General features: G+C 45.9%; 2 protein-coding genes across 2 annotated transcripts in view; both read right to left on the reverse strand.

Annotated features, from left to right (window-relative positions):
* Positions 1 to 1170: 1170 nt before the first annotated feature.
* Positions 1171 to 51464, reverse strand: LOC129841304 (C-type lectin domain family 4 member M-like). Its single transcript, XM_055909512.1, has 6 exons — positions 51088 to 51464; positions 49808 to 49903; positions 36497 to 37081; positions 34343 to 34509; positions 33991 to 34094; positions 1171 to 3782 (listed from the first exon to the last, which is right to left on the reverse strand). The coding sequence occupies exons 1-6, from the start codon at positions 51188 to 51190 to the stop codon at positions 3623 to 3625; spliced, it is 1215 nt and encodes a 404-aa protein (XP_055765487.1). The 5' UTR covers positions 51191 to 51464; the 3' UTR covers positions 1171 to 3622.
* An 8196-nt stretch (positions 51465 to 59660) lies between these two features.
* The window catches only part of LOC129841042 (CD209 antigen-like protein D), a 16566-nt gene continuing 6680 nt past the window's right edge, over positions 59661 to 69546 (reverse strand). The window contains exons 3-6 of the mRNA XM_055909154.1: positions 61186 to 61223; positions 60479 to 60610; positions 60246 to 60375; positions 59661 to 59667 (exon numbers count right to left, since the gene is read on the reverse strand). Coding sequence (XP_055765129.1) covers positions 59661 to 59667; positions 60246 to 60375; positions 60479 to 60610; positions 61186 to 61223 — 307 coding nt within the window. The remainder of the gene's footprint in view (positions 59668 to 60245; positions 60376 to 60478; positions 60611 to 61185; positions 61224 to 69546) is intronic.

Below are 69546 nucleotides of genomic sequence, written 5' to 3' on the forward strand. Positions count from 1 at the left end.
AATGTACACGTGTTTTTCTAGTGTGTGTGTGTGTGTGCATGTTCGGGTTCATGCCTGCATCCGTGTCTGTGTGAGAGTGAAAGATAGATCATTCTTTGTACCTGAGAGATGGGTCTTAGTCTTCACACTCGTTGCTCTGTTCCGGTTTTCTTCAGTAACTTTCTTTAATTCAATCTCCTGTTTGTTGATGTAGTCGGCCATCTTAAATAACCGTACTGAATATAAATGATTACCCAAATCAATCAATTAGGTCTGTCTGAACTCTTATTGTAATATATATGATTCTAACTTACTTTTACTTACAGTATTAACTTACTTAAATTACCTTTCTAACTGACTCCTAATGGTAATATCTACTGTATGATTACCTTTCTAACTGACTCCTAATGGTAATATCTACTGTATGATTACCTTTCTAACTGACTCCTAATGGTAATATCTACTGTATGATTACCTTTCTAACTGACTCCTAATGGTAATATCTACTGTATGATTACCTTTCTAACTGACTCCTAATGGTAATATCTACTGTATGATTACCTTTCTAACTGACTCCTAATGGTAATATCTACTGTATGATTACCTTTCTAACTGACTCCTAATGGTAATATCTACTGTAGGATTACCTTTCTAACTGACTACTAATGGTAATATCTACTGTATGATTACCTTTCTAACTGACTCCTAATGGTGATATCTACTGTATGATTACCTTTCTAACTGACTCCTAATGGTAATATCTACTGTATGATTACCTTTCTAACTGTCTCCTAATGGTAATATCTACTGTATGATTACCTTTCTAACTGACTCCTAATGGTAATATCTACTGTAGGATTACCTTTCTAACTGACTCCTAATGGTAATATCTACTGTATGATATCTACTGTATTATGACTCTATCTATGCCACCGGTGGCCTTTTTAAATACTGTCTGTGTGTGACATCAGTGTGAGGAGTTATTTCGAAGTGTATGTAGAAAATCTGTCTGCATCTTAATCAGAGGTTTAAAAGGTGAACGTCACAGAACACAATGTGTGTGTGTGTGTGTGTGTGTGTGTGTGTGTGTGTGTGTGTGTGTTTATGTGTGTGCTCCTTCAGTACTGCTCTGCCCTCTGTGTGTGTCCAGGTCACACTGTTTTAACGATCCAATCACATTCAATCAGGAAGCTGGTAGACCTTGTTAAAGGACATTTTTCCTTTATTTATTAATCTGTGCCTTAGTTCTTATTAAAGCAATTTATGCAATAATTGATCATGGAAGAATCACTAGCTTATGGCAAATCACATAACATGTTTATATTAAAAACATTGAATGTAAGCAGTTTACAGATTACAGTATGTCTACACACTCTTAAACTAGAGAGAAAATTGACGCAACTAGAACTGGGCTTTTGTGGGCATTGCCCTGAAGGATTTTGGCTCAGCCCCGAGTCTTTCGCCCTGCTGGGAGGCTGTACAGCAAACTAGGTTACACTGCATTACACACTGCAATAAATACTCCAATCATGAGCCCTGGCCTGCCTTTTTTAGTGCTGCCTAAAACCAGCATTTCTGTGTACCATGGAGTCAAAGTTGTTTTCAAAGTCATTTTTGATTCGTCCAAATAATTCATATTTTGTCGGGCATCTGTTCATTCTGAGGGAGAGTGTACAAAGATGAGAAAGAGAACCAGAGGTAAACTTTCTTAGCTTGCTACTACTATAGCTAGCTACTTTTGTTAGCCCGTGATGAGGCTATTCAGAGTTATTGACCTCACAATAAGCCAGTTACAAGTAATTTAGCTACAATTCAACATGTTGACTCAAAAGCTGCACTGACAGATTACGTTAAGCTAGCTAACTAATGTTAGGGACAACCCGGATTAGCTTTTTGGACACTGGACAATAAATCCAACTCCTGGAGCTCTGTTTACCACCCGAATATTATCACTAACTAACCAATTACTGTCTAGTCAATTACTGTCCAAATACACAAAACATTGCTATTAAAGCTAGCTAGCTAACCTGAGGGTCATCGATGACCAACATGACGCTAGCTACTTTTGGTAACGTCAGCTCAATTATATGTTGAAAAAACAAAGCTGGAAAGCTGCGGTAACATTGTTTTTCCAATTTATAGAAGATGGACATACAGAATGTCTTCTTGAGAAAGAGGGTGAGAGATGCTGCTCAGCAAACACAGAGACAGGGGTTCTAATTGCAGGACTAAGTGCATGGATTTTGTATGTATGTGTGTTTAAAATACAATGGCAAATGAACTGATACTATTCTGCATCTACATAGAGAGACAGAGGTCCACAAGACAGACAGAGGAGAGTTCAGGAGAACAGAGAGACAGAGGTCCACAAGACAGACAGAGGAGAGTTCAGGAGAACAGAGAGACAGAGGTCCACAAGACAGACAGAGGAGAGTACAGGAGAACAGAGAGACAGAGGTCCACAAGACAGACAGAGGAGAGTACAGGAGAACAGAGAGACAGAGGTCCACAAGACAGACAGAGGAGAGTACAGGAGAACAGAGAGACAGAGGTCCACAAGACAGACAGAGGAGAGTACAGGAGAACAGAGAGACAGAGGTCCACAAGACAGACAGAGGAGAGTTCAGGAGAACAGAGAGACAGCAAAGATATTGTGGTTCGTGATACAGTGGCAAGAAAAAGTATGTGAACCCTTTGGAATTACCTGGACTTCTGCATAAATTCGTCATGAAATTTGACCTGATCTTCATTTAAGTCACAGTTGACAGTTGAATGTTCATCGGGCTTAAGATTGAGTGAACTGCTATTATCATTAAGGAACAGAAGTTATCAAATTTTACCTTAAACATTATTTGCCAGTTCTCTTGTTCCTCATATCGTGTGTTCAGAATACTTCATATTGCTTCTCTCTCTCTCGCTCTCTCTCTCTCTCGCTCTCTCTCTGTGTGTTCACAACAATCCATATTGCTACGGTACTGGTTCAGACCAGCTGGCTGGTGTGTTTACGGACATATTCAATCTCTCCCTATCCCAGCCTGCTGTCCCTACATGCTTCAAGATGGCCACCATTGTTCCTGTACCCAAGAAAACAAAGGTAGCTGAACTAAATGACTATCGCCCCGTAGCACTCACTTCTGTCATCATGAAGTGCTTTGAGAGACTAGTCAAGGATCATATCACCTCTACCTTACCTGACACCCTAGACCCACTTCAATTTGCTTTCTGCACTAATAGATACACAGACAATGCAATCACCAATTCATTGAATTCATATTAAAAAGTGTTGATTATTTGGTGTCAGGAGAGCACAGCGCACTGAAGAAAGCAGTAAGATATGAAACAGTGTTATGTTTCTGCAAAATTTTCACTGCTAGCGTGCGAGGCCCAGAGTGCAAGCCGCTTCATTTCGGCCACGCAGGTATCTGTATCTGTGTTACAGTATGGTGTCGTGTAGAAGAGGCTGGTGGGAGGAGCTATAGGAGGACAGGCTCATTGTAATGGCTGGAATGGAATTCATGGAACGGAGTCAAACATGTGTTTTATATATGCTTAATGCGTTTGATACCGGTCCATAAATTGCATTCCAGCAATTACAATGAGCCAGCATGCCCTCCCACCAGCCTCCTCTGTTGTCATGGTGATGTTAAACCCTTTTCTCACAAATCCAGTAACGATTGTCTTCACATGACTGGTCATTCCATGCCTTTACAGGACGCCATGTTTCTGTGTTCAGCTCAACACAGTCCTCCTCCCCATTTGCTGGGTTGTCACCACCATTATCAGGCTGCTGTGTGTGCCAGTAACTACAGAGTAAACAAGACAGAGAAAAGAAAATCAATCATAAACATTTGATTTGTCACATGCTCTGAATACAACAGGTGTAGACTTTAACGTAAAATGCTTACTTACGGGACCTTTCCAACAATGCAGAGTTAAAATGTGAGATAAAAATACTAAATTAGCTAAATAGAAAAATGAAATATTAACACAATAAAATATCAACAACAAGGAATACCGGTACCGAGTCAATGTGCAGGGGTACAAGGTAGTTGAGGTCATTAAGGTAATATGTACATGTAGGTAGGGGTACAAGGGACTAGGCAATCAGGATAGACAATTAACAGAGGAGCAGCACTGCATGTGAAAAGTGTGTATGTGTATGTGTATGTGTATGTGTGTGTGTGTGTGTGTGTGTGTGTGTGTGTGTGTGTGTGTGTGGCATCACTATGTGTGTGTGCGTGTGTATTTTGAGTGTTTGTGTGTGTGTGTGTGTGTGTGTGTGTGTGTGTGTGTGTGTGTGTGTGTGTGTCTGTGTGTGTGTGTGTGTGGCATCACTATGTGTGTGTGTGTTTTGAGTGTTTGTGTGTAGTGTGTGTGTTGGAGTACCAGTGTAGTATGCCTGAGTGTGTGTGCGTGTGGGTACAGTCTAGTGAGTGTGTGGGTAGAGTCTAGTGAATGTGTGGGTAAAGTCTGGTGAGTGTGTGGGTAGAGTCTAGTGAGTGTGTGGGTAGAGTCTAGTGAGTGTGTGGGTAGAGTCTAGTGAGTGTGTGGGTAGAGTCTAGTGAGTGTGTGGGTAGAGTCTAGTGAGTGTGTGGGTAGAGTTTAGTGAGTGTGTGGGTAGATTCTAGTGAGTGTGTGGGTAGAGTCTAGTGAGTGTGTGGGTAGAGTTTAGTGAGTGTGTGGGTAGAGTTTAGTGAGAGTGTGGGTAGAGTCTAGTGAGAGTGTGGGTAGAGTCTAGTGAGTGTGTGGGTAGAGTCTAGTGAGTGTGTGGGTAGAGTCTAGTGAGTGTGTGGGTAGATTCTAGTGAGTGTGTGGGTAGAGTCTAGTGAGTGTGTGGGTAGAGTCTAGTGAGTGTGTGGGTAGAGTCTAGTGAGTGTGTGGGTAGAGTCTAGTGAGTGTGTGGGTAGAGTCTAGTGAGTGTGTGGGTAGAGTCTAGTGAGTGTGTGGGTAGATTATAGTGAGTGTGTGGGTAGAGTGTAGTGAGTGTGTGGGTAGAGTCTAGTGAGTGTGTGGGTAGAGTCTAGTGAGTGTGTGGGTAGATTATAGTGAGTATGTGGGTAGAGTCTAGTGAATGTGTGGGTAGAGTCTGGTGAGTGTGTGGGTAGAGTCTACTGAGTGTGTGGGTAGATTCTAGTGAGTGTGTGGGTAGATTCTAGTGAGTGTGTGGGTAGAGTCTAGTGAGTGTGTGGGTAGAGTCTAGTGAGTGTGTGGGTAGAGTCTAGTGAGTGTGTGGGTAGAGTCTAGTGAGTGTGTGGGTAGATTCTAGTGAGTGTGTGGGTAGAGTCTAGTGAGTGTGTGGGTAGAGTCTAGTGAGTGTGTGGGTAGAGTCTAGTGAGTGTGTGGGTAGAGTCTAGTGAGTGTGTGGGTAGATTCTAGTGAGTGTGTGGGTAGAGTCTAGTGAGTGTGTGGGTAGAGTCTAGTGAGTGTGTGGGTAGAGTCTAGTGAGTGTGTGGGTAGATTCTAGTGAGTGTGTGGGTAGAGTCTAGTGAGTGTGTGGGTAGAGTCTAGTGAGTGTGTGGGTAGATTCTAGTGAGTGTGTGGGTAGAGTCTAGTGAGTGTGTGGGTAGAGTCTAGTGAGTGTGTGGGTAGAGTCTAGTGAGTGTGTGGGTAGAATCTAGTGAGTGTGTGGGTAGATTCTAGTGAGTGTGTGGGTAGAGTCTAGTGAGTGTGTGGGTAGAGTCTAGTGAGTGTGTGGGTAGAGTTTAGTGAGTGTGTGGGTAGGGTCTAGTGAGTGTGTGGGTAGGGTCTAGTGAGTGTGTGGGTAGAGTCTAGTGAGTGTGTGGGTAGAGTCTAGTGAGTGTGTGGGTAGATTCTAGTGAGTGTGTGGGTAGAGTCTAGTGAGTGTGTGGGTAGAGTTTAGTGAGTGTGTGGGTAGAGTCTAGTGAGTGTGTGGGTAGAGTTTAGTGAGTGTGTGGGTAGAGTATAGTGAGTGTGTGGGTAGAGTGTAGTGAGTGTGTGGGTAGAGTCTAGTGAGTGTGTGGGTAGATTCTAGTGAGTATGTGGGTAGAGTCTAGTGAGTGTGTGGTTAGAGTCTAGTGAGTGTGTGGGTAGAGTCTAGTGAGTGTGTGGGTAGAGTCTAGTGAGTGTGTGGGTAGATTCTAGTGAGTATGTGGGTAGAGTCTAGTGAATGTGTGGGTAGAGTCTGGTGAGTGTGTGGGTAGAGTCTACTGAGTGTGTGGGTAGATTCTAGTGAGTGTGTGGGTAGAGTTTAGTGAGTGTGTGGGTAGATTCTAGTGAGTGTGTGGGTAGAGTCTAGTGAGTGTGTGGGTAGAGTTTAGTGAGTGTGTGGGTAGAGTCTAGTGAGTGTGTGGGTAGAGTCTAGTGAGTGTGTGGGTAGAGTCTAGTGAGTGTGTGGGTAGAGTCTAGTGAGTGTGTGGGTAGAGTCTAGTGAGTGTGTGGGTAGAGTCTAGTGAGTGTGTGGGTAGAGTCTAGTGAGTGTGTGGGTAGAGTCTAGTGAGTGTGTGGGTAGATTCTAGTGAGTGTGTGGGTAGATTCTAGTGAGTGTGTGGGTAGATTCTAGTGAGTGTGTGGGTAGAGTCTAGTGAGTGTGTGGGTAGAGTCTAGTGAGTGTGTGGGTAGAGTCTAGTGAGTGTGTGGGTAGATTCTAGTGAGTGTGTGGGTAGAGTCTAGTGAGTGTGTGGGTAGATTCTAGTGAGTGTGTGGGTAGAGTCTAGTGAGTGTGTGGGTAGAGTTTAGTGAGTGTGTGGGTAGAGTCTAGTGAGTGTGTGGGTAGAGTTTAGTGAGTGTGTGGGTAGATTATAGTGAGTGTGTGGGTAGAGTGTAGTGAGTGTGTGGGTAGAGTCTAGTGAGTGTGTGGGTAGAGTCTAGTGAGTGTGTGGGTAGAGTCTAGTGAGTGTGTGGGTAGATTCTAGTGAGTATGTGGGTAGAGTCTAGTGAATGTGTGGGTAGAGTCTGGTGAGTGTGTGGGTAGAGTCTACTGAGTGTGTGGGTAGATTCTAGTGAGTGTGTGGGTAGAGTTTAGTGAGTGTGTGGGTAGATTCTAGTGAGTGTGTGGGTAGAGTCTAGTGAGTGTGTGGGTAGAGTTTAGTGAGTGTGTGGGTAGAGTCTAGTGAGTGTGTGGGTAGAGTTTAGTGAGTGTGTGGGTAGAGTCTAGTGAGTGTGTGGGTAGATTCTAGTGAGTGTGTGGGTAGATTCTAGTGAGTGTGTGGGTAGAGTCTAGTGAGTGTGTGGGTAGAGTCTAGTGAGTGTGTGGGTAGAGTCTAGTGAGTGTGTGGGTAGAGTTTAGTGAGTGTGTGGGTAGGGTCTAGTGAGTGTGTGGGTAGATTATAGTGAGTGTGTGGGTAGAGTCTAGTGAGTGTGTGGGTAGAGTCTAGTGAGTGTGTGGGTAGAGTCTAGTGAGTGTGTGGGTAGAGTTTAGTGAGTGTGTGGGTAGAGTCTAGTGAGTGTGTGGGTAGATTCTAGTGAGTGTGTGGGTAGAGTCTAGTGAGTGTGTGGGTAGAGTCTAGTGAGTGTGTGGGTAGATTCTAGTGAGTGTGTGGGTAGATTCTAGTGAGTGTGTGGGTAGAGTCTAGTGAGTGTGTGGGTAGAGTCTAGTGAGTGTGTGGGTAGAGTCTAGTGAGTGTGTGGGTAGAGTCTAGTGAGTGTGTGGGTAGAGTCTAGTGAGTGTGTGGGTAGAGTTTAGTGAGTGTGTGGGTAGAGTTTAGTGAGTGTGTGGGTAGAGTCTAGTGAGTGTGTGGGTAGATTCTAGTGAGTGTGTGGGTAGAGTCTAGTGAGTGTGTGGGTAGAGTTTAGTGAGTGTGTGGGTAGAGTCTAGTGAGTGTGTGGGTAGATTCTAGTGAGTGTGTGGGTAGAGTCTAGTGAGTGTGTGGGTAGAGTCTAGTGAGTGTGTGGGTAGAGTCTAGTGAGTGTGTGGGTAGAGTCTAGTGAGTGTGTGGGTAGAGTCTAGTGAGAGTGTGGGTAGAGTCTAGTGAGAGTGTGGGTAGAGTCTAGCGAGAGTGTGGGTAGAGTCTAGCGAGTGTGTGGGTAGAGTCTAGCGAGTGTGTGGGTAGAGTCTAGCGAGTGTGTGGGTAAATTCTAGCGAGTGTGTGGGTAAATTCTAGCGAGTGTGTGGGTAGAGTTTAGTGAGTGTGTGGGTAAATTCTAGTGAGTGTGTGGGTAAATTCTAGTGAGTGTGTGGGTAAATTCTAGTGAGTGTGTGGGTAAATTCTAGTGAGTGTGTGGGTAAATTCTAGTGAGTGTGTGGGTAAATTCTAGTGAGTGTGTGGGTAAATTCTAGTGAGTGTGTGGGTAGAGTCTAGTGAGTGTGTGGGTAGAATCTAGTGAGTGTGTGGGTAGAGTCTAGTGAGTGTGTGGGTAGAGTCTAGTGAGTGTGTGGGTAGAGTCTAGTGAGTGTGTGGGTAGAGTCTAGTGAGTGTGTGGGTAGATTCTAGTGAGTGTGTGGGTAGAGTCTAGTGAGTGTGTGGGTAGAGTCTAGTGTGTGTGTGGGTAGAGTCTAGTGAGTGTGTGGGTAGAGTCTAGTGAGTGTGTGGGTAGATTCTAGTGAGTGTGTGGGTAGAGTCTAGTGAGTGTGTGGGTAGAGTCTAGTGAGTGTGTGGGTAGAGTCTAGTGAGTGTGTGGGTAGAGTCTAGTGAGTGTGTGGGTAGAGTCTAGTGAGAGTGTGGGTAGAGTTTAGTGAGTGTGTGGGTAGAGTCTAGTGAGTGTGTGGGTAGAGTCTAGTGAGTTTGTGTGTAGAGTCTAGTGAGTGTGTGGGTAGAGTCTAGTGAGTGTGTGGGTAGATTCTAGTGAGTGTGTGGGTAGAGTCTAGTGAGTGTGTGGGTAGATTCTAGTGAGTGTGTGGGTAGAGTCTAGTGAGTGTGTGGGTAGAGTCTAGTGAGTGTGTGGGTAGATTCTAGTGAGTGTGTGGGTAGAGTCTAGTGAGTGTGTGGGTAGAGTCTAGTGAGTGTGTGGGTAGAGTCTAGTGAGTGTGTGGGTAGAGTCTAGTGAGTGTGTGGGTAGATTCTAGTGAGTGTGTGGGTAGATTCTATTGAGTGTGTGGGTAGAGTCTAGTGAGTGTGTGGGTAGATTCTAGTGAGTGTGTGGGTAGATTCTATTGAGTGTGTGGGTAGAGTTTAGTGAGTGTGTGGGTAGATTCTAGTGAGTGTGTGGGTAGAGTCTAGTGAGTGTGTGGGTAGAGTTTAGTGAGTGTGTGGGTAGAGTCTAGTGAGTGTGTGGGTAGATTCTAGTGAGTGTGTGGGTAGAGTCTAGTGAGTGTGTGGGTAGAGTCTAGTGAGTGTGTGGGTAGAGTCTAGTGAGTGTGTGGGTAGATTCTAGTGAGTGTGTGGGTAGATTCTAGTGAGTGTGTGGGTAGAGTCTAGTGAGTGTGTGGGTAGAGTCTAGTGAGTGTGTGGGTAGAGTCTAGTGAGTGTGTGGGTAGAGTCTAGTGAGTGTGTGGGTAGAGTCTAGTGAGTGTGTGGGTAGAGTCTAGTGAGTGTGTGGGTAGAGTTTAGTGAGTGTGTGGGTAGAGTCTAGTGAGTGTGTGGGTAGATTCTAGTGAGTGTGTGGGTAGAGTCTAGTGAGTGTGTGGGTAGAGTTTAGTGAGTGTGTGGGTAGAGTCTAGTGAGTGTGTGGGTAGATTCTAGTGAGTGTGTGGGTAGAGTCTAGTGAGTGTGTGGGTAGAGTCTAGTGAGTGTGTGGGTAGAGTCTAGTGAGTGTGTGGGTAGAGTCTAGCGAGTGTGTGGGTAGAGTCTAGCGAGAGTGTGGGTAGAGTCTAGCGAGAGTGTGGGTAGAGTCTAGTGAGAGTGTGGGTAGAGTCTAGCGAGTGTGTGGGTAGAGTCTAGCGAGTGTGTGGGTAGAGTCTAGCGAGTGTGTGGGTAAATTCTAGCGAGTGTGTGGGTAAATTCTAGCGAGTGTGTGGGTAGAGTTTAGTGAGTGTGTGGGTAAATTCTAGTGAGTGTGTGGGTAAATTCTAGTGAGTGTGTGGGTAAATTCTAGTGAGTGTGTGGGTAAATTCTAGTGAGTGTGTGGATAAATTCTAGTGAGTGTGTGGGTAAATTCTAGTGAGTGTGTGGGTAGAGTCTAGTGAGTGTGTGGGTAGAATCTAGTGAGTGTGTGGGTAGAGTCTAGTGAGTGTGTGGGTAGAGTCTAGTGAGTGTGTGGGTAGAGTCTAGTGAGTGTGTGGGTAGATTCTAGTGAGTGTGTGGGTAGAGTCTAGTGAGTGTGTGGGTAGAGTCTAGTGAGTGTGTGGGTAGAGTCTAGTGAGTGTGTGGGTAGAGTCTAGTGAGTGTGTGGGTAGATTATAGTGAGTGTGTGGGTAGAGTCTAGTGAGTGTGTGGGTAGAGTCTAGTGAGTGTGTGGGTAGAGTCTAGTGAGTGTGTGGGTAGAGTCTAGTGAGTGTGTGGGTAGAGTCTAGTGAGAGTGTGGGTAGAGTTTAGTGAGTGTGTGGGTAGAGTCTAGTGAGTGTGTGGGTAGAGTCTAGTGAGTGTGTGGGTAGAGTCTAGTGAGTGTGTGGGTAGAGTCTAGTGAGTGTGTGGGTAGATTCTAGTGAGTGTGTGGGTAGAGTCTAGTGAGTGTGTGGGTAGAGTCTAGTGAGTGTGTGGGTAGATTCTAGTGAGTGTGTGGGTAGAGTCTAGTGAGTGTGTGGGTAGAGTCTAGTGAGTGTGTGGGTAGAGTCTAGTGAGTGTGTGGGTAGATTCTAGTGAGTGTGTGGGTAGATTCTATTGAGTGTGTGGGTAGATTCTAGTGAGTGTGTGGGTAGATTCTAGTGAGTGTGTGGGTAGATTCTATTGAGTGTGTGGGTAGAGTTTAGTGAGTGTGTGGGTAGATTCTAGTGAGTGTGTGGGTAGAGTCTAGTGAGTGTGTGGGTAGAGTTTAGCTAGTGTGTGGGTAGAGTCTAGCGAGTGTGTGGGTAGAGTCTAGCGAGTGTGTGGGTAGATTCTAGCGAGTGTGTGGGTAAATTCTAGCGAGTGTGTGGGTAGAGTTTAGTGAGTGTGTGGATAAATTCTAGTGAGTGTGTGGGTAAATTCTAGTGAGTGTGTGGGTAAATTCTAGTGAGTGTGTGGGTAAATTCTAGTGAGTGTGTGGGTAAATTCTAGTGAGTGTGTGGGTAAATTCTAGTGAGTGTGCGGGTAAATTCTAGTGAGTGTGTGGGTAAATTCTAGTGAGTGTGTGGGTAGAGTCTAGTGAGTGTGTGGGTAGAATCTCATGAGTGTGTGGGTAGAGTCTAGTGAGTGTGTGGGTAGAGTCTAGTGAGTGTGTGGGTAGAGTCTAGGAAGTGTGTGGGTAGATTCTAGTGAGTGTGTGGGTAGAGCCTAGTGAGTGTGTGGGTAGAGTCTAGTGAGTGTGTGGGTAGAGTGTAGTGAGTGTGTGGGTAGAGTCTAGTGAGTGTGTGGGTAGAGTCTAGTGAGTGTGTGGGTAGAGTCTAGTGAGTGTGTGGGTAGAGTCTAGTGAGTGTGTGGGTAGAGTCTAGTGAGAGTGTGGGTAGAGTTTAGTGAGTGTGTGGGTAGAGTCTAGTGAGTGTGTGGGTAGAGTCTAGTGAGTGTGTGGGTAGATTCTAGTGAGTGTGTGGGTAGAGTCTAGTGAGTGTGTGGGTAGAGTCTAGTGAGTGTGTGGGTAGAGTCTAGTGAGTGTGTGGGTAGAGTTTAGTGAGTGTGTGGGTAGAGTCTAGTGAGTGTGTGGGTAGATTCTAGTGAGTGTGTGGGTAGAGTCTAGTGAGTGTGTGGGTAGAGTCTAGTGAGTGTGTGGGTAGAGTCTAGTGAGTGTGTGGGTAGAGTCTAGTGAGTGTGTGGGTAGAGTCTAGTGAGTGTGTGGGTAGATTCTAGTGAGTGTGTGGGTAGATTCTATTGAGTGTGTGGGTAGAGTTTAGTGAGTGTGTGGGTAGATTCTAGTGAGTGTGTGGGTAGAGTCTAGTGAGTGTGTGGGTAGAGTCTAGTGAGTGTGTGGGTAGAGTCTAGTGAGTGTGTGGGTAGAGTTTAGTGAGTGTGTGGGTAGAGTCTAGTGAGTGTGTGGGTAGATTCTAGTGAGTGTGTGGGTAGAGTCTATTGAGTGTGTGGGTAGAGTCTATTGAGTGTGTGGGTAGAGTCTAGTGAGTGTGTGGGTAGAGTCTAGTGAGTGTGTGGGTAGAGTCTAGTGAGTGTGTGGGTAGAGTCTAGTGAGTGTGTGGGTAGAGTCTAGTGAGTGTGTGGGTAGAGTCTAGTGAGTGTGTGGGTAGAGTCTAGTGAGTGTGTGGGTAGAGTCTAGTGAGTGTGTGGGTAGAGTCTAGTGAGAGTGTGGGTAGAGTCTAGTGAGTGTGTGGGTAGAGTCTAGTGAGTGTGTGGGTAGATTCTAGTGAGTGTGTGGGTAGAGTCTAGTGAGTGTGTGGGTAGAGTCTAGTGAGTGTGTGGGTAGAGTCTAGTGAGTGTGTGGGTAGATTCTAGTGAGTGTGTGGGTAGATTCTAGTGAGTGTGTGGGTAGAGTCTAGTGAGTGTGTGGGTAGAGTTTAGTGAGTGTGTGGGTAGGGTCTAGTGAGTGTGTGGGTAGATTATAGTGAGTGTGTGGGTAGAGTCTAGTGAGTGTGTGGGTACATTCTAGTGAGTGTTTGGGTAGAGTTTATTGAGTGTGTGGGTAGAGTCTAGTGAGTGTGTGGGTCGAGTCTAGTGAGTGTGTGGGTAGAGTCTAGTGAGTGTGTGGGTAGATTCTAGTGAGTGTGTGGGTAGATTCTAGTGAGTGTGTGGGTAGAGTCTAGTGAGTGTGTGGGTAGAGTTTAGTGAGTGTGTGGGTAGAGTCTAGTGAGTGTGTGGGTAGAGTTTAGTGAGTGTGTGGGTAGAGTCTAGTGAGTGTGTGGGTAGATTCTAGTGAGTGTGTGGGTAGAGTCTAGTGAGTGTGTGGGTAGAGTCTAGTGAGTGTGTGGGTAGATTCTAGTGAGTGTGTGGGTAGATTCTAGTGAGTGTGTGGGTAGAGTCTAGTGAGTGTGTGGGTAGATTCTAGTGAGTGTGTGGGTAGAGTCTAGTGAGTGTGTGGGTAGAGTCTAGTGAGTGTGTGGGTAGAGTCTAGTGAGTGTGTGGGTAGAGTCTAGTGAGTGTGTGGGTAGAGTTTAGTGAGTGTGTGGGTAGAGTCTAGTGAGTGTGTGGGTAGATTCTAGTGAGTGTGTGGGTAGAGTCTAGTGAGTGTGTGGGTAGAGTTTAGTGAGTGTGTGGGTAGAGTCTAGTGAGTGTGTGGGTAGATTCTAGTGAGTGTGTGGGTAGAGTCTAGTGAGTGTGTGGGTAGAGTCTAGTGAGTGTGTGGGTAGAGTCTAGTGAGTGTGTGGGTAGAGTCTAGTGAGTGTGTGGGTAGAGTCTAGTGAGAGTGTGGGTAGAGTCTAGCGAGAGTGTGGGTAGAGTCTAGCGAGAGTGTGGGTAGAGTCTAGCGAGTGTGTGGGTAGAGTCTAGCGAGTGTGTGGGTAGAGTCTAGCGAGTGGGTGGGTAAATTCTAGCGAGTGTGTGGGTAGAGTTTAGCGAGTGTGTGGGTAAATTCTAGCGAGTGTGTGGGTAAATTCTAGCGAGTGTGTGGGTAAATTCTAGTGAGTGTGTGGGTAAATTCTAGTGAGTGTGTGGGTAGAGTCTAGTGAGTGTGTGGGTAGAATCTAGTGAGTGTGTGGGTAGAGTCTAGTGAGTGTGTGGGTAGAGTCTAGTGAGTGTGTGGGTAGAGTCTAGTGAGTGTGTGGGTAGATTCTAGTGAGTGTGTGGGTAGAGTCTAGTGAGTGTGTGGGTAGAGTCTAGTGTGTGTGTGGGTAGAGTCTAGTGAGTGTGTGGGTAGAGTCTAGTGAGTGTGTGGGTAGATTCTAGTGAGTGTGTGGGTAGAGTCTAGTGAGTGTGTGGGTAGAGTCTAGTGAGTGTGTGGGTAGAGTCTAGTGAGTGTGTGGGTAGATTCTAGTGAGTGTGTGGGTAGAGTCTAGTGAGTGTGTGGGTAGAGTCTAGTGAGTGTGTGGGTAGATTCTAGTGAGTGTGTGGGTAGAGTCTAGTGAGTGTGTGGGTAGAGTCTAGTGAGTGTGTGGGTAGAGTCTAGTGAGTGTGTGGGTAGAGTCTAGTGAGTGTGTGGGTAGAGTCTAGTGAGTGTGTGGGTAGATTCTAGTGAGTGTGTGGGTAGATTCTATTGAGTGTGTGGGTAGAGTCTAGTGAGTGTGTGGGTAGATTCTAGTGAGTGTGTGGGTAGATTCTATTGAGTGTGTGGGTAGAGTTTAGTGAGTGTGTGGGTAGATTCTAGTGAGTGTGTGGGTAGAGTCTAGTGAGTGTGTGGGTAGATTCTAGTGAGTGTGTGGGTAGAGTCTAGTGAGTGTGTGGGTAGAGTCTAGTGAGTGTGTGGGTAGAGTCTAGTGAGTGTGTGGGTAGATTCTAGTGAGTGTGTGGGTAGATTCTAGTGAGTGTGTGGGTAGAGTCTAGTGAGTGTGTGGGTAGATTCTAGTGAGTGTGTGGGTAGAGTCTAGTGAGTGTGTGGGTAGAGTCTAGTGAGTGTGTGGGTAGAGTCTAGTGAGTGTGTGGGTAGAGTCTAGTGAGTGTGTGGGTAGAGTTTAGTGAGTGTGTGGGTAGAGTCTAGTGAGTGTGTGGGTAGATTCTAGTGAGTGTGTGGGTAGAGTCTAGTGAGTGTGTGGGTAGAGTTTAGTGAGTGTGTGGGTAGAGTCTAGTGAGTGTGTGGGTAGATTCTAGTGAGTGTGTGGGTAGAGTCTAGTGAGTGTGTGGGTAGAGTCTAGTGAGTGTGTGGGTAGAGTCTAGTGAGTGTGTGGGTAGAGTCTAGTGAGTGTGTGGGTAGAGTCTAGTGAGAGTGTGGGTAGAGTCTAGTGAGAGTGTGGGTAGAGTCTAGTGAGAGTGTGGGTAGAGTCTAGCGAGTGTGTGGGTAGAGTCTAGCGAGTGTGTGGGTAGAGTCTAGCGAGTGTGTGGGTAAATTCTAGCGAGTGTGTGGGTAGAGTCTAGCGAGTGTGTGGGTAAATTCTAGCGAGTGTGTGGGTAAATTCTAGCGAGTGTGTGGGTAAATTCTAGCGAGTGTGTGGGTAAATTCTAGTGAGTGTGTGGGTAAATTCTAGTGAGTGTGTGGATATATTCTAGTGAGTGTGTGGGTAAATTCTAGTGAGTGTGTGGGTAGAGTCTAGTGAGTGTGTGGGTAGAATCTAGTGAGTGTGTGGGTAGAGTCTAGTGAGTGTGTGGGTAGAGTCTAGTGAGTGTGTGGGTAGATTCTAGTGAGTGTGTGGGTAGAGTCTAGTGAGTGTGTGGGTAGAGTCTAGTGAGTGTGTGGGTAGAGTCTAGTGAGTGTGTGGGTAGAGTCTAGTGAGTGTGTGGGTAGATTCTAGTGAGTGTGTGGGTAGAGTCTAGTGAGTGTGTGGGTAGAGTCTAGTGAGTGTGTGGGTAGAGTCTAGTGAGTGTGTGGGTAGAGTCTAGTGAGAGTGTGGGTAGAGTTTAGTGAGTGTGTGGGTAGAGTCTAGTGAGTGTGTGGGTAGAGTCTAGTGAGTGTGTGGGTAGAGTCTAGTGAGTGTGTGGGTAGAGTCTAGTGAGTGTGTGGGTAGATTCTAGTGAGTGTGTGGGTAGAGTCTAGTGAGTGTGTGGGTAGAGTCTAGTGAGTGTGTGGGTAGATTCTAGTGAGTGTGTGGGTAGAGTCTAGTGAGTGTGTGGGTAGAGTCTAGTGAGTGTGTGGGTAGAGTCTAGTGAGTGTGTGGGTAGAGTCTAGTGAGTGTCTGGGTAGATTCTAGTGAGTGTGTGGGTAGATTCTATTGAGTGTGTGGGTAGATTCTAGTGAGTGTGTGGGTAGATTCTATTGAGTGTGTGGGTAGAGTTTAGTGAGTGTGTGGGTAGAGTCTAGTGAGTGTGTGGGTAGAGTCTAGTGAGTGTGTGGGTAGAGTTTAGCTAGTGTGTGGGTAGAGTCTAGCGAGTGTGTGGGTAGAGTCTAGCGAGTGTGTGGGTAAATTCTAGCGAGTGTGTGGGTAAATTCTAGCGAGTGTGTGGGTAGAGTTTAGTGAGTGTGTGGATAAATTCTAGTGAGTGTGTGGGTAAATTCTAGTGAGTGTGTGGGTAAATTCTAGTGAGTGTGTGGGTAAATTCTAGTGAGTGTGTGGGTAAATTCTAGTGAGTGTGTGGGTAAATTCTAGTGAGTGTGTGGGTAAATTCTAGTGAGTGTGTGGGTAGAGTCTAGTGAGTGTGTGGGTAGAATCTCATGAGTGTGTGGGTAGAGTCTAGTGAGTGTGTGGGTAGAGTCTAGTGAGTGTGTGGGTAGAGTCTAGGGAGTGTGTGGGTAGATTCTAGTGAGTGTGTGGGTAGAGCCTAGTGAGTGTGTGGGTAGAGTCTAGTGAGTGTGTGGGTAGAGTCTAGTGAGTGTGTGGGTAGAGTCTAGTGAGTGTGTGGGTAGAGTCTAGTGAGTGTGTGGGTAGAGTCTAGTGAGTGTGTGGGTAGAGTCTAGTGAGTGTGTGGGTAGAGTCTAGTGAGAGTGTGGGTAGAGTTTAGTGAGTGTGTGGGTAGAGTCTAGTGAGTGTGTGGGTAGAGTCTAGTGAGAGTGTGGGTAGAGTTTAGTGAGTGTGTGGGTAGAGTCTAGTGAGTGTGTGGGTAGAGTCTAGTGAGTGTGTGGGTAGATTCTAGTGAGTGTGTGGGTAGAGTCTAGTGAGTGTGTGGGTAGAGTCTAGTGAGTGTGTGGGTAGAGTCTAGTGAGTGTGTGGGTAGAGTCTAGTGAGTGTGTGGGTAGAGTCTAGTGAGAGTGTGGGTAGAGTTTAGTGAGTGTGTGGGTAGAGTCTAGTGAGTGTGTGGGTAGAGTCTAGTGAGTGTGTGGGTAGAGTCTAGTGAGTGTGTGGGTAGAGTCTAGTGAGTGTGTGGGTAGATTCTAGTGAGTGTGTGGGTAGAGTCTAGTGAGTGTGTGGGTAGAGTCTAGTGAGTGTGTGGGTAGATTCTAGTGAGTGTGTGGGTAGAGTCTAGTGAGTGTGTGGGTAGAGTCTAGTGAGTGTGTGGGTAGAGTCTAGTGAGTGTGTGGGTAGAGTCTAGTGAGTGTCTGGGTAGATTCTAGTGAGTGTGTGGGTAGATTCTATTGAGTGTGTGGGTAGATTCTAGTGAGTGTGTGGGTAGATTCTATTGAGTGTGTGGGTAGAGTTTAGTGAGTGTGTGGGTAGAGTCTAGTGAGTGTGTGGGTAGAGTCTAGTGAGTGTGTGGGTAGAGTTTAGCTAGTGTGTGGGTAGAGTCTAGCGAGTGTGTGGGTAGAGTCTAGCGAGTGTGTGGGTAAATTCTAGCGAGTGTGTGGGTAAATTCTAGCGAGTGTGTGGGTAGAGTTTAGTGAGTGTGTGGATAAATTCTAGTGAGTGTGTGGGTAAATTCTAGTGAGTGTGTGGGTAAATTCTAGTGAGTGTGTGGGTAAATTCTAGTGAGTGTGTGGGTAAATTCTAGTGAGTGTGTGGGTAAATTCTAGTGAGTGTGTGGGTAAATTCTAGTGAGTGTGTGGGTAGAGTCTAGTGAGTGTGTGGGTAGAATCTCATGAGTGTGTGGGTAGAGTCTAGTGAGTGTGTGGGTAGAGTCTAGTGAGTGTGTGGGTAGAGTCTAGGGAGTGTGTGGGTAGATTCTAGTGAGTGTGTGGGTAGAGCCTAGTGAGTGTGTGGGTAGAGTCTAGTGAGTGTGTGGGTAGAGTCTAGTGAGTGTGTGGGTAGAGTCTAGTGAGTGTGTGGGTAGAGTCTAGTGAGTGTGTGGGTAGAGTCTAGTGAGTGTGTGGGTAGAGTCTAGTGAGTGTGTGGGTAGAGTCTAGTGAGAGTGTGGGTAGAGTTTAGTGAGTGTGTGGGTAGAGTCTAGTGAGTGTGTGGGTAGAGTCTAGTGAGTGTGTGGGTAGATTCTAGTTAGTGTGTGGGTAGATTCTAGCGAGTGTGTGGGTAGAGTTTAGTGAGTGTGTGGATAAATTCTAGTGAGTGTGTGGGTAAATTCTAGTGAGTGTGTGGGTAAATTCTAGTGATTGTGTGGGTAAATTCTAGTGAGTGTGTGGGTAAATTCTAGTGAGTGTGTGGGTAAATTCTAGTGAGTGTGTGGGTAAATTCTAGTGAGTGTGTGGGTAGAGTCTAGTGAGTGTGTGGGTAGAATCTCATGAGTGTGTGGGTAGAGTCTAGTGAGTGTGTGGGTAGAGTCTAGTGAGTGTGTGGGTAGAGTCTAGGGAGTGTGTGGGTAGATTCTAGTGAGTGTGTGGGTAGAGCCTAGTGAGTGTGTGGGTAGAGTCTAGTGAGTGTGTGGGTAGAGTCTAGTGAGTGTGTGGGTAGAGTCTAGTGAGTGTGTGGGTAGAGTCTAGTGAGTGTGTGGGTAGAGTCTAGTGAGTGTTTGGGTAGAGTCTAGTGAGTGTGTGGGTAGAGTCTAGTGAGAGTGTGGGTAGAGTTTAGTGAGTGTGTGGGTAGAGTCTAGTGAGTGTGTGGGTAGAGTCTAGTGAGTGTGTGGGTAGAGTCTAGTTAGTGTGTGGGTAGAGTCTAGTGAGTGTGTGGGTAGAGTCTAGTGAGTGTGTGGGTAGAGTCTAGTGAGTGTGTGGGTAGAGTCTAGTAAGTGTGTGGGTAGATTCTAGTGAGTGTGTGGGTAGAGTCTAGTGAGTGTGTGGGTAGAGTCTAGTGAGTGTGTGGGTAGAGTCTAGTGAGTGTGTGGGTAGATTCTAGTGAGTGTGTGGGTAGAGTCTAGTGAGTGTGTGGGTAGAGTCTAGTGAGTGTGTGGGTAGAGTCTAGTGAGTGTGTGGGTAGAGTCTAGTGAGTGTGTGGGTAGAGTCTAGTGAGAGTGTGGGTAGAGTTTAGTGAGTGTGTGGGTAGAGTCTAGTGAGTGTGTGGGTAGAGTCTAGTGAGTGTGTGGGTAGAGTCTAGTGAGTGTGTGGGTAGAGTCTAGTGAGTGTGTGGGTAGATTCTAGTGAGTGTGTGGGTAGAGTCTAGTGAGTGTTTGGGTAGAGTCTAGTGAGTGTGTGGGTAGATTCTAGTGAGTGTGTGGGTAGAGTCTAGTGAGTGTGTGGGTAGAGTCTAGTGAGTGTGTGGGTAGAGTCTAGTGAGTGTGTGGGTAGAGTCTAGTGAGTGTGTGGGTAGATTCTAGTGAGTGTGTGGTTAGATTCTAGTGAGTGTGTGGGTAGATTCTATTGAGTGTGTGGGTAGAGTTTAGTGAGTGTGTGGGTAGAGTCTAGTGAGTGTGTGGGTAGAGTCTAGTGAGTGTGTGGGTAGAGTTTAGCTAGTGTGTGGGTAGAGTCTAGCGAGTGTGTGGGTAGAGTCTAGCGAGTGTGTGGGTAAATTCTAGCGAGTGTGTGGGTAAATTCTAGCGAGTGTGTGGGTAGAGTTTAGTGAGTGTGTGGATAAATTCTAGTGAGTGTGTGGGTAAATTCTAGTGAGTGTGTGGGTAAATTCTAGTGAGTGTGTGGGTAAATTCTAGTGAGTGTGTGGGTAAATTCTAGTGAGTGTGTGGGTAAATTCTAGTGAGTGTGTGGGTAAATTCTAGTGAGTGTGTGGGTAGAGTCTAGTGAGTGTGTGGGTAGAATCTCATGAGTGTGTGGGTAGAGTCTAGTGAGTGTGTGGGTAGAGTCTAGTGAGTGTGTGGGTAGAGTCTAGGGAGTGTGTGGGTAGATTCTAGTGAGTGTGTGGGTAGAGCCTAGTGAGTGTGTGGGTAGAGTCTAGTGAGTGTGTGGGTAGAGTCTAGTGAGTGTGTGGGTAGAGTCTAGTGAGTGTGTGGGTAGAGTCTAGTGAGTGTGTGGGTAGAGTCTAGTGAGTGTGTGGGTAGAGTCTAGTGAGTGTGTGGGTAGAGTCTAGTGAGAGTGTGGGTAGAGTCTAGTGAGAGTGTGGGTAGAGTCTAGTGAGTGTGTGGGTAGAGTCTAGTGAGTGTGTGGGTAGATTCTAGTTAGTGTGTGGGTAGAGTCTAGTGAGTGTGTGGGTAGAGTCTAGTGAGTGTGTGGGTAGAGTCTAGTGAGTGTGTGGGTAGAGTTTAGTGAGTGTGTGGGTAGAGTCTAGTAAGTGTGTGGGTAGATTCTAGTGAGTGTGTGGGTAGAGTCTAGTGAGTGTGTGGGTAGAGTCTAGTGAGTGTGTGGGTAGAGTCTAGTGAGTGTGTGGGTAGAGTCTAGTGAGTGTGTGGGTAGAGTCTAGTGAGTGTGTGGGTAGATTCTAGTGAGTGTGTGGGTAGATTCTATTGAGTGTGTGGGTAGAGTTTAGTGAGTGTGTGGGTAGATTCTAGTGAGTGTGTGGGTAGAGTCTAGTGAGTGTGTGGGTAGAGTTTAGTGAGTGTGTGGGTAGAGTCTAGTGAGTGTGTGGGTAGAGTTTAGTGAGTGTGTGGGTAGAGTCTAGTGAGTGTGTGGGTAGATTCTAGTGAGTGTGTGGGTAGAGTCTATTGAGTGTGTGGGTAGAGTCTATTGAGTGTGTGGGTAGAGTCTAGTGAGTGTGTGGGTAGAGTCTAGTGAGTGTGTGGGTAGAGTCTAGTGAGTGTGTGGGTAGAGTCTAGTGAGTGTGTGGGTAGAGTCTAGTGAGTGTGTGGGTAGAGTCTAGTGAGTGTGTGGGTAGAGTCTAGTGAGTGTGTGGGTAGAGTCTAGTGAGTGTGTGGGTAGAGTCTAGTGAGAGTGTGGGTAGAGTTTAGTGAGTGTGTGGGTAGAGTCTAGTGAGTGTGTGGGTAGATTCTAGTGAGTGTGTGGGTAGAGTCTAGTGAGTGTGTGGGTAGAGTCTAGTGAGTGTGTGGGTAGAGTCTAGTGAGTGTGTGGGTAGATTCTAGTGAGTGTGTGGGTAGATTCTAGTGAGTGTGTGGGTAGAGTCTAGTGAGTGTGTGGGTAGAGTTTAGTGAGTGTGTGGGTAGGGTCTAGTGAGTGTGTGGGTAGATTATAGTGAGTGTGTGGGTAGAGTCTAGTGAGTGTGTGGGTACATTCTAGTGAGTGTTTGGGTAGAGTTTATTGAGTGTGTGGGTAGAGTCTAGTGAGTGTGTGGGTCGAGTCTAGTGAGTGTGTGGGTAGAGTCTAGTGAGTGTGTGGGTAGATTCTAGTGAGTGTGTGGGTAGATTCTAGTGAGTGTGTGGGTAGAGTCTAGTGAGTGTGTGGGTAGAGTTTAGTGAGTGTGTGGGTAGTGTCTAGTGAGTGTGTGGGTAGATTATAGTGAGTGTGTGGGTAGATTATAGTGAGTGTGTGGGTAGAGTCTAGTGAGTGTGTGGGTACATTCTAGTGAGTGTTTGGGTAGAGTTTAGTGAGTGTGTGGGTAGAGTCTAGTGAGTGTGTGGGTAGATTCTAGTGAGTGTGTGGGTAGAGTCTAGTGAGTGTGTGGGTAGAGTCTAGTGAGTGTGTGGGTAGAGTCTAGTGAGTGTGTGGGTAGAGTCTAGTGAGTGTGTGGGTAGAGTCTAGTGAGTGTGTGGGTAGATTCTAGTGAGTGTGTGGGTAGATTCTAGTGAGTGTGTGGGTAGAGTTTAGTGAGTGTGTGGGTAGAGTTTAGTGAGTGTGTGGGTAGAGTCTTATGAGTGTGTGGGTAAATTCTAGTGAGTGTGTGGGTAGAGTCTAGTGAGTGTGTGGGTAGAGTCTAGTGAGTGTGTGGGTAGAGTCTAGTGAGTGTGTGGGTAGAGTTTAGTGAGTGTGTGGGTAGAATCTAGTGAGTGTGTGGGTAGAGTCTAGTGAGTGTGTGGGTAGAGTCTAGTGAGTGTGTGGGTAGAGTCTAGTGAGAGTGTGGGTAGAGTCTAGCGAGTGTGTGGGTAGAGTCTAGCGAGTGTGTGGGTAGAGTCTAGCGAGTGTGTGGGTAGAGTCTAGCGAGTGTGTGGGTAAATTCTAGCGAGTGTGTGGGTAGAGTCTAGTGAGAGTGTGGGTAGAGTTTAGTGAGTGTGTGGGTAGAGTCTAGTGAGTGTGTGGGTAGATTCTAGTGAGTGTGTGGGTAGAGTCTAGTGAGTGTGTGGGTAGAGTTTAGTGAGTGTGTGGGTAGGGTCTAGTGAGTGTGTGGGTAGATTATAGTGAGTGTGTGGGTAGATTATAGTGAGTGTGTGGGTAGAGTCTAGTGAGTGTGTGGGTACATTCTAGTGAGTGTGTGGGTAGAGTCTAGTGAGAGTGTGGGTAGAGTTTAGTGAGTGTGTGGGTAGAGTCTAGTGAGTGTGTGGGTAGATTCTAGTGAGTGTGTGGGTAGAGTCTAGTGAGTGTGTGGGTAGAGTTTAGTGAGTGTGTGGGTAGGGTCTAGTGAGTGTGTGGGTAGATTATAGTGAGTGTGTGGGTAGATTATAGTGAGTGTGTGGGTAGAGTCTAGTGAGTGTGTGGGTAAATTCTAGCGAGTGTGTGGGTAGAGTTTAGTGAGTGTGTGGGTAAATTCTAGTGAGTGTGTGGGTAAATATTAGTGAGTGTGTGGGTAAATTCTAGTGAGTGTGTGGGTAAATTCTAGTGAGTGTGTGGGTAAATTCTAGTGAGTGTGTGGGTAAATTCTAGTGAGTGTGTGGGTAAATTCTAGTGAGTGTGTGGGTAGAGTCTAGTGAGTGTGTGGGTAGAATCTAGTGAGTGTGTGGGTAGAGTCTAGTGAGTGTGTGGGTAGAGTCTAGTGAGTGTGTGGGTAGAGTCTAGTGAGTGTGTGGGTAGAGTTTAGTGAGTGTGTGGGTAGGGTATAGTGAGTGTGTGGGTAAATTATAGTGAGTGTGTGGGTAGATTATAGTGAGTGTGTGGGTAGAGTCTAGTGAGTGTGTGGGTAAATTCTAGCGAGTGTGTGGGTAGAGTTTAGTGAGTGTGTGGGTAAATTCTAGTGAGTGTGTGGGTAAATTCTAGTGAGTGTGTGGGTAAATTCTAGTGAGTGTGTGGGTAAATTCTAGTGAGTGTGTGGGTAAATTCTAGTGAGTGTGTGGGTAAATTCTAGTGAGTGTGTGGGTAAATTCTAGTGAGTGTGTGGGTAGAGTCTAGTGAGTGTGTGGGTAGAATCTAGTGAGTGTGTGGGTAGAGTCTAGTGAGTGTGTGGGTAGAGTCTAGTGAGTGTGTGGGTAGAGTCTAGGGAGTGTGTGGGTAGATTCTAGTGAGTGTGTGGGTAGAGCCTAGTGAGTGTGTGGGTAGAGTCTAGTGAGTGTGTGGGTAGAGTCTAGTGAGTGTGTGGGTAGATTCTAGTGAGTGTGTGGGTAGAGTCTAGTGAGTGTGTGGGTAGAGTCTAGTGAGTGTGTGGGTAGAGTCTAGTGAGTGTGTGGGTAGAGTCTAGTGAGTGTGTGGGTAGAGTCTAGTGAGAGTGTGGGTAGAGTTTAGTGAGTGTGTGGGTAGAGTCTAGTGAGTGTGTGGGTAGAGTCTAGTGAGTGTGTGGGTAGATTCTAGTGAGTGTGTGGGTAGAGTCTAGTGAGTGTGTGGGTAGAGTCTAGTGAGTGTGTGGGTAGAGTCTAGTGAGTGTGTGGGTAGAGTCTAGTGAGTGTGTGGGTAGAGTTTAGTGAGTGTGTGGGTAGGGTCTAGTGAGTGTGTGGGTAGATTATAGTGAGTGTGTGGGTAGATTATAGTGAGTGTGTGGGTAGAGTCTAGTGAGTGTGTGGGTACATTCTAGTGAGTGTTTGGGTAGAGTTTAGTGAGTGTGTGGGTAGAGTCTAGTGAGTGTGTGGGTAGATTCTAGTGAGTGTGTGGGTAGAGTCTAGTGAGTGTGTGGGTAGAGTCTAGTGAGTGTGTGGGTAGAGTCTAGTGAGTGTGTGGGTAGAGTCTAGTGAGTGTGTGGGTAGAGTTTAGCTAGTGTGTGGGTAGAGTCTAGCGAGTGTGTGGGTAGAGTCTAGCGAGTGTGTGGGTAAATTCTAGCGAGTGTGTGGGTAAATTCTAGCGAGTGTGTGGGTAGAGTTTAGTGAGTGTGTGGATAAATTCTAGTGAGTGTGTGGGTAAATTCTAGTGAGTGTGTGGGTAAATTCTAGTGAGTGTGTGGGTAAATTCTAGTGAGTGTGTGGGTAAATTCTAGTGAGTGTGTGGGTAAATTCTAGTGAGTGTGTGGGTAAATTCTAGTGAGTGTGTGGGTAGAGTCTAATGAGTGTGTGGGTAGAATCTCATGAGTGTGTGGGTAGAGTCTAGTGAGTGTGTGGGTAGAGTCTAGTGAGTGTGTGGGTAGAGTCTAGGGAGTGTGTGGGTAGATTCTAGTGAGTGTGTGGGTAGAGCCTAGTGAGTGTGTGGGTAGAGTCTAGTGAGTGTGTGGGTAGAGTCTAGTGAGTGTGTGGGTAGAGTCTAGTGAGTGTGTGGGTAGAGTCTAGTGAGTGTGTGGGTAGAGTCTAGTGAGTGTGTGGGTAGAGTCTAGTGAGTGTGTGGGTAGAGTCTAGTGAGAGTGTGGGTAGAGTTTAGTGAGTGTGTGGGTAGAGTCTAGTGAGTGTGTGGGTAGAGTCTAGTGAGTGTGTGGGTAGATTCTAGTTAGTGTGTGGGTAGAGTCTAGTGAGTGTGTGGGTAGAGTCTAGTGAGTGTGTGGGTAGAGTCTAGTGAGTGTGTGGGTAGAGTTTAGTGAGTGTGTGGGTAGAGTCTAGTAAGTGTGTGGGTAGATTCTAGTGAGTGTGTGGGTAGAGTCTAGTGAGTGTGTGGGTAGAGTCTAGTGAGTGTGTGGGTAGAGTCTAGTGAGTGTGTGGGTAGAGTCTAGTGAGTGTGTGGGTAGAGTCTAGTGAGTGTGTGGGTAGATTCTAGTGAGTGTGTGGGTAGATTCTATTGAGTGTGTGGGTAGAGTTTAGTGAGTGTGTGGGTAGATTCTAGTGAGTGTGTGGGTAGAGTCTAGTGAGTGTGTGGGTAGAGTTTAGTGAGTGTGTGGGTAGAGTCTAGTGAGTGTGTGGGTAGAGTTTAGTGAGTGTGTGGGTAGAGTCTAGTGAGTGTGTGGGTAGATTCTAGTGAGTGTGTGGGTAGAGTCTATTGAGTGTGTGGGTAGAGTCTATTGAGTGTGTGGGTAGAGTCTAGTGAGTGTGTGGGTAGAGTCTAGTGAGTGTGTGGGTAGAGTCTAGTGAGTGTGTGGGTAGAGTCTAGTGAGTGTGTGGGTAGAGTCTAGTGAGTGTGTGGGTAGAGTCTAGTGAGTGTGTGGGTAGAGTCTAGTGAGTGTGTGGGTAGAGTCTAGTGAGTGTGTGGGTAGAGTCTAGTGAGAGTGTGGGTAGAGTTTAGTGAGTGTGTGGGTAGAGTCTAGTGAGTGTGTGGGTAGATTCTAGTGAGTGTGTGGGTAGAGTCTAGTGAGTGTGTGGGTAGAGTCTAGTGAGTGTGTGGGTAGAGTCTAGTGAGTGTGTGGGTAGATTCTAGTGAGTGTGTGGGTAGATTCTAGTGAGTGTGTGGGTAGAGTCTAGTGAGTGTGTGGGTAGAGTTTAGTGAGTGTGTGGGTAGGGTCTAGTGAGTGTGTGGGTAGATTATAGTGAGTGTGTGGGTAGAGTCTAGTGAGTGTGTGGGTACATTCTAGTGAGTGTTTGGGTAGAGTTTATTGAGTGTGTGGGTAGAGTCTAGTGAGTGTGTGGGTCGAGTCTAGTGAGTGTGTGGGTAGAGTCTAGTGAGTGTGTGGGTAGATTCTAGTGAGTGTGTGGGTAGATTCTAGTGAGTGTGTGGGTAGAGTCTAGTGAGTGTGTGGGTAGAGTTTAGTGAGTGTGTGGGTAGTGTCTAGTGAGTGTGTGGGTAGATTATAGTGAGTGTGTGGGTAGATTATAGTGAGTGTGTGGGTAGAGTCTAGTGAGTGTGTGGGTACATTCTAGTGAGTGTTTGGGTAGAGTTTAGTGAGTGTGTGGGTAGAGTCTAGTGAGTGTGTGGGTAGATTCTAGTGAGTGTGTGGGTAGAGTCTAGTGAGTGTGTGGGTAGAGTCTAGTGAGTGTGTGGGTAGAGTCTAGTGAGTGTGTGGGTAGAGTCTAGTGAGTGTGTGGGTAGAGTCTAGTGAGTGTGTGGGTAGATTCTAGTGAGTGTGTGGGTAGATTCTAGTGAGTGTGTGGGTAGAGTTTAGTGAGTGTGTGGGTAGAGTCTAGTGAGTGTGTGGGTAGAGTCTTATGAGTGTGTGGGTAAATTCTAGTGAGTGTGTGGGTAGAGTCTAGTGAGTGTGTGGGTAGAGTCTAGTGAGTGTGTGGGTAGAGTCTAGTGAGTGTGTGGGTAGAGTTTAGTGAGTGTGTGGGTAGAATCTAGTGAGTGTGTGGGTAGAGTCTAGTGAGTGTGTGGGTAGAGTCTAGTGAGTGTGTGGGTAGAGTCTAGTGAGTGTGTGGGTAGAGTCTAGTGAGAGTGTGGGTAGAGTCTAGCGAGTGTGTGGGTAGAGTCTAGCGAGTGTGTGGGTAGAGTCTAGCGAGTGTGTGGGTAGAGTCTAGCGAGTGTGTGGGTAAATTCTAGCGAGTGTGTGGGTAGAGTCTAGTGAGAGTGTGGGTAGAGTTTAGTGAGTGTGTGGGTAGAGTCTAGTGAGTGTGTGGGTAGATTCTAGTGAGTGTGTGGGTAGAGTCTAGTGAGTGTGTGGGTAGAGTTTAGTGAGTGTGTGGGTAGGGTCTAGTGAGTGTGTGGGTAGAGTTTAGTGAGTGTGTGGGTAGGGTCTAGTGAGTGTGTGGGTAGATTATAGTGAGTGTGTGGGTAGATTATAGTGAGTGTGTGGGTAGAGTCTAGTGAGTGTGTGGGTACATTCTAGTGAGTGTGTGGGTAGAGTCTAGTGAGAGTGTGGGTAGAGTTTAGTGAGTGTGTGGGTAGAGTCTAGTGAGTGTGTGGGTAGATTCTAGTGAGTGTTTGGGTAGAGTCTAGTGAGTGTGTGGGTAGAGTTTAGTGAGTGTGTGGGTAGGGTCTAGTGAGTGTGTGGGTAGATTATAGTGAGTGTGTGGGTAGATTATAGTGAGTGTGTGGGTAGAGTCTAGTGAGTGTGTGGGTAAATTCTAGCGAGTGTGTGGGTAGAGTTTAGTGAGTGTGTGGGTAAATTCTAGTGAGTGTGTGGGTAAATTCTAGTGAGTGTGTGGGTAAATTCTAGTGAGTGTGTGGGTAAATTCTAGTGAGTGTGTGGGTAAATTCTAGTGAGTGTGTGGGTAAATTCTAGTGAGTGTGTGGGTAAATTCTAGTGAGTGTGTGGGTAGAGTCTAGTGAGTGTGTGGGTAGAATCTAGTGAGTGTGTGGGTAGAGTCTAGTGAGTGTGTGGGTAGAGTCTAGTGAGTGTGTGGGTAGAGTCTAGTGAGTGTGTGGGTAGAGTTTAGTGAGTGTGTGGGTAGGGTATAGTGAGTGTGTGGGTAAATTATAGTGAGTGTGTGGGTAGATTATAGTGAGTGTGTGGGTAGAGTCTAGTGAGTGTGTGGGTAAATTCTAGCGAGTGTGTGGGTAGAGTTTAGTGAGTGTGTGGGTAAATTCTAGTGAGTGTGTGGGTAAATTCTAGTGAGTGTGTGGGTAAATTCTAGTGAGTGTGTGGGTAAATTCTAGTGAGTGTGTGGGTAAATTCTAGTGAGTGTGTGGGTAAATTCTAGTGAGTGTGTGGGTAAATTCTAGTGAGTGTGTGGGTAGAGTCTAGTGAGTGTGTGGGTAGAATCTAGTGAGTGTGTGGGTAGAGTCTAGTGAGTGTGTGGGTAGAGTCTAGTGAGTGTGTGGGTAGAGTCTAGGGAGTGTGTGGGTAGATTCTAGTGAGTGTGTGGGTAGAGCCTAGTGAGTGTGTGGGTAGAGTCTAGTGAGTGTGTGGGTAGAGTCTAGTGAGTGTGTGGGTAGATTCTAGTGAGTGTGTGGGTAGAGTCTAGTGAGTGTGTGGTTAGAGTCTAGTGAGTGTGTGGGTAGAGTCTAGTGAGTGTGTGGGTAGAGTCTAGTGAGTGTGTGGGTAGAGTCTAGTGAGAGTGTGGGTAGAGTTTAGTGAGTGTGTGGGTAGAGTCTAGTGAGTGTGTGGGTAGAGTCTAGTGAGTGTGTGGGTAGATTCTAGTGAGTGTGTGGGTAGAGTCTAGTGAGTGTGTGGGTAGAGTCTAGTGAGTGTGTGGGTAGAGTCTAGTGAGTGTGTGGGTAGAGTCTAGTGAGTGTGTGGGTAGAGTCTAGTGAGTGTGTGGGTAGAGTCTAGTGAGTGTGTGGGTAGAGTCTAGTTAGTGTGTGGGTAGAGTCTAGTGAGTGTGTGGGTAGATTCTAGTGAGTGTGTGGGTAGATTCTATTGAGTGTGTGGGTAGAGTTTAGTGAGTGTGTGGGTAGAGTCTAGTGAGTGTGTGGGTAGATTCTAGTGAGTGTGTGGGTAGAGTCTAGTGAGTGTGTGGGTAGAGTCTAGTGAGTGTGTGGGTAGAGTCTAGTGAGTGTGTGGGTAGATTCTAGTGAGTGTGTGGGTAGATTCTAGTGAGTGTGTGGGTAGAGTCTAGTGATTGTGTGGGTAGAGTTTAGTGAGTGTGTGGGTAGGGTCTAGTGAGTCTGTGGGTAGATTATAGTGAGTGTGTGGGTAGATTATAGTGAGTGTGTGGGTAGAGTCTAGTGAGTGTGTGGGTACATTCTAGTGAGTGTTTGGATAGAGTTTAGTGAGTGTGTGGGTAGAGTCTAGTGAGTGTGTGGGTAGAGTCTAGTGAGTGTGTGGGTAGAGTCTAGTGAGTGTGTGGGTAGATTCTAGTGAGTGTGTGGGTAGATTCTAGTGAGTGTGTGGGTAGAGTCTAGTGAGTGTGTGGGTAGAGTTTAGTTAGTGTGTGGGTAGGGTCTAGTGAGTGTGTGGGTAGATTATAGTGAGTGTGTGGGTAGATTATAGTGAGTGTGTGGGTAGAGTCTAGTGAGTGTGTGGGTACATTCTAGTGAGTGTTTGGGTAGAGTTTAGTGAGTGTGTGGGTAGAGTCTAGTGAGTGTGTGGGTAGATTCTAGTGAGTGTGTGGGTAGAGTCTAGTGAGTGTGTGGGTAGAGTCTAGTGAGTGTGTGGGTAGAGTCTAGTGAGTGTGTGGGTAGAGTCTAGTGAGTGTGTGTGTAGAGTCTAGTGAGTGTGTGGGTAGATTCTAGTGAGTGTGTGGGTAGATTCTAGTGAGTGTGTGGGTAGAGTTTAGTGAGTGTGTGGGTAGAGTCTAGTGAGTGTGTGGGTAGAGTCTAGTGAGTGTGTGGGTAAATTCTAGTGAGTGTGTGGGTAGAGTCTAGTGAGTGTGTGGGTAGAGTCTAGTGAGTGTGTGGGTAGAGTCTAGTGAGTGTGTGGGTAGAGTTTAGTGAGTGTGTGGGTAGAGTCTAGTGAGTGTGTGGGTAGAGTCTAGTGAGTGTGTGGGTAGGGTCTAGTGAGTGTGTGGGTAGAGTCTAGTGAGAGTGTGGGTAGAGTCTAGCGAGTGTGTGGGTAGAGTCTAGCGAGTGTGTGGGTAGAGTCTAGCGAGTGTGTGGGTAGAGTCTAGCGAGTGTGTGGGTAAATTCTAGCGAGTGTGTGGGTAGAGTCTAGTGAGAGTGTGGGTAGAGTTTAGTGAGTGTGTGGGTAGAGTCTAGTGAGTGTGTGGGTAGATTCTAGTGAGTGTGTGGGTAGAGTCTAGTGAGTGTGTGGGTAGAGTTTAGTGAGTGTGTGGGTAGGGTCTAGTGAGTGTGTGGGTAGATTATAGTGAGTGTGTGGGTAGATTATAGTGAGTGTGTGGGTAGAGTCTAGTGAGTGTGTGGGTAGAGTCTAGTGAGTGTGTGGGTACATTCTAGTGAGTGTGTGGGTAGAGTCTAGTGAGAGTGTGGGTAGAGTTTAGTGAGTGTGTGGGTAGAGTCTAGTGAGTGTGTGGGTAGATTCTAGTGAGTGTGTGGGTAGAGTCTAGTGAGTGTGTGGGTAGAGTCTAGTGAGTGTGTGGGTAGATTCTAGTGAGTGTGTGGGTAGAGTCTAGTGAGTGTGTGGGTAGAGTTTAGTGAGTGTGTGGGTAGGGTCTAGTGAGTGTGTGGGTAGATTATAGTGAGTGTGTGGGTAGATTATAGTGAGTGTGTGGGTAGAGTCTAGTGAGTGTGTGGGTACATTCTAGTGAGTGTGTGGGTAGAGTTTAGTGAGTGTGTGGGTAGAGTCTAGTGAGTGTGTGGGTAAATTCTAGTGAGTGTGTGGGTAGAGTCTAGTGAGTGTGTGGGTAGAGTCTAGTGAGTGTGTGGGTAGAGTCTAGTGAGTGTGTGGGTAGAGTCTAGTGAGTGTGTGGGTAGATTCTAGTGAGTGTGTGGGTAGATTCTAGTGAGTGTGTGGGTAGAGTTTAGTGAGTGTGTGGGTAGAGTCTAGTGAGTTTGTGGGTAGAGTCTTATGAGTGTGTGGGTAAATTCTAGTGAGTGTGTGGGTAGAGTTTAGTGAGTGTGTGGGTAGAGTTTAGTGAGTGTGTGGGTAGAGTCTAGTGAGTGTGTGGGTAGAGTTTAGTGAGTGTGTGGGTAGAGTTTAGTGAGTGTGTGGGTAGAGTCTAGTGAGTGTGTGGGTAGAGTTTAGTGAGTGTGTGGGTAGAGTCTAGTGATTGTGTGGGTAGAGTCTAGTGAGTGTGTGGGTAGAGTCTAGTGAGAGTGTGGGTAGAGTCTAGTGAGTGTGTGGGTAGAGTTTAGTGAGTGTGTGGGTAGAGTCTAGTGATTGTGTGGGTAAATTCTAGTGAGTGTGTGGGTAGAGTTTAGTGAGTGTGTGGGTAGAGTTTAGTGGGTGTGTGGGTTAAATTCTAGTGAGTGTGTGGGTAGAGTTTAGTGGGTGTGTGGGTAGAGTTTAGTGGGTGTGTGGGTAAATTCTAGTGAGTGTGTGGGTAGAGTTTAGTGGGTGTGTGGGTAGAGTTTAGTGGGTGTGTGGGTAGAGTTTAGTGGGTGTGTGGGTAAATTCTAGTGAGTGTGTGGGTAGAGTTTAGTGGGTGTGTGGGTAAATTCTAGTGAGTGTGTGGGTAAATTCTAGTGAGTGTGTGGGTAAATTCTAGTGAGTGTGTGGGTAAATTCTAGTGAGTGTGTGGGTAAATTCTAGTGAGTGTGTGGGTAAATTCTAGTGAGTGTGTGGGTAAATTCTAGTGAGTGTGTGGGTAAATTCTAGTGAGTGTGTGGGTAAATTCTAGTGAGTGTGTGGGTAAATTCTAGTGAGTGTGTGGGTAGAGTTTAGTGAGTGTGTGGGTAGAGTTTAGTGAGTGTGTGGGTAGAGTCTAGTGAGTGTGTGGGTAGAGTCTAGTGAGTGTGTGGGTAGATTCTAGTGAGTGTGTGGGTAGAGTCTAGTGAGTGTGTGGGTACATTCTAGTGAGTGTGTGGGTAGAGTCTAGTGAGAGTGTGGGTAGAGTTTAGTGAGTGTGTGGGTAGAGTCTAGTGAGTGTGTGGGTAGAGTCTAGTGAGTGTGTGGGTAGAGTCTAGTGAGTGTGTGGGTAGAGTTTAGTGAGTGTGTGGGTAGAGTTTAGTGAGTGTGTGGGTAGAGTCTAGTGAGTGTGTGGGTAGAGTTTAGTGAGTGTGTGGGTAGAGTTTAGTGAGTGTGTGGGTAGAGTCTAGTGAGTGTGTGGGTAGAGTTTAGTGAGTGTGTGGGTAGAGTCTAGTGATTGTGTGGGTAGAGTCTAGTGAGTGTGTGGGTAGAGTTTAGTGAGAGTGTGGGTAGAGTCTAGTGAGTGTGTGGGTAGAGTTTAGTGAGTGTGTGGGTAGAGTCTAGTGATTGTGTGGGTAAATTCTAGTGAGTGTGTGTGTAGAGTTTAGTGAGTGTGTGGGTAGAGTTTAGTGGGTGTGTGGGTTAAATTCTAGTGAGTGTGTGGGTAGAGTTTAGTGGGTGTGTGGGTAGAGTTTAGTGGGTGTGTGGGTAAATTCTAGTGAGTGTGTGGGTAGAGTTTAGTGGGTGTGTGGGTAGAGTTTAGTGGGTGTGTGGGTAAATTCTAGTGAGTGTGTGGGTAGAGTTTAGTGGGTGTGTTGGTAAATTCTAGTGAGTGTGTGGGTAAATTCTAGTGAGTGTGTGGGTAAATTCTAGTGAGTGTGTGGGTAAATTCTAGTGAGTGTGTGGGTAAATTCTAGTTAGTGTGTGGGTAAATTCTAGTGAGTGTGTGGGTAAATTCTAGTGAGTGTGTGGGTAAATTCTAGTGAGTGTGTGGGTAAATTCTAGTGAGTGTGTGGGTAAATTCTAGTGAGTGTGTGGGTAAATTCTAGTGAGTGTGTGGGTAGAGTTTAGTGAGTGTGTGGGTAGAGTTTAGTGAGTGTGTGGGTAGAGTCTAGTGAGTGTGTGGGTAGAGTCTAGTGAGTGTGTGGGTAGATTCTAGTGAGTGTGTGGGTAGAGTCTAGTGAGTGTGTGGGTAGAGTCTAGTGAGTGTGTGGGTACATTCTAGTGAGTGTGTGGGTAGAGTCTAGTGAGAGTGTGGGTAGAGTTTAGTGAGTGTGTGGGTAGAGTCTAGTGAGTGTGTGGGTAGATTCTAGTGAGTGTGTGGGTAGAGTCTAGTGAGTGTGTGGGTAGAGTCTAGTGAGTGTGTGGGTAGATTCTAGTGAGTGTGTGGGTAGAGTCTAGTGAGTGTGTGGGTAGAGTTTAGTGAGTGTGTGGGTAGGGTCTAGTGAGTGTGTGGGTAGATTATAGTGAGTGTGTGGGTAGATTATAGTGAGTGTGTGGGTAGAGTCTAGTGAGTGTGTGGGTACATTCTAGTGAGTGTGTGGGTAGAGTTTAGTGAGTGTGTGGGTAGAGTCTAGTGAGTGTGTGGGTAGATTCTAGTGAGTGTGTGGGTAGAGTCTAGTGAGTGTGTGGGTAGAGTCTAGTGAGTGTGTGGGTAGAGTCTAGTGAGTGTGTGGGTAGAGTCTAGTGAGTGTGTGGGTAGAGTCTAGTGAGTGTGTGGGTAGATTCTAGTGAGTGTGTGGGTAGAGTTTAGTGAGTGTGTGGGTAGAGTCTAGTGAGTTTGTGGGTAGAGTCTTATGAGTGTGTGGGTAAATTCTAGTGAGTGTGTGGGTAGAGTTTAGTGAGTGTGTGGGTAGAGTTTAGTGAGTGTGTGGGTAGAGTCTAGTGAGTGTGTGGGTAGAGTTTAGTGAGTGTGTGGGTAGAGTTTAGTGAGTGTGTGGGTAGAGTCTAGTGAGTGTGTGGGTAGAGTTTAGTGAGTGTGTGGGTAGAGTCTAGTGATTGTGTGGGTAGAGTCTAGTGAGTGTGTGGGTAGAGTCTAATGAGAGTGTGGGTAGAGTCTAGTGAGAGTGTGGGTAGAGTCTAGTGAGTGTGTGGGTAGAGTCTAGTGAGTGTGTGGGTAGAGTCTAGCGAGTGTGTGGGTAAATTCTAGCGAGTGTGTGGGTAAATTCTAGTGAGTGTGTGGGTAAATTCTAGTGAGTGTGTGGGTAGAGTTTAGTGAGTGTGTGGGTAGAGTTTAGTGGGTGTGTGGGTTAAATTCTAGTGAGTGTGTGGGTAGAGTTTAGTGGGTGTGTGGGTAGAGTTTAGTGGGTGTGTGGGTAAATTCTAGTGAGTGTGTGGGTAGAGTTTAGTGGGTGTGTGGGTAGAGTTTAGTGGGTGTGTGGGTAAATTCTAGTGAGTGTGTGGGTAGAGTTTAGTGGGTGTGTGGGTAAATTCTAGTGAGTGTGTGGGTAATTTCTAGTGAGTGTGTGGGTAAATTCTAGTGAGTGTGTGGGTAAATTCTAGTGAGTGTGTGGGTAAATTCTAGTGAGTGTGTGGGTAAATTCTAGTGAGTGTGTGGGTAGAGTCTAGTGAGTGTGTGGGTAGAGTCTAGTGAGTGTGTGGGTAGAGTTTAGTGAGTGTGTGGGTAAATTCTAGTGAGTGTGTGGGTAGAGTCTAGTGAGTGTGTGGGTAGAGTTTAGTGGGTGTGTGGGTAAATTCTAGTGAGTGTGTGCATACAACCAGCGCAACAATCAACAAAAAAAGAGGTCAAAGTAAATAGTCAAACTTGAGGATACCTCATCAAGTTTGGACCAAGAAACACAGCTTTATTTGTATTCTTTTTAATAAAATGTTCATATGCAAATAGTACTTGGTTTCTATGATATATCTTTAGTGCTCGTGGAATGACATCTATGAGTGGAAATATGATTTGAAGCAATATGTCATTTGGTCTCCATACACCTGGAGGATCAAATCTCACCTTGAACTCATTGGATTATGAGCAACACAGAGAATCAGTCCTACACCTTACACTGTCAGTGTTATTATAGAGCAGTAGTATGTTACCTTGGTGTGGTCAGTGTTATTAGAGCTGTAGTATCTTACCTTGGGGTGGTCAGTGTTATTATAGAGCAGTAGTCTCTTACCTTAGGGTGGTCAGTGTTATTATAGAGCAGTAGTCTCTTACCTTGGGGTGGTCAGTGTTATTATAGAGCAGTAGTCTCTTACCTTGGGGTGGTCAGTGTTATTATAGAGCAGTAGTGTCTTACCTTGGGGTGGTCAGTGTTATTAGAGCAGTAGTCTCTTACCTATGGGTGGTCAGTGTTATTAGAGCAGTAGTGTATTACCTTGAGGTGGTTAGTGGGGTGCCGTCCACCCATTTCCAGGTCCCCTCAGTAACAGAGTCAGTCAGACCAATCCAGGCTCTCTTATTGAGGCGAAAGAGAAACTCCTGTTGGTGAGAAAGATACTGATATTGTCAACTACTATAGACTAAATGTGTTAAATACTGTAAGATACATTACTGACCAAGAGATGTTTGATTCCCTCGCTCACTCACTCACTTACCCCCTCACTCACTTACCCCCTCACTCACCCCCTCACTCACTCACTCACTCACTCACTCACTCACTCACTCACTCACTCACTCACTCACTCACTCACTCACTCACTCACTCACTCACTCACTCACTCACTCACCTGTTCCATATCACTGTTTATGATCACCAGGTATGCTCCTCTGTTCAGACAGTCCAGTCTGCTCTCCTCCCAGGTTTTCATCTCAGTAGACAGGAAGTAACAGCTGGATCCCCACAGCCTCCAACCGTCTGGACAAGTTCTCCTGATTTTCCTACAAATGTTAATACCTGATAAAGAAATGTACATAATATGTGAAATATATAACACTTGTTTATTGTAGTGAATATTTTTTTTACATTGTCATATTGGTGAATCCTTGATTGGTATGCACTGCAGGTCCACCCTGGACATAACATGGTAAACATAAATCTGTCTCCCTCCATTTAGTATGACATGTTACATTTCACATGGTGTGTTTTATTTTGTTGATGTCAATCATCAGTTACTTATGATATGTTTTCACTTAGTTGTAGCTAATGTTAGCTATGTGGCTAGGTTGCTAACCTAAACTAGGTAAGATATTAACCTTTCTAGGACAGACGTTCCGCTAGCGGAACCCCTCCCCCAACATTCCGCTGAAAAGGCGAATTCAAAAATATTTTTTTAGAAATATTTAACTTTCACACATTAACAAGTCCAATACAGCAAATGAAAGATAAACATCTTGTGAATCCAACCAGCATGTCCGATTTTTTAAATGTTTTACAGCTAAAACACAACATATATTTATGTTATCGCACCACCATATCCAAAAAACACACAGACATTTTTTCCCAGCAAAGATAGCTTTCACAAAACCCAGAAATAGAGATAAAATTAATCACTAACCTTTGAACATCTTCATCAGATGACACTCATGTGACATCATGTTACACAATACATTTATGTTTTGCTCGATAATGTGCATATTTATAGCCACAAATCTTGGTTTACATTGGCGCCATGTTCAGAAATGCAGAGAGCCACGTCATCTAACAGAAATACTCATCATAAACTTTGATGAAAGATACATGTTTTACATATAATTAAAGATACACTGGTTCTTAATGCAACCGCTGTGTCAGATTTAAAAAAAAAAACTTTTGTAAAAAGCACACCATGCAATAATCTGAGACGGCGCTCAAATATAAATAACATTTCTCTGCCATGTTGGAGTCAACAGAAATACGAAATTAAATCATAAATATTCTTTTACCTTTGAATATCTTCATCAGAATGCAATGCCAGGAATCCTATTTCCACAATCAATCGTTTTTTTTGTTCGACAATGTCCATTACTTTTCTCATATTAGCAACTTTATCTAGCATGTGTAGTACACGTGTCCAAACACCGGCGCATTGAAGGCAAACGTCGGATGAAAACTTCAAAAACGTATATTACAAGTCGAATAAACTGGTCAAAATTAGTAGAGAATCAATCTTTAGGATGTTGTTATCATATATATCCAATAACGTCCCAACCGGAGCATTTCTTCATGTCTGTATAACTCATGGCACACATGGACATCACATGGCTAGCGTGCGTGGCCAGGAACTGGAACTCTGCCAGACCAGTCACTCAATCAGATCCATAAATTACAGAGATTTGAATAGGCGATGACTTTCACATCGACCCATTTCAGATTTTCCCTTCCTGTTTGGAAGTTTGCCTGCCAAATGAGTTCTGTTATACTCACAGACATAATTCAAACGGTTTTAGAAACTTCAGAGTGTTTTAGTAATAATAATATGGATATATTATCATCTGGGACAGAGTAGGTGGCCGTTCAATTTGGGCACCAATTCATCCAAAAGTGAAAATGCTGCCCCCTATCCCAAAGAAGTAAAAGGTTAGGGTTAGGGGTTAGGGTTAAAGTTAAGGGAATGGTTAGCTGACATGCTAAGTATATTGTGGCAAAGTAGTTAAAAAGTGTCAAGTAGTTGCAAAGTTGCTAATAAGTTACAGATACTGAAGTCATCCATGATGTGATTCGAACATGCAACCTTTGGGTTGCTAGACGGTTGCATAATATGGCCACCCATCCTGCCTCCTTTTGTTTTTGCCTTAAGTAACCTTCTATCTTATGTAACCATACCAAATGTAACATATCATACTATTCTGAATGTCACAGATTTACGTTTACTATCTTTGAGGTCAGGCTGCAAATTCACAGTTTGGGAGAATGAAAGGTAGAGAAGAGGGACACAGCCCTAGTGACTGACTTGACTACTTACCATGCTCAGACAGCCTCTTCTCCAGCGCCACCTTCACATTGGTCAGAACACTGACCCTGTTTCTCAACATGTCCCTGTCTTTAGTCAGGGCATTGTAACGCTCCTGTAACTGGTTTTTGTTATCTGTATTCTCTGACTGGTCTCTGTCCCTCAGTAACTGGCTTCTCTCCCTCTCTAGCTGGTTCATGTTATTTCTACACTGGTCTATCTCCTCCTGCAACTGGTCTCTGTCTGTACACAGGTCAATGATACCATTACTGGTAACTGACTGGTCTCTGCCCCTCAGTAACTGGTTTCTCTCCCTCTCTAGCTGGTTCATGTCATTCCGACACTGGTCTCTCTCCTTCTGCAGCTGGTCTCTGTCTGTAAACAGGTCAATAATACGACTACTGGTATCTGGCTGGTCTCTGTCCCTCAGTAACTGGTCTCTCTCCCTCTGCAGCTGGTCTCTCTCCCTCTGCAGCTGGTCTCTGTCTGTACACAGGTCAATGATACGACTACTGGTGTCTGGCTGGTCTCTGTCTTGCGGAAGGCCGGTGGTGTTATAACAGGTCTCTAACTGGTTTCTCTCTTCGTTAGAACTGGCTGAAAAACAAAGAAGTTCCTGCATGTGATGCATTCCAAATGCCACCCTATTCCTTCTATAGTGCACTACCATGGACCAAAGCCTTATGTACCCTGGTCAAAAGTAGTGCCCTTTAAAGAGGATAGGGTGCTATTTGGAACACAGTCCTGGTTGTGGTGTTTACATTGTACACCATGTTCAGTGACGTACACAAGACCAAGGGCACCAGTTACTGTAGTTACTCAATTCTCTATGGACAATGTCAACATTATTATTATAATATATATATTTTTTGTGGGGGTGCGGATCAGCTTTACTATTGTGGAAAGATTGTTGCTTCCATCAATGTAATTGTCTGCATCATTTCCAATCCCCCATATATGTTTTTGGTAAATATATATCTATCTACATATATACATACACATACCTATATACACATATATATATAAACATAAACATTCATACATGTACTCATACAAACACATATACATATTTACATTTTATAATACACCTTTATTATTCCCCACAGACCCTACCACCCCTCCCCCAATTGAAGTAAACTAATACACATTAACACTTAGGCTTCTACCTTCAGTATACACTTTTTAGACAGAATCTATTTGACAAAAGTTATACTTAGTTTGTTTTCAGTCCTGGCCTTCCTCTATTTCTGATGTCCATCCAGTTTGATTTCATTTGTAACTGTGCTATTTCACAACATTTCTGAACCTATATACATTTTACAGACCCTGTATGTTTTACATTGGTTCTCTTGTTATTAGTCCCACCCTTTAGCTCCATTCAATCCCTCCCACCTATCTCTCAACATCATCCATTTTGGATTTCTATTTGCAATATATTTTCCAACTGTGCTGTGATGCTTCACACAAGTACTGAACCTTTCTATTCTCATAGCTTCAACAGATTGTAAATTAAAGATACATTTTTTCTAAAATAATAATTATATTATTGATCGATTGATCCTGACTTTTCAAATCACCCAGTATTGCTATCTGCAGTGTTAGTTCTAGGTAAATTTTGCAATTATTCAGACATTCCTGGACCTGTGACCAAAAACGAGCTACACAGTACCAAAATAAATTATCTGTCACGATCGTGTACTGGAGAGAATGAGGACCAAGGCGCAGCTGGATAAGAATACATCTTCTCTTTTAATGAAACGAACGAAGATGAACATGGAACGAAAAAACACTATTACAAACAAACAAAATAACAAAACGACCGTGAAGCTACAAACGTTGTGCATAGACAGACAGGCTACAAACGTTCTGACATAGACAATTACCCACAATTAATGAGAGCCTATGGCTACCCTAAATAAGGCTCCCAATCAGAGACAACCGAAATCAGCTGTCTCTAATTGGGAACTCATTCAGGTAACCATAGACTCTTCTAGATCACTCACCAACATAGACAACGCTAGACTTCTACACTCAACACAAAACCATATATTACACCCCATAACCCCTTTACCAAATAAACACCCAAATCCAACAAAACATAAACATTAACCATGTCACACCCTGACCTAACTAAAATAATAAGGAAAACCAATAATACTAAGGCCAGGGTGTGACATAACCCCCCCCTTGAGGCGCGAACTCCGGGCGCACCATACACAGTCTAGGGGAGGGTCTGGGTGGGCTTCCATCCACGGTGGCGGCTCCGGCTCTGGTCGCGGTCCCCACGTCACCACAGTACCTAAACACCTCCTAGGCTTCCTCCAAACGACCCCCCTCCACCTTAACCCCATTGCATTCAGGGGCAGTTCCGGACTAAGGGGCAGTACCAGGGTAAGAGGCAGTACCAGGGTCAGGGGCAGTACTAGGGTCAGGGGCAGTACTAGGGTCAGGGGCAGTACCAGGGTCAGGGGCAGTACCAGGGTCAGGGGCAGCACCAGGGTAAGGGGCAGCACCAGGGTAAGGGGCAGCTCCGGACTGAGGAATGGCAGCTCCGGACTGAGGGACTGCAGCTCCGGACTGAGGGACTGCAGCTCCGGACTGAGGGACAGCCCATGGCTGGCTGACAGATCTGGCTGCTCATGGCTGGCTAACGGATCTGGCTGCTCATGGCTAGCTGACGGATCTGGCTGCTCATGGCTAGCTGACGGATCTGGCTGCTCATGGCTAGCTGACGGATCTGGCTGCTCATGGCTAGCTGACGGATCTGGCTGCTCATGGCTAGCTGACGGATCTGGCTGCTCATGGCTAGCTGACGGATCTGGCTGCTCATGGCTAGCTGACGGATCTGGCTGCTCATGGCTAGCTGACGGATCTGGCTGCTCATGGCTAGCTGACGGATCTGGCTGCTCATGGCTAGCTGACGGATCTGGCTGCTCATGGCTAGCTGACGGATCTGGCTGCTCATGGCTAGCTGACGGATCTGGCTGCTCATGGCTAGCTGACGGATCTGGCTGCTCATGGCTAGCTGACGGATCTGGCTGCTCATGGCTAGCTGACGGATCTGGCTGCTCATGGCTAGCTGACGGATCTGGCTGCTCATGGCTGGCTGACTGATCTGGCTGCTCCTGTCTGGTTGGCGGCTCTGGCAGATCCTGTCTGGTTGGCGGCTCTGGCAGATCCTGTCTGGTTGGCGGCTCTGGCAGATCCTGTCTGACGGACGGCTCTAGCGGCTCCTGTCTGGCTGGCGGCTCTAGCGGCTCCTGTCTGGCGGACGGCTCAGTGGGCTCATGGCAGACGGGCGGCTTTGCAGGCTCATGGCAGACGGGCGGCTTTGCAGGCTCATTGCAGACGGATGGCTCAGATGGCGCTGGGGAGACGGATGGCTCAGATGGCGCTGGGGAGACGGATGGCTCAGATGGCGCTTGGCAGACGGGCAGTTCAGTCATTGTAGTGCAGACGGCAGACTCCTGCCGGCTGAGGCGCACTGTAGGCCTGGTGCGTGGTGCCGGGACTGGTGGCACCGGGCTGGGGACACGCATCTCAGGGCTAGTGCGGGGAGCAGCAACAGGACGCACAGGACTCTGGGGACACACAGGAGGCTTGGTGCGTGGTTTAGACACTGGTGGTAAAGGGCTGGAGACACGCACCATATAGCTAGTGCGTGGAGGAGGCACTGGTGGTACTGGATTGGGGCGGGGAGGTGGCGCCGGAAATACCGGACCGTGCAGGCGTACTGGCTCCCTTGAACGCCGAGCCTGCCCAACCTTACCTGGTTCTATGCTCCCCGTCGCCTGACCAGTGCGGGGAGGTGGAATAACCCGCACCGGCCTATGTAGGCGAACCGGGGACACCATGCGTAAGGCTGGTGCCATGTACGCCGGCCCGAGGAGACGCACTGGTGACCAGATGCGTTGGGCCGGCTTCATGACATATGGCTCAACGCTCAGTCTAGCCCGGCCGATACGTGGAGCTGCAATGTACCGAACCGGGCTATGCACGCGTACAGGAGACACCGTGCGCTCTACTGCGTAACACGGTGTCTGCCCGTACTCCCGCTCTCCACGGTAAGTACAGGGAGTAGGCGCAGGTTTCCTACCTGACTTCGCCACACTCCCTTTAAGGCCCCCCCCAAGAAATTTTTGGATTGTACTCACGGGTCTCCAGCCTTGTCTCCGTGCTGCCTCCTCATATCGCCTCCTCTCGGCTTTCGCTGCCTCCAGCTCTTCACGAGGGAGGCGATATTCTCCAGGTTGATCCCACGGCCCCTTACCATCCAGTATCTCCTCCCATGTCCAGAAATCCTTTGGTGGTAGGTCCTGTTGCCGCCTTCCATGCCGCTTGGTCCTATGGTGGGTAATTCTGTCACGATCGTGTACTGGAGAGAATGAGGACCAAGGCGCAGCTGGATAAGAATACATCTTCTCTTTTAATGAAACGAACGAAGATGAACATGGAACGAAAAAACACTATTACAAACAAACAAAATAACAAAACGACCGTGAAGCTACAAACGTTGTGTATAGACAGACAGGCTACAAACGTTCTGACATAGACAATTACCCACAATTAATGAGAGCCTATGGCTACCCTAAATAAGGCTCCCAATCAGAGACAACCGAAATCAGCTGTCTCTAATTGGGAACTCATTCAGGTAACCATAGACTCTTCTAGATCACTCACCAACATAGACAACGCTAGACTTCTACACTCAACACAAAACCATATATTACACCCCATAACCCCTTTACCAAATAAACACCCAAATCCAACAAAACATAAACATTAACCATGTCACACCCTGACCTAACTAAAATAATAAGGAAAACCAATAATACTAAGGCCAGGGTGTGACATAACCCCCCCCTTGAGGCGCGAACTCCGGGCGCACCATACACAGTCTAGGGGAGGGTCTGGGTGGGCTTCCATCCACGGTGGCGGCTCCGGCTCTGGTCGCGGTCCCCACGTCACCACAGTACCTAAACACCTCCTAGGCTTCCTCCAAACGACCCCCCTCCACCTTAACCCCATTGCATTCAGGGGCAGTTCCGGACTAAGCGGCAGTACCAGGGTAAGAGGCAGTACCAGGGTCAGGGGCAGTACTAGGGTCAGGGGCAGTACTAGGGTCAGGGGCAGTACCAGGGTCAGGGGCAGTACCAGGGTCAGGGGCAGCACCAGGGTAAGGGGCAGCTCCAGGGTAGGGGGCAGCTCCGGACTGAGGAATGGCAGCTCCGGACTGAGGGACTGCAGCTCCGGACTGAGGGACTGCAGCTCCGGACTGAGGGACAGCCCATGGCTGGCTGACAGATCTGGCTGCTCATGGCTGGCTAACGGATCTGGCTGCTCATGGCTAGCTGACGGATCTGGCTGCTCATGGCTAGCTGACGGATCTGGCTGCTCATGGCTAGCTGACGGATCTGGCTGCTCATGGCTAGCTGACGGATCTGGCTGCTCATGGCTAGCTGACGGATCTGGCTGCTCATGGCTAGCTGACGGATCTGGCTGCTCATGGCTAGCTGACGGATCTGGCTGCTCATGGCTAGCTGACGGATCTGGCTGCTCATGGCTAGCTGACGGATCTGGCTGCTCATGGCTAGCTGACGGATCTGGCTGCTCATGGCTAGCTGACGGATCTGGCTGCTCATGGCTAGCTGACGGATCTGGCTGCTCATGGCTAGCTGACGGATCTGGCTGCTCATGGCTAGCTGACGGATCTGGCTGCTCATGGCTAGCTGACGGATCTGGCTGCTCATGGCTAGCTGACGGATCTGGCTGCTCATGGCTAGCTGACGGATCTGGCTGCTCATGGCTGGCTGACTGATCTGGCTGCTCCTGTCTGGTTGGCGGCTCTGGCAGATCCTGTCTGGTTGGCGGCTCTGGCAGATCCTGTCTGGTTGGCGGCTCTGGCAGATCCTGTCTGACGGACGGCTCTAGCGGCTCCTGTCTGGCTGGCGGCTCTAGCGGCTCCTGTCTGGCGGACGGCTCAGTGGGCTCATGGCAGACGGGCGGCTTTGCAGGCTCATGGCAGACGGGCGGCTTTGCAGGCTCATTGCAGACGGATGGCTCAGATGGCGCTGGGGAGACGGATGGCTCAGATGGCGCTGGGGAGACGGATGGCTCAGATGGCGCTTGGCAGACGGGCAGTTCAGTCATTGTAGTGCAGACGGCAGACTCCTGCCGGCTGAGGCGCACTGTAGGCCTGGTGCGTGGTGCCGGGACTGGTGGCACCGGGCTGGGGACACGCATCTCAGGGCTAGTGCGGGGAGCAGCAACAGGACGCACAGGACTCTGGGGACACACAGGAGGCTTGGTGCGTGGTTTAGACACTGGTGGTAAAGGGCTGGAGACACGCACCATATAGCTAGTGCGTGGAGGAGGCACTGGTGGTACTGGATTGGGGCGGGGAGGTGGCGCCGGAAATACCGGACCGTGCAGGCGTACTGGCTCCCTTGAACGCCGAGCCTGCCCAACCTTACCTGGTTCTATGCTCCCCGTCGCCTGACCAGTGCGGGGAGGTGGAATAACCCGCACCGGCCTATGTAGGCGAACCGGGGACACCATGCGTAAGGCTGGTGCCATGTACGCCGGCCCGAGGAGACGCACTGGTGACCAGATGCGTTGGGCCGGCTTCATGACATATGGCTCAACGCTCAGTCTAGCCCGGCCGATACGTGGAGCTGCAATGTACCGAACCGGGCTATGCACGCGTACAGGAGACACCGTGCGCTCTACTGCGTAACACGGTGTCTGCCCGTACTCCCGCTCTCCACGGTAAGTACAGGGAGTAGGCGCAGGTTTCCTACCTGACTTCGCCACACTCCCTTTAAGGCCCCCCCCAAGAAATTTTTGGATTGTACTCACGGGTCTCCAGCCTTGTCTCCGTGCTGCCTCCTCATATCGCCTCCTCTCGGCTTTCGCTGCCTCCAGCTCTTCACGAGGGAGGCGATATTCTCCAGGTTGATCCCACGGCCCCTTACCATCCAGTATCTCCTCCCATGTCCAGAAATCCTTTGGTGGTAGGTCCTGTTGCCGCCTTCCATGCCGCTTGGTCCTATGGTGGGTAATTCTGTCACGATCGTGTACTGGAGAGAATGAGGACCAAGGCGCAGCTGGATAAGAATACATCTTCTCTTTTAATGAAACGAACGAAGATGAACATGGAACGAAAAAACACTATTACAAACAAACAAAATAACAAAACGACCGTGAAGCTACAAACGTTGTGTATAGACAGACAGGCTACAAACGTTCTGACATAGACAATTACCCACAATTAATGAGAGCCTATGGCTACCCTAAATAAGGCTCCCAATCAGAGACAACCGAAATCAGCTGTCTCTAATTGGGAACTCATTCAGGTAACCATAGACTCTTCTAGATCACTCACCAACATAGACAACGCTAGACTTCTACACTCAACACAAAACCATATATTACACCCCATAACCCCTTTACCAAATAAACACCCAAATCCAACAAAACATAAACATTAACCATGTCACACCCTGACCTAACTAAAATAATAAGGAAAACCAATAATACTAAGGCCAGGGTGTGACATTATCTAATGACTCTGCCTCCTCGCAGCAAAATCTGCAGAGCTGGGATGATTGTATCCCCCATATAAATAACATTCTATTGGTTGCACATTTTTTTGTATAATCATTTAAATTGAAAAATTAGATTTTTTAAATCCGGCGTTGTTTTGCGTGTCAATTCATTGACCATGTGCCATGGAATCGGTACATTGATTGTCTCTTCCCTACTATTTTGTAATTTATATGACACAGTTGTCAATTTTTTGGTCCTTTTATTTTATTTATCACAAATTTCTTTAACAATTTTTGGTTTTTAATGCTGGGCCACAGACAAGTTCTTTACTTTTTCCCCCTTCAACTTGCCTCTTCCATTTTTGTGGCAATGCTGCAATCAGTTGGTATGTAAATTTGGATAGAGCAGACATTTCCATATGTCTGTGTTATCGGCATGTGTGACATAACTCCACCAGTCCTATTCATGATAGCATTTACAAAGATTATACCTTTTTTATTTTTTATTTTATTGAAAAATACGTTTTTTTTAATCAGGTAGTATATTTGAGTTTTACCTCAATATTTATTGATTTATTTGTTCTTTCTTTTCAGATGGATTAAACTGAAATGTAACAAACTTTCTAAGGCTTGATTAAAAAATAATGATATTATGGAGATGATTACGCTTTAATATAACCGGAAGTGAGCAGTTGCAATCTGAATAAAGGGAAAAGGCCATTCTTGAACATGGAGTGAGACATTGTTACTACAGTAATTTGCTGGAGAACCATTTCAGATTTAAGTATAACTTTTGTATTTAATAATTTCTGCCCTCCAAATTGATGTTCGTTATATAAATAGGCCCTTTCAATTTTGTCTGGCTTGCCATTCTAAATAAAATTGAATATTTTTTGTTTATATAATTTAAAAAAGCAGGTCACTAGGTGTAGGCAAAACCATAAGAAAATAGTTAAACTGTGATATGACTAAAGAGTTAATCAGGATGATTTCCCCACAAATAGACAGGTATTTTCCTTTCCATGGTAACAAGATCTTATCTATTTTTGCTAACTTTCTATTAATTTTCTATTGATTGGAGTGAGATCATTTCTTTCTTTCGGGATATGTATACCGAGTATGTCCACATCCCCGTCGGACCATTTTATTGGTAAACTACACGATAATGTAAAAGTTGCATTTTTTTGTGATCCAATACATAATATAGTACACTTATCATCATTTGGTTTAAATACAGAGAGGATAGAAAAAGTATCTAGATTGTGTGTGAGGCTGTGGAAGGATTCTAATTCTGGTTTTAAAAGAAAACATGAATCATCAGCATACAATGACACCTTTGTTTTTAATCCATGGATTTCTAATCCCTGTTGTTGAATCTAATTTTAACAGCTAACATTTCGATGGCAATACTAAATAGATATGCTCGATAGTGGACAACCCTGTTTTGATCTTGACAGTTTAAAACTTTCTGAGATGTAGCAAATTATTTACTATTTTACACCTAGGGTTACTATACATAACTTTAACCCATTTTATAAGAGATTCTCTAAAACTGAAATATTCCAGGATTTATATATAAACTCCAGTTGTATTTATCAAAAGCCTTTTCAAAATCAGCTATGAAAAGCAGGCCTGGTTTTTCTGACATTTCATAGTATTCTATTGTTTCCAGTACTGGTCTTACATTATCTCCAATGTATCGTCCATGTAAAAAACCTGTCTGATTAGGATGAATAATATCTGTCAAAACCTTTTTAATTCTATGTGCCAAGCATTTAGCTAGAATTTTTGCATCACAACACTGAAGTGTAAGAGGTCTCCAATTTTCCAAATTGACTGGATCTTTATACATACCACTTGGATCCTGTTTCAGTAATAATGAAATCAATATTTTTTTTGTGTGTCAACAATATTGACAAACTACTGGTCCCACAAGTTAAGTAACGTCAAGTCTGAATTGTGATCCTTGCTTTGTGAGTACAGAACTAGTGTGATAATGAAAAACATATCTGTTCTATGGGTCCTGGTCAAACGTAATGCAATACAGTGCATTCAGAAAGTATTCAGAGCCCTTTCCTTTTTCCACATTTTGTTACGTTACAGTCTTATTCTAAAATGGATTGAAATATTTTTTACCCTCATCAATCCATACACAATTCTCATAATGACAAATGAAAACAGGTTTTGCAAATTTTTGTAAATGTATAACATCTTATGCTTCACGGAGTCATAGCTGAACGAAAACAATATCAACATACAGCTGGCTGGCTATACGATGTACCAGCAGGATAGAACTGCGGAATCTGGTAAGACAAAGGGCGGCGGGCTATGTATTCTTGTTAACAACAGCTGGTGCACTATATCTAAGGAAGTCGAGCTATCAAGCTATTGCTCGCCTGATGTAGAGTTTCTCATGATAAGCTGCAGGCCACACTACCTACAGAGAGAGTTTTCAGCTATATTCTTTGTAGCTGTTTACATACCATCACAGTCAGAGGCTGGCACAAAAATAGCATTGAATGAGCTGTATTCCGCCATAAGCAAACAAGAAAACACTCATCCAGAGAATGCTCTCCTAGTATCCGGGGACTTTAATGTAGGGAGACTTAAATCAGTTTTACCACATTTCTATCAGCATGTTAAATGTGTAACCAGAGGGAAAATAACTTTGGACCACCTATACTCCACACAGAGATGCATACAAACATCTCCCTCACCCTCCATTTGGCAAATCTGACCATAATTCCATCCTGCTGATTCCTGCTTACAAGCAAAAATTAAAGCAGGAAGGACCAGTGACTAGATCAATAAAAAAGTGGTCAGATGAAGCAGATGCTAAGCTACAGGACTTTTGCTAGCACAGACTGCAATATCTTCCGGGATTCCACCAATGACATTGAGGAGTACACCTCATCTGTCATTGGCTTCATCAATAAGTGCATCGATGATGTCGTCCACATAGAGACCGTACGTACATACCCCAACCAGAAGCCATGGATTACAGGCAGCATCCGCACTGAGCTAAAGGCTAGAGCTGCCGCTTTCAAGGAGCGGGACTCTAACCCGGAAGCTTATGAGAAATCCCGCTATACCCTGAAACATGCAAGAGAGCACTAGCTGTACCGGAAGACTGTGTGATCATGCTCTCCGTAGCCAATGTGAGTAAAACCTTTAGACAGGTCAACATTCACAAGACCGCCTGGCCAGACGGATTACCAGGACGTGTAGCAAGTGTCTTCACTGACATTTCAACCTCTCTGTCACGATTGTCGACGGGAGAAGGAGAGGGGGACAAAGGTGCAGCGTGGTAAGTGTTCATTATTTTATTAAAACAACTGAACATTGAACAAAACAACAAAAATAACAAACGAACAGTCCTGAAAGGTGACGAAAAACACTAAAAAGAAAAGAATCACCCACAACTCAAAATGGGAAAACAGGCTAGCTAAGTATGGCTCTCAATTAGAGACAACGATAGACAGCTGCCTCTGATTGAGAACCATACTAGGCCAAACGCATAGAAAAGGAAAACCTAGACCTACAACATAGAATACCCACCCACATCACACCCTGACCAAACTAAAAATAGAAACATACAAAGCAATCTATGGTCAGGGCGTGACACTCTCCCTGTCCGAGTCTGTAATACCAACATGTTTTAAGTAGACCACCATGGTGCCTGTGCCCAAGAACACTAAGGTAACCTGCCGAAATGACTACCGACCCATAGCACTCACGGCTGTTGCCATGAAGTACTTTGAAAGGCTGGTCATGGCTCACATCAACACCATCATTCCAGAAACCCTAGACCCACTCCAATTTGCATACCGCCCCAACAGATCCACAGATGATGCTGTCTCTATTGCACTCCACACGGCCCTTTCCCACATAGACAAAAGGAACACCTATGTGAGAATGCTATTCATTGACTACATCTCAGCATTCAACACCACAGTGCCCTCAACACTCATCAATAAGCGAAGTACCCTGGGACTAAACATCTCTCTCTGCAACTGGATCCTGGACTTCCTGACAGGCTGCCCCCAGGTGGTAAGGGTAGGCAACTACACATCTGCCAAGCTGATCCTCAACAAGGGGGCCAGCTGCACTATCGAGAGCATCCTGTCCAGTTGCATCACTGCCTGGTGTGGCAACTGCTCGGCCTCCGTCCGCAAGGCACTAAAGAGGGTAGTGCGACCAGACTAGTACATCACTGGGGCCAAGCTTCCTGCCATCCAGGACCTCTATACCAGGCGGTGTCAGAGGAAGGCCCTAAAAATTGTCAGACTCCAGCCACCCTAGTCATAGACTGTTCTCTCTGCTACCTCACTGCAAGCGGTACCGGAGCGCCAAGTCTAGGTCCAAGAGGCTTCTAAACAGCTTCTACCCCCAAGCCATAAGACCCCTGAACATCTAGTCAAATGGCTACCTCAACTATTCACATTGCCCCCCCCCCACCTCCCACACCACTGCCACTCTCCGTTGTCATCTATACATAGTCACTTTAATTAACTCTACCTACATGTACATACTACCTCAACTAACCGGTGCCCCCGCACATTGACTCTGTACCAGCACACACCTGTATATATTGCTATTTTTTACTGCTGCTCTTTAATTACTTGTTACTTTTATCTCTTATTCTTATCTGTATTTGAAGCTGCCCTGTTGGTTAGGGCTCGTAAGTAACCATATCACTGTAAGGTCTACACTTGATATATTCGGCGCATGTGACTAACACAATTGTTTATTTTATTTTATTGAAAATAAAAACAGAAATACCATATTTACATAAGTATTCAGACCCTTTGCTATGAGACTCAAAATTGAGCTCAGGTGCATCCTGTTTCCATTGTTCATCCTTGAGTTGTTTCTACAACTGGATTGGAGTCCACTTGTGGTAAATTCAATTGATTGGACATGATTTGGAAAGGCACACACCTGGTTATATAAGGTCCCACAGTTGACAGTGCATGTCAGAGCAAAAACCAAGCCATGAGGTCGAAGGAATTATTAGAACTCAGAGACAGTATTGTGTCGAGGAACAGATCTGGGGAAGGGTACCAAAACATTTCTGCGGCACTGTAAGGTCCCCAAGAACACAGTGGCCTCCATCATTCTTAAATGGAAGAAGTTTTAGAACCACCAAGACTCTTCCTAGAGTTGGCCGCCCGGCCAAACTGAGCAATCGGGGGAGAAGGGCCTTGGTCATGGAGGTGACCAAGAACCCAATGGTCATTCTGACAGAGCTCCGTAGTTCCTCTGTGGAAATCGGAGAAGCTTGCAGAAAGACAATCATCTCTGCAGCACTCCACCAATCAGGCCTTTACAGTAGAGTGACCAGACTGAAGCCACTCCTCAGTAAAAGGCACTTGGCAGCCCTTTTGGAGCTTGCCATAAGACAACTGAAGGACTCTCAGACCATGAGAAACAAGATTCTCTGCTCTGATAAAACCAAGAATGAACTTTTTGGCCTGAATGCCATGCCAAAGAAGAATTGAGGGTGTAATCGCTGCCAAAGGTACTTCAGTTTTTCATTGTTAATAAATTGCAAAACATTTTAAAAACATGTTTTTTCTTTGTCGTTATTGGCTATTGTGTGTGGATTGATGAGGAAAAATACATCTTTAGAGAAAGGCTGTAACGTAACAAAATGTGGAAAAAGTCAAGGGGTCTGAATACTTTCCGAATGCACGTGGAATAGCATCCCAAATCCCTATTTAATGCATTGCTATTGACCAGTCCACTAATAGGGTGTCATTTGGGCCTCACTCACAGAAAGCCAGTCTCAGGGAGATGTTGAGAATGACTTGTAGAACACACAGCACTCCTAAACACACAGCAGCCAGCCTGTAGAGTCTTAGTCTTCCATCTGCAGAGAAACACACATACACACACACACACACACACACACACACACACACACACACACACACACACACACACACACACACACACACACACACACACACACACACACACACACACACACACACACACACACACACACACACACACACACACACACACACACACACACACACACACACACCATCATCCCACTTCACTAATGAATATGATTAAAACACAACACACATCATCCTACATCACTAATGACTATGATTAAAACACAACACACATACTCCTACATCACTAACGATTGTGATTACAACTTTGAGAAACAAACATTTCCATTGCGCCATTGGTTTTCCCCCGATTTAGGGTTGGCAGCAAGAGTTTGCTCAAGAGTGCTGTCATCTCAATTCTGAAAACAGGAAGCTACTGTATGAAGAAATTACATGTAGCTTTAGCGTGATTTAAAGGGGAAATCTGCGATTGCTGTAGCATGATTTAAATGGGCAATCTGCGATTGCTATATCACATATTTTTTTTTACATTTAAATGAATGATATTTCCCCATTGATTCTGAGGAATGTAACTTAAAAGTTAAATGCTCTATGAACTTAGTTTAACTTTCTAACCCCATCAGGACCCAAAATATAAGCTTGTTCTACCATGGAATTGTAAACAAACACTGTGTAGCCTCAGATGGTTGAAACTGTCATTTTGATCTCGTGGATGGTCAGTCCTTGAAAACATACTGTAGCTCTCTCTATGAATTTGAGAGTGGTTACATTTTTACAATCCCGGCGGGGTGTCCACTGTGTTGTTGTTTAAAAAAGTTATTTTCAAATGATCGTATTTAAAAAGTTCCTAATAGTTTCAATAACTGAAGTAAAAAAATACATTGAATTGATACATTTTAGTGTTTGTGACCCCAGCAGGTTGTAAATCCCAGGTTCTGTACCAACTGAACCACCCAGAAGACAGAACAATAAAACTTGTACAAGTGTTTTTCTATGATGTGGTATTAGTGTGTGTGTGTGTGTGTGTGTGTGTGTGTATGTGTGTGTGTGTGTGTGTGTGTGTGTGTGTGTGTGTGTGTTACAGTGTGTGTTACAGTGTGTGTGTGCATTCGGTCCGTGCCTGCATTGTTAGGTGTGTGTTACAGTGTGTGTGAGAGAGAATAAGATACACAGAATTCTTTGTCCTTACCTGAGAGTTGGGTCTCACTCTTCACGCTACTCATTGCTCTGTTCCGGTTTTCTTCAATAACTTCATTTAATTCAATCACCTGTTTGTTGACGTAGTTGGCCATCTTAACTAAATGTAGCGAATATCAATGATTACACCAATCAATCAATGAATCAACTAATTCAGTCTATTTGACCTCTTCTTGTAGTATCAATTATTTTAGCATTTACTTATACTATTAACTTCCTGTATAGTTACCTTTCTAACTGACTCCTAATGGTAATATCTACTGTGTGATTACCTTTCTAACTGACTCCTAATGGTAATATCTACTGTATGATGACTAGTAGTTGAGTAGTTACTCAGATATGCGTCTCCATTGGTACCTCTCTGATGACTGTCTGTGGTCGACTGCAGTTGATAGAATGTCTTAAGTATCCAATCACCTTCAAGCAGGATTCTGTATTTCGCAAGGCCTGTGTGGCATTGTTCATAAGGAAGTGACATTATGGCTTGCACTCCATGACTGGCAATCGATGCCCATATAGGGGAATTTTTTCCTCTCTGTGGTGTCTGTGTGTGACATCAGTTTGAGGAAATATTCAGAAGTTTGTAAGAAATCTGTCTTCATCTTTCTCAGAGGTTTAAAAGGGGAACTTTACAGACGTGCGTGCGTTAGTGCGCGTGTTTATGCGTTCTGTTCTGCCCTCTGTCTGTGTCCAACTGCAGGTCACACTTTAAACATCCAATCACATTTGATCAAGAATCTGGTAGACCATGTTAAAGGACATTGTTCCTTTATTTATTAATCTGTGCTTTTGTTAAAATTCTCTCTCTCTCACCTGTTCCATATCACTGTTAATGATCACCAGTTCTGCTGCTCTCTCCAGACAGTCCTCTCTGCTCTCCTCCCAGGTTTCAGTCTCAGTAGACAGGAAGTACCAACTGGATTCAAACTTCTGCCAGCCTTCAGGACAGGTTTGTTCTACAAGACAAAACATTTTACTTTTTATTATTCTGCACCTCTTATTATTAAACAACACAAACACACGTTTTCTGCATATGAGGCATGTGCAATTGACGTCATGTTCATTTATTAAGTAAACGATTAGAGAACTTTCTCATGAGATCATCTCTCTCTCTCTATGTAGCTGGTCTCTCTCTTCAGTCAGGGTGTTGTATCTGGTCTGTATCTGGTCTCTCTCTTTTTTTCAGGCTGTTGTACCTGGTCTGTAGCTGGTCTCTCTCTTTAGTAAGGTTGTTGTATCTGGTCTGTATCTGGTCTCTCTTTTTTTCAGGCTGTTGTACCTGGTCTGTAGCTGGTCTCTCTCTTTAGTAAGGTTGCTGTATCTGGTCTGTATCTGGTATCTCTCTTTAGTCAGGTTGTTGTAACTGGTCTGTAGCTGGTCTCTCTCTTTAGAGTGGTTGTTGTATCTGGTCTCTCTCTTTAGTCAGGGTGTGGTAACTGGCCTGTAGCTGGTCTCTCTCTTTAGTAAGGTTGCTGTATCTGGTCTGTATCTGGTATCTCTCTTTAGTCAGTTTCTTGTAGCTGGTCTGTAGCTGGTCTCTCTCTTTAGTAAGGTTGTTGTATCTGGTCTGTATCTGGTATCTCTCTTTAGTCAGGGTGTGGTAACTGGCCTGTAGCTGGTCTCTCTCTCTCTTCAGTCAGTTTCTTGTAGCTGGTCTGTAGCTGGTCACTCTCTGCAGTTGTGTTGGTCTTATAAATGGAAAACCTCTTTTCTCATGATCACGTCATGACCATTTACTAAGCAAATGATGAGAGAACCTTCTCATGAGACCCTCTCTCTTCCTATGTAGCTGGTGTCTCTCTTCAGTCAGGGTGTTGTAACTGGTCTGTAGCTGGTCTCTCTCTTCAGTCAGGGTGTTACTACTGGTCTGTAGCTGGTCTCTCTTCAGTCAGGGTGTTGTAACTGGTCAGTAGCTGGTGTCTCTCTTCAGTCAGGGTGTTACTTCTGGTCTGTAGCTGGTCTCTCTCTTCAGTCAGGGTGTTGTAACTGGTCTGTAGCTGGTCTCTCTCTTCAGTCAGGGTGTTACTACTGGTCTGTAGCTGGTCTCTCTCTTCAGTCAGGGTGTTGTAACTGGTCAGTAGCTGGTCCCCTTCTTACACTTATTTTCACCTTTTTATCTGATTCCTGAGTAACTTCCAGGTCTAATTGGGGAAGTTTGTCATGGAAACTCAGTACTTAGAGACATTTGGTCATTTATTCAAACAATCATCTTTATTTAATATCGATTAATTACTGCAATAATGAAACCGTCAGCCCAACAGTCTTGACTGCTGTTAGGCTGAGAGCCTATCCGTTACAGACAATGCAGAGTTATACAGCGAATACCTAGAATGCTTGGTTACACCCCTCCCATATAGATTGGGGGGCACCATAAGCCACTTTGGGCTCATCCTGTCTTTATCTGCACCTGGTGTTATCTTAACCCCTGACCCTGACCTAATTTCCCAGATGCCAGGATGTCTAAGGACCATTGAGGCCTTTGTTCTAGTACTCTCTATCCCAGTTACAACCACCCCACATCATGTCGCTGGATTGCCAGCTGTAGGTTTTATCACCAAGTCAATCAATTGTTAGCTCAAGCTATTCCTAGTAAAACCATACGCCCAGATTAGCTGCAGGGTGCGAGAGTGGAGACCATAAAACACAGCATTAGCAGGAAAGAAATATCATACTGTTTGTTAAGTAAATAACTGTTAAATATCCAACAAATCAGGTAAATATCTAACGGAAGTTCCACCCACATACACCAGACACATCAACCTTATTATAAATGTCACTTACAGCTCTATATCACTAATGAACATATTGAATATTTACAGGGGACTTATTTACCTACTGTTTATCTTATTGGAAGCCTCTCTAACATAAACCATGTAGTCTGGGATACCCCAGAGCAGCTTTCTAGGCCCTTAACTTTTTCTACTTTTACTAAGGACCTACCACTAGCACTGAGTAAAGCCTGTGTGTCAATGTATGCTGATGATTCAACATTATACAAGGCAGCTACCACAGCAAGGGAAATCACTGCAACACTTAACAAAGAGCTTCAGACAGTTTTAGAATGGCTGGCAAGTAATATGCTAGTCCTAAATATATAAAAAACAAAAGGCATCTATTTGCATATTTAAAGTGAAATCTGCAGTTGATAGATACATTTTTTTTGTCTTAAACATTTATGCTATGTCCCGATTGATTCTTGAACAATATAATTTATAAATGCCTCATGAGTTTCTTTAACTGTTGTACCCCATCAGAACCCAAAATATACTTGTTTTCATACATTGTTTGTAAACAAAGTAACCATATAGACTCAAAACTATCATTTTTATATAATGGATGGTCAATTCTTGGATCCATAGCGCTGTTTATGAAATTGAGAGTGGTTATATTTCACTTATATATCCAAACAGGGATGGGGAGTACGCTTTATTTTAGTTTCAACTGCTGATTGTCCTTTAAAGATAATATATATATATATATATATAAAATATACTTTTTATCCCTTTTCTTGCAGTGTTTTTGTGTCATGTATTTGTGTAAGTCTTTGTCCTTGTGTGTTTGTAGTAGATTCCTTAGTTCTTACCTGAGCGATGGGTCTCACTTTTCACTCTCTTCATTGCTGTGTTCTGGTTTCCTTCAATAACCTTGTTTTCTTCAACAACCTGTTTGTTGACTCAGTCATTCATCTTAACATTACAATTACTTTTCTAACTGACTCCTAATGGTAATATCTACTGTATGATTACCTTTCTAACTGACTCCTAATGGTTATATCTACTGTATGATTACCTTTCTAACTGACTCCTAATGGTAATATCTACTGTATGATTACCTTTCTAACTGACTCCTAATGGTAATATCTACTGTATGATTACCTTTCTAACTGACTCCTAATGGTAATATCTACTGTATGATTACCTTTCTAACTGACTCCTAATGGTAATATCTACTGTATGATTACCTTTCTAACTGACTCCTAATGGTAATATCTACTGTATGATTACCTTTCTAACTGACTCCTAATGGTAATATCTACTGTATGATTACCTTTCTACCTGACTCCTAATGGTGATATCTACTGTATGATTACCTTTCTAACTGACTCCTAATGGTAATATCTACTGTGTGATTACCTTTCTAACTGACTCCTAATGGTAATATCTACTGTATGATTACCGTTCTAACTGACTCCTAATGGTAATATCTACTGTATGATTACCTTTCTAACTGTCTCCTAATGGTAATATCTACTGTATGATTACCTTTCTAACTGACTCCTAATGGTAATATCTACTGTATGATTCTAACTTCAGTGACTAGTAGTTGAGTAGTTACTCTGATGTGCGTCTCCACTGGTACCTCTCTGATGTCTGTCTGTGGTGCACTTCAGTTGATAGAATGTAGAGTGCAAGCCATGACGTCACTTTATTATGAACAATGCCACAATATGCAAAATATGACGTCCTGCTTGAAGGTGACTGGATACTTAAGACTGTGACTGGCCATCGATGGCCATATAGGGGCCTTTTGTCCTATCTATGCTGTATGCGTGTGTGTGACATCAGTGTGAGAAAATATTCAGAAGTGTGTGTAAGAAATCTGTCTGTGTAACGGCTGTCGTCCTCGGCTGAAGTTTGAAGGATCGGAAGACCAATGCGCAGCGTGGTAAGTGTCCATAACGTTTATTTTAAAACATAAACTGAACACTATGAAATACAAAACAATAAATGTGAACATGAACGAAACCGAAAACAGTACCGTGTGGCAACAAACACTCACACGGAAACAAACACCCACAACCCCAACAGAAAACAGGCTACCTAAATTTGGCTCCCAATAAGAGACAATGACAAACACCTGCCTCTGATTGAGAACCATATCAGGCCAAACGAAAACCCCACATAGAAACAGAAAACATAGAACCCACGTCCTGACCAACACTACAACAAAGAAAATACAAAAGAACTAGGGTCAGAACGTGAAAGTGTCCCCCCCCCCCCCCCCAAGGTGGGGACTCCGGCCGCTAAACCTGAACCTATAGGGGAGGGTCTGGGTGGGCTTCTGTCCGCGGTGGTCGGCTCTGGCGCTGGACGTGGACCCCACTCCACCATAGTTTTAGTCCGCTTCTGTGACCTCCTAGGAACGGCGACCCTCGCCGCCAACGTAGGACTGGCAACCCTACTAAAGGGCCCCACTGAACTGATGGGCGCCTCTGGACTGAGGGGCAGCTCAGGACTGAAGGGCATCTCCGGACTGAGGGGCAGCTCAGGACTGAGGGGCAGCTCAGGATTGAGGGGCAGCTCAGGACTGAGGGGCAGCTCAGGACTGAGGGGCAGCTCCGGAATGAGGGGCAGCTCCAGACTGAGGGGCAGCTCCGGACTGAGGGGCAGCTCCGGACTGAGGGGCAGATCCGGACTGAGGGGCAGCTCCGGACTGAGGGGCAGCTCCGGACTGAGCGGCAGCTCCGGACTGAGCGGCAGCTCCGGACTGAGCGGCACCTCCGAACTGAGAGACAGCTCAGGACTGAGAGACAGCTCAGGACTGAGAGACAGCTCAGGACTGAGAGACAGCTCAGGACTGAGAGACAGCTCAGGACTGAGAGACAGCTCAGGACTGAGGGGTAGCTCAGGACTGAGGGGTAGCTCAGGCTTGAAGGACAGCTCAGGACTGAGGGGTAGCGCAGGACTGAAGGACAGCTCCGGACTGACAGGCAGCTCTGGCGGCTCCTGACTGGCGGGCGGCTCTGGCGGTTCCTGACTGGTGGGCAGCTCTGGCGGCTCCTGACTGGCGGGCGGCTCTGGGGGATCCTGACTGGCGTGCGGCTCTGGCGGCTCCTGACTGGCGGGCGGCTCTGGCGGCTCCTGACTGGCGGGCGGCTCTGGCGGCTCCTGACTGGCGGGCGGCTCTGGCGGCTCCTGACTGGCGGGCGGCTCTGGCGGCACCTGACAGACGGGCGGCTCAGGCGGCGCCGGAAAGACGGGCGGCTCAGGCGGCGCTGGAAAGACGAGCGGCTCAGGCGGCGCTGGACAGAATGGCGGCTCAGGCGGCGCTGGACAGAAGGGCGGCTCAGGCGGCGCTGGACAGACGGGCGGCTCAGGCGGCGCTGGACAGACGGGCGGCTCAGGCGGCGCTGGACAGACGGGCGGCTCAGACGGCGCTGGACAGACAGGCGGCTCCGGCGGCGCTGGACAGACGGGCAGCTCAGGCGGCGCTGGACAGACGGGCAGCTCAGGCGGCGCTGGACAGACGGGCGCACCTGTAGGGAGGAGATGGAAAGACAGCCTGGTGCGTGGGGCTGCCACAGGACCCACCAGGCTGGGGAGACCTACAGGAGGCTTGGTGTTAGGAGGAGGCACCTGTAGGACCGGGCTGTGGGGGAGCACTGGAGCTCTGGTGCACAGCCTTGGCACCACTCCCCCATCCTGGATAACTACTCTAGCCCTGACCCTCCAGAGTGCAGACATAGGTTGAACCGGGCTGTGGGTAAGCACTGGAGATCTAGTGCCTACTACGCGCACCTCTCCCTTAGGCTCCACTCCTACATTTGCCCGGTAGGAGCGGAGCGCAGCCGGCGCAGGATACCCTGGACCGAAACGGCGTACCGGAGACCAGACACGCTGAGCAGGCACCATACACCCTGGCTGGATGCCTTTCGGCGGGCTGCCCTATAGCGCACCAGGCTATGGTCATCTAGTGGCGACACCGTGCGCTTAACCGCATAACACGGTGCCTGACCAGTAACGCACTGCTTATAATAAGCATGAGGAGTGAGCTCAGGTCTGCTACCTGGCTTAGCCACACTCCCCGTGTGCCTCTCGTACCTGTCGCGCTGCCCTGCTGCCTCCTCATATCGCCGCCGCTCAGCTTTCGCTTCCTCTAGCTCTGCTTTGGGGCGGCGGTATTCCCCAGCCTATGCCCAGGGTCCTTCTCCGTTTAAAATCTCCTCCCATGTCCAGGAGTCCTGTGTTCTTTGCCGCTGCTGCTGCTGTCCTTTACCACACTGCTTGGTCCGGTTTTGGTGGGTGTTTCTGTAACAGCTGTCGTCCTCCTCATCTGAGGAGGAGAAGTTTGAAGGATCGGAAGACCAATGCGCAGCGTGATAAGTGTCCATAACGTTTATTTTAAAACATAAACTGAACACTATGAAATACAAAACAATAAATGTGAACATGAACGAAACCGAAAACAGTACCGTGTGGCAACAAACACTCACACGGAAACAAACACCCACAACCCCAACAGAAAACAGGCTACCTAAATTTGGCTCCCAATAAGAGACAATGACAAACACCTGCCTCTGATTGAGAACTATATCAGGCCAAACGAAAACCCCACATAGAAACAGAAAACATAGAACCCACCCAACTCACGTCCTGACCAACACTAAAACAAAGAAAATACAAAAGAACTAGGGTCAGAACGTGACAGTCTGCATCTTTATCAGAGGTTTAAAAGAGGAACTTCACAGACGTGCGTGCGTTCGTGTATGTGTGCGTGTCTGCCTGCACATAGTGTGTGTCCTCTAAGTCCTGTTCTGTCCTCTGTGTCCAACTGCAGGTCACACTTTTTTAACAATCCAATCACATTCAATCAGGAAGCTGGAAGACGTCAGAGGACTTTGTTTCTTTATTTATTAATCTGTGCCTTTGTTCTTCTTATTATAAAAGGGATTGATGATAATAATCGATCATGAAAAAAATAGAGAAAATGATTAATTAACTTAGCGGAAGCATGCCAAATCACATGACATGTTGCTAATAAAAACAATGAATACAAGCATTTTAGAGCAGAGTATATGTACACACTCATCTAAATCTTAACATAAAATTCCTCTCCTCAACCCTATTACAGGAGAAGGTCCCTCCCCGAGGAATGTTTTCTCCAATTTGTTTTGAGAAGGAGGGGAGGAGAGAGGATGCGAGGAGGAATCGAGGAAGGATGAATTGAGGAAAAGCCAGTAGGCCAGTCTGTAATACCACTATTTCAACTCTATGGTGAGTTCACCTCTCACTTTAACCACTAGGTGGAATCATCACGTAACCTTTCAACACTGTAAACAACCATCAACATGAGAAAGGTAGAGGTAGAGGGAGAGAGATATGTGTACAGCTTACATGCAATGCTACATAATGAACTGTACATCTTAAAATTGACAACAGCTTTTGGGTGATATATACCTCATTTGTTTTGTATGTGTGCGCTTGTGTGCGCTTGTGTGTGTGTTTGTGTGTGTGTGTGTGTGTGTGTGTGTGTGTGTGTGTGTGTGCCTTTCTCTCCAACGTCTAGTTCAGAGTGCCATTCTAACAAAATATATAATCCGTCTTCCTTCAACAGCAATACCTACAAGAGGCCTTTTTCACACTTCCAGTACTGTGGATATGAACACTGATAGTCCAACCATTCTCTGTAGCCTGATGACCAGTAACGTACCACCACACAGTTCTCCACTCCACCACCAAAAGGGCCTCCACTCCTCCAATAGCTGCAGTAAAAACAACTGAGTTAGACTGATCTCTCTCTCAGAACCTAGAGTATGAACAACACAGAGTTAGACTGATCACTCTCTCAGAACCTAGAGTATGAACACAGAGAATAACTCCTTACACTGTGGTCAGTGTTATTAGAGAGCAGTAGTCTGTATCCGGCCGTGATTGGGAGTCCCATAGGGCGGTGCATAATTGGCCCAGCGTCGTCCTGGTTTGGCCGGGGTATGTCATCATTGTAGATAAGAATGTGTTCTTAACTGACTTGCCTGGTAAGTGTTATTATAGAGCAGTAGTCTCTTACCTTGGGGTGGTCAGTGTTATTATAGAGCAGTAGTCTCTTACCTTGGGGTGGTCAGTGTTATTATAGATCAGTACTCTTACCTTGGGGTGGTCAGTGTTATTATAGATCAGTAGTCTCTTACTTTGGGGTGGTCAGTGTTATTATAGAGCAGTAGTCTCTTACCTTGAGGTGGTCAGTGTCATTATAGAGCAGTAGACTCTGACCTTGGGGTGGTCAGTGTTATTATAGAGCAGTAGACTCTGACCTTGGGGTGGTCAGTGTTATTATAGAGCAGTAGTCTCTTACCTTGGGGTGGTCAGTGTTATTAGAGCAGTAGTCTCTTACCTATGGGTGGTCAGTGTTATTAGAGCAGTAGTGTATTACCTTGGGGTGGTTAGTGGGGTGCCGTCCACCCATTTCCAGGTCCCCTCAGTAACAGAGTCAGTCAGACCAGGCTCTCTTATTGAGGCCATAGAGAAACTCCTGTCGGTGAGAAAGACACTGATGTTGTCAACTTCTATAGGCTACATGTGTTAAATACTTGAAGATACATTACTGACCAAGGCAAAATTTGATTTGATTTGATTTGATTCTCTCTCTCACCTGTTCCATATCACTGTTTACGATCACCAGGTCTGCTCCTCTCTTCAGACAGTCCTCTCTGCTCTCCTTCCAGGGTTTTTTCACGTTAGACAGGAAGTACCAACTGGATTCCAACTTAATCTGCCAGCCTTCAGGACAGGCTTGTTCTACAAGACAGAAACATGAATTCTCATCTTATTATTCTGCACCTACTATTGTAGAATACAAACACAAGTTTACTGCTTATTAGATATGTGATGTTATGATCATTTATTAGGTTAACTCACTCAGATTAGAGAACTTTGACATGAGATCCTTGTTCTCCCTATATTGCTGGTGTATGTCTTTAGTCAGAATGTTGTAACTGGTCTGTAGCTGGTCTCTTTCTTTAGTCCTGGTGTTGCAACTGGTCTGTAGCTGGTCTCTCTCTCTAGTCAGGGTGTTGTAAGTGGTCTGTAGCTGCTCTCTCTCTTCAGTCAGGGTGTTGTGACTGGTCTGTAGCTGGTCTCTCTTTTTAGTCAGGTTGTTGTAACTGGTCTGTAACTGGTCTCTTCTTTAGTCATGGTGTTGTACCTGGTCTGTAGCTGGTCTCCCTTTTTAGTCAGGTTGTTGTAACTGGTCTGTAACTGGTCTCTTTCTTTAGTCATGGTGTTGTAACTGGTCTGTAGGCGGTCTCTCTCTTTAGTCAGAATGTTGTTACTGGTCTGTAGCTGGTCTCTCTCCCCAGTCAGGGTGTTGTAACTGGTCTGTAGCAGGTCTTTCTCTGCAGTCACATTGCCTCTGTTATCTGGAAAGGATTGATACATATAACTCCTGGTTAATTCACTCACAAAACAGTAATTCAAGACATCTAAATGCATATTCCCATGATAATGACTGAGATGATTGGCATGCAGTGTGGACATTTCACCAGTAAAAAGTGAAGAATTGTCTTTCAATATTGACATTGATGTTTGCCGATTTTGACAGACTATCAGATATCAGCTGATCGCTGATGTTGATGATTGATGTTAATCTGCTAGTTAGCTCGATCAATAATTATTTCACTGATTGGGATTTAATTTTCGATTCTCTCAAATAATAACCTGACCTTCAAGGTCCCTTCTTTAAATAACCATCAGCTTATAAAGGCTTCATTAACCTTTCATATCAAATGCTACATAAAGCCTTCCTAATGCTTTCATAAGCACTACATAAATGTGTTATATAGCATCTATAAGTGTATGTCATGCTTTATAAAGGGTTCATTAACGTGGCATAACTGTGTGACATAATCACCCGTCTTAAATGTGACATAACAAACTATGTTGAATATGATATAAACAAATAAAGGGTGACATGTTGTGCTGAAGGATGAAACATGCTGAAAGTTAAGTCATTTTAGTCACATTACACCTTATCTCGTTCCCAGACACTTCCGCCCAAATGCTCAGAAGGTCAGGTAGATCAACGCATCAAACTTGGACTTCATTAGTTAGGTTAGATTTAAAAGTACATTTTAAGAAGATAAATTAGGGCTTAGCCAAACCAAATGGCTACCCGGACTATTTCCATTGTCTTCCCCCCCAAAGCCTATTTTACGCTGCTGCTACTCTCTGTTTATCTTATATGCATAGTCACTTTAACTGTACATTCATGTACATACTACCTCAATTGGCCCGACCAACCAGTGCTCCCGCATATTGGCTAACCGGGCTATCTGCATTGTGTTCCAACACCCGCCAACCCCTCTTTTTACGCTACTGCTACTCACTGTTCATCAAATATGCATAGACACTTTAATTAAAACCTTTGTCATCAAAAACCCTGACTAGCATAGCCTAGCCTAGCGCCACAGGGATATAATATAATATAATTTTATGAAATCACAAGTCCAATACAGCAAATGAAAGATAAACATCTTGTGAATCCAGCCAACATGTCCGATTTTTAAAATGTTTTACAGCGAAAACACAACATATATATATGATAGCTCACCACAATAGCCCAACACAAAATGCCATTTTGTCACCGCAAAGATAGCTTTCACAAAACCCACAAATAGAGATAAAATTAATCACTAACCTTTGAACAACTTCATCAGATGACAGTCTTATGACATCATGTTATACAATACATTTATGTTTTGTTCGAAAATGTGCATATTTATAGCTACAAATCCTGGGTTTACATTGTGAACATGGCGCCAAAATGCTCCAAATTGTCCGGAGAAATTTTAGAGAGTCACGTAACCTTACAGAAAAACTCATCATAAACTTTACTGAAAAATACATGTTGGACATATAATTAAAGATACACTGGTTCTTAATGCAACCGCTGTGTTAGATTTAAAAAAATAACTTTAGTAAAAACCACAGCATACAATAATCTGAGACAGCGCTCAGCCATTCTCCGCCATGTTGGAGTCAACATATTCAACAAAAATACGAAATAACATCATAAATATTCTCTTACCTTTGATGAACTTTCATCAGAATGCAGTGCCAGGAATCTTTGTTCCACAATAAATCGTTGTTTTGTTTTAGAATGTCAATTTCTTCTGTCGAATTAGCAACTTTGGCTAGCATGTGTAGCTCACGTGTCCATGAAAGTTTGGCGCATGGAACGAAAAATTCAAAAAGTGATAATAAAAGTCGTTTAAGAAGAAGTTTTAACCATACCTACATGTACATACTACCTCATTAAGCCTAACTAACTGGTGTCTGTATATAGCCTTGCTACTCTTATTTTCAAATGTCTTTTTACTGTTGTTTTATTTCTTTACTTACCTACACACACACACACACACAACATACCTTTTTTCGCACTATTGGTTAGAGCCTGTAAGTAAGCATTTCATTGTAAGGTCTACACCTGTTGTATTCGGCGCACGTGACAAATAAACTTGTATTTGATATTTTACTCAGTAAGGTCACTTACATAGAATTCTATGGTCACTCCCACTAAGGCCAATTGTAACGGTCCTGACCTGTTTTCTGTTGTTTTTGTATGTGTTTATGGTCAGGGCGTGTGTTTTGGGTGGGCAGTCTATGTTTTCTGTTTCTATGTTGGTTTTGGTTGCCTGGTATGGCTCTTAATTAGAGGCAGGTGTTTTGCGTTTTCCTCTAATTAAGAGTCATATTTAGGTAGGGTGTTCTCACTGTTTGTTTGTGGGTGATTGTCTTCCGTATCTGTGTTATGTTTTGCACCATACGGGACTGTTTGGTTGTTCGTTCATTTTGATGTAGTCTGTTCCTGTCCGTGAGTTTTACGTTTAGTTAGTTAAGTTCATGTTCAGGTTTTTCGTCTACGTCGTTTTCTTGTTTTGTAAATTTGTAAGTGTTTGTTTTCGTGTTGCCATCGTTGCAAATAAAGAGATGGCTTATTTCCCAAATGCTGCGTATTGGTCCACTGATCCTTCTCTCCTCTCCTCGTCCGAGGAAGAGGAGAACGACAGCCCTTACAGAATCACCCACCAAACTAGGACCAAGCGGCAAGGGACTGCTCAACAGAGCAACAAGGACTCCTGGACTTGGGAGGAGATCCTGGACGGTAGAGGACCTTGGGCTCAGCCAGGGGAATATCGCCGTCCCAAGGAGGAGTTGGAAGCAGCGAAGGCTGAGAGGCGCTGGTATGAGGAGGCAGCGCGGCGACGCGGTTGGGAGCCCGTGAATCAGACCCAAAAATTTCTTGGGGGGGGGGGGGGGGCACACGAGGAGTGTGGCAAAGCCGGGTAGGATACCCGAGCCAACTCCCCGTGCTTACCGTGGAGGTAGAAGGCGTCGTACTGGTAAGACACCGTGTTATGCGGTAAAGCGCACGGTGTCCCCAGTACGCGTGCTTAGCCCAGTGTGGGCTATTCTACCTTGCCGCACTGGGAGGGCTAAGTTGGGCATCGAGCTGGATGTCATGAAGCCGGCCCAACGCATCTGGCCACCAGTGCGTCTCCTCGGGCCGGCATACATGGCACCAGCCTTACGAGTGGTGTCCCCGGTTTGCCAGTATAGCCCAGTGCGGGCTATTCCACCTCGCCGCACTGGCAGGGCTACGGGCAACATTCAACCTGGTAAGGTTGGGCAGGCTCGGTGCTCAAGAGCACGTGTCCTCCTTCACGGTCCGGTAGACCCGGTGCCACCTCCATGTACCAGTCCTCCGGTGGCAGCCCCCCGTACCAGGCTGTCTCTCCGGGTTCTCTCTCCAGCTGTTTTCTCCTCTCCAGCGCAGCCAGTGCCTAGACCACGCACCAGGCTGTCTCTCCTTCTCCTCCCTACAGAGCCGTCCTGTCATGACCAGCCAGAGCCGTCCTGCCATGACCAGCTAGAGCCGTCCTGCCATGACCAGCCAGAGCCGTCCTGCCATGACCAGCCAGAGCCGTCCTGCCATGACCAGCCAGAGCCGTCCTGCTATGACCTGCCAGAGCCGTCCTGCTATGACCTGCCAGAGCCATCCTGCTATGACCTGCCAGAGCCGTCCTGCTATGACCTGCCAGAGCCGTCCAGCCAGGACCTGCCAGAGCCGTCCAGCCAGGACCTGCCAGAGCCGTCCAGCCAGGACCTGCCAGAGCCGTCCAGCCAGGACCTGCCAGAGCCGTCCAGCCAGGACCTGCCAGAGCCGTCCAGCCAGGACCTGCCAGAGCCGTCCAGCCAGGACCTGCCAGAGCCGTCCAGCCAGGACCTGCCAGAGTTCCTCAGCCAGGACCTGCCAGAGTCCCTCAGCCAGGACCTGCCAGAGTCCCTCAGCCAGGACCTGCCAGAGTCCCTCAGCCAGGACCTGCCAGAGTCCCTCAGCCAGGATCTGCCAGAGTCCCTCAGCCAGGATCTGCCAGAGTCCCTCAGCCAGGATCTGCCAGAGTCCCTCAGCCAGGATCTGCCAGAGTATCTCAGCCGGGACCTGCCCCTTGTCCCGGTGCTGCCCCTTGTCCCGGTGCTGCCCCTTATCCCGGTGCTGCCCCTTATCCCGGTGCTGGTCCTTATCCTGGTGCTGCCCCTTATCCTGGTGCTGCCCCTTGTCCCGGTGCTGCCCCTTGTCCCGGTGCTACCCCTTGTCCCGGTGCTGCCCCTTGTCCCGGTGCTGCCCCTTCTCCCGGTGCTGGCCGTTCATTTAGGGGATGTTAGTTTTAGGGTGGTCATTGGGAGGGGAAGACAGAAGCGGGGAGTGACTATGGTGGTGTGGGGACAGCGTCCAGAGCCTGAGCCACCACCGTGGTCAACTGCCCACCCAGACCCTCCCCTGGACTTTGTGCTGGTGCGCCCGGCGTTCGCACCTTGAGGGGGGGGGGTTCTGTAACGGTCCTGACCTGTTTTCTGTTGTTTTTGTATGTGTTTATGGTCAGGGCGTGTGTTTTGGGTGGGCAGTCTATGTTTTCTGTTTCTATGTTGGTTTTGGTTGCCTGGTATGGCTCTTAATTAGAGGCAGGTGTTTTGCGTTTTCCTCTAATTAAGAGTCATATTTAGGTAGGGTGTTCTCACTGTTTGTTTGTGGGTGATTGTCTTCCGTATCTGTGTTATGTTTTGCACCATACGGGACTGTTTGGTTTTTCGTTCGTTTTGATGTAGTCTGTTCCTGTCCGTGAGTTTTACGTTTAGTTAGTTAAGTTCATGTTCAGGTTTTTTCGTCTACGTCGTTTTCTTGTTTTGTAAATTTGTAAGTGTTTGTTTTCGTGTTGCCATCGTTGCAAATAAAGAGATGGCTTATTTCCCAAATGCTGCGTATTGGTCCACTGATCCTTCTCTCCTCTCCTCGTCCGAGGAAGAGGAGAACGACAGCCCTTACACCAACTTTGAATGGTTGATATCCCGGACTTATACAGTGCATTCGGGAAGTATTCAGACCCTTTTGACTTTCTTACAGCCTTATTCTAAAATGTATTAACTTCTTTGGGGTAGGGGGCAGTATTTTAGCGTCCGGATGAAAAGCATGCCCAGAGTAAACGGCCTGCTACAAAGCCATAAAAGCTAGAATATGCATATTATTAGTAGATTTGGATAGAAAACACTGAAGTTTCTAAAACTGTTTGAATGATGTCTGTGAGTATAACCAAACTCATATGGCAGGCAAAAACCTGAGAAAAAATCCAACCAGGAAGTGGAAAATCTGAGGTTGGTCGATTTTCAAATCAGCTCCTATTGAAGATACAGTGGGATATTGGTAATCAAATCAAATCAAATCAAATCACATTTATTTTATATAGCCCTTCGTACATCAATTAATATCTCGAAGTGCTGTACAGAAACCCAGCCTAAAACCCCAAAAGTGTAGAAAAAAGGTGGCAGCATGCAATGCAGGTGTAGAAAATAGGTGGCTAGAAAAAACTCCCTAGAAAGGCCAAAACCTAGGAAGAAACCTAGAGAGGAACCAGGCTATGAGGGGTGGCCAGTCCTCTTCTGGCTGTGCCGGGTGGAGATTATAACAGAACATGGCCAAGATGTTCAAATTTTCATAAATGACCAGCATGGTCAAATAATAATAATCACAGTAGTTATCGAGGGTGTAACAAGTCAGCACCTCAGGAGTAAATGTCAGTTGGCTTTTCATAGCCGATCAGTAAGAGTATTTCTACCGCTCCTGCGGTCTCTAGAGAGTTGAAAACAGCAGGTCTGGGACAGGTAGCACGTCCGGTGGACAGGTCAGGGTTCCATAGAACAGTTGAAACTGGAACAGCAGCAAGGCCAGGTGGACTGGGGACAGCAAGGAGTCATCATGCCCGGTAGTCCTGACGATTGGTCCTAGGGCTCAGGTCCTCCTAGAGAGAGAAAGAAAGAGAGAAGGAGAGAATTAGAGAGAGCATACTTAAATTCACACAGGACACCGGATAAGACAGGAGAAGTACTCCAGATATAACAAACTGACCCTAGCCCCCCGACACATAAACTACTGCAGCATAAATACTGGAGGCTGAGACAGGAGGGGTCAGGAGACACTGTGGCCCCATCCGATGATACCCCCGGACAGGGCCAAACAGGAAGGATATAACCCCACCCACTTTGCCAAAGCACAGCCCCCGCACCACTAGAGGGATATCTTCAACCACCAACTTACAATCCTGAGACAAGGCCGAGTATAGCCCACAAAGATCTCCACCACGGCACAAACCAAGGCGGGGGCGCCAACCCAGACATGAAGATCACGTCAGTGACTCAACCCACTCAAGTGACGCACCCATCCTAGGGACGGCATGAAAGAGCACCAGTAAGCCAGTGACTCAGCCCCTGTGATAGGGTTAGAGGCAGAGAATCCCAGTGGAGAGAGGGGAACCGGCCAGGCAGAGACAGCAATGGCGGTTCGTTGCTCCAGAGCCTTTCCGTTCACCTTCACACTCCTGGGCCAGACTACACTCAATCATATGACCTACTGAAGAGATAAGTCTTCAGTAAAGAAGTAAAGGTTGAGACCGAGTCTGCGTCTCTCACATGGGTAGGCAGACCATTCCATAAAAATGGAGATCTATAGGAGACAGCCCTGCCTCCAACTGTTTGCTTAGAAATTCTAGGGACAATTAGGAGGCCTGCGTCTTGTGACCGTAGCGTACGTGTAGGTATGTACGGCAGGACCAACTCGGAAAGATAGGTAGGAGCAAGCCCATGTAACGCTTTGTAGGTTTTAACAGTAAAACCTTGAAATCAGCCCTTGCCTTAACAAGAAGCCAGTGTAGGGAAGCTAGCACTGGAGTAATATGATCAAATTTTTTGGTTCTAGTCAGGATTCTAGCAGCCGTATTGAGCACTAACTGAAGTTTATTTAGTGCTTTATCCGGGTAGCCGGAAAGTAGAGCATTGCAGTAGTCTAACCTAGAAGTAACAAAAGCATGGATAAATTTTTCTGCATCATTTTTGGACAGAAAATTTCAGATTTTTGCAATGTTACGTAGATATATTTTTGTTAGCTCACCACAATATCCAAAAACACACCGCCATTTTTCCACCGCAAAGATAGCTTTCACAAAACCCACAAATAGAGATAAAATGAATCACTAACCTTTGAACAACTTCATCAGATGACAGTCTTATAACATCATGTTATACAATACATTTATGTTTTGATCGAAAATGTGCATATTTATAGCTACAAATCCTGGTTTTACATTGTGAATATGGCGCCAAAATGCACCAAATTGTCCGGAGAAATTTTACACAGCCACGTAATCTAACCAAAAAACTCATCATAAACTTTGCTGAAAAATACATGTTGTACAGCAAATGCAAGATACACTGGTTCTTAATGCAACCGTTGTGTTAGATTTAAAAAAATAACTTTAGTACAAAGCACAGCATGCAATAATCTGAGACAGCGCGCAGTCATTCTCCGCCATGTTGGAGCCAACATATTCCACAAAAATACGAAATAACATCATAAATATTCTCTTACCTTTGATAATCTTTCATCAGAATGCAGTGCAAGGAGTCCTAGTTCCACAATAAATCGTTGTTTTGTTTTAGAATGTCAATTTCTTCTGTCGAATTAGCAACTTTGGCTAGCATGGTGGAGCTCAAGTGTCCATCAACGTTTGGCGCATGGAACAAAAAATTCAAAAACTGATAATAAAAGCCGAATAAAATTGGTCAAACTCAGTTGAGAATCCATCTTTAGTATGTTTTTCTCGTATGTATCCAATATAGTCCCAGACGGAGCATTTATTCGTGTCTACCTAACGCATTGCAGACAAAGATATGGCGTTCCCAACTGCGTAGCAAAATACTGCCAATATGGCTGACCTGTCACTCCAAAAGCTCTCATTCGGTCCCACATCAGGCTAGACACCTTATTCAACGTTCCACAGCCTGTTGACATCTAGTGGAAGGCGTATGAAGTGCATACAGATCCATAAATACAAGGCAATTGAATAGGCAAGGCCTGTCACAGAGACCCATTTCAGAATTTTCACTTCCTGTTTGGAACTTTGCCTGCCAAATGAGTTCTGTTTTACTCACAGATATAATTCAAACAGTTTTAGAAACTTCAGAGTGTTTTCTATCCAATAGTAATAATAATATGCATATCATATGACCTAGGACAGAGTACAAGGCCATTTAAATTGGGCACGTTTTTATCCAGAAGTGAAAAGGGCGCCCCCTATTTCCAAGAGGTAGAAAGGTTTCAGCCATCCACTTCCTTATGTCTGAAACAC

Source organism: Salvelinus fontinalis, chromosome 42 (assembly GCF_029448725.1).
Source record: "Salvelinus fontinalis isolate EN_2023a chromosome 42, ASM2944872v1, whole genome shotgun sequence".
Classification (NCBI taxonomy): domain Eukaryota; kingdom Metazoa; phylum Chordata; class Actinopteri; order Salmoniformes; family Salmonidae; genus Salvelinus; species Salvelinus fontinalis.

Bases quoted from the DNA above. Each gene is read 5' to 3' on its own strand.
- LOC129841304 (XM_055909512.1), bottom strand. From the start codon at position 51,190: ATGGCCAACTACGTCAACAAACAGGTGATTGAATTAAATGAAGTTATT. The intron at 49,904-51,087 runs GTAAGGACAAAG...GTTTCTCTGCAG, and splicing joins GAGTGAGACCCAACTCTCAG to ATGGAAGACTAAGACTCTAC. The intron at 3,783-33,990 runs GTAATACACTAC...TTTACTCTGTAG, and splicing joins ACCCCACTAACCACCTCAAG to TTACTGGCACACACAGCAGC.